Genomic DNA, 72,089 nt, shown 5'->3' on the forward strand with positions numbered 1-72,089 from the left:
TATCCAGTTTCATTTATCAAACCTACAGTTTGCTTGTAAAGGCAAGTATCTTTTTTCCTTTTATCAATCAGTGGAATCCATCCCATTGCGTCTTTTATCTCTCAGTGGTAGTTTTATCTGCCAGCAGACCCCCAGCTTGTTTGTAAATACAAATGCATCATTCCTCTCAGTTGTTTCACTAAATTTGGATGTCAAACCTTTATTTAGTCATTTTGGACTCCTGTAAATAATTTTATACAGTGGCTCACAAGCCCTTACTGGAAAACTAGCTCTGTCTAATTCCTTGGAGTCATTCCCCATGGATGGAGCATTCCCAGGAAGCTCAGCTGTGCCACAGCAGTGTGCAAGGCCCAGTTAGGAGCTGTGCTAAGGTGACCTCAGGGACTTCTCTTATGTCCAATCTTGCTCAAATTCACATTCACTGACCTGGAAAAGCAAATAGAAAGCACAGTAATTAAATTCCCAGGTGATACCTGAATTGGAAGGCATTGCAAACAACAATGGGAAAACCATTCTGGGGAAAACACTGATGGACCAAGAGAGAAAAGAAATGAGGCAAGGTACAATGAGATGAAAGCAATGGATGGATGGGCTGGGAGGTGGGATTGGTTGGTGTTGGTAGCTGGGATACACTCAGCAGGGGGAGGCAATATGGAAAACCCAAAATATCTGATATTTCAGAATATATTTTTGGCAACGTAGCACGGCTACATTATATAATAATAAGTTAATAATAAGTCCACCAGACAGTCAGGTCTGAAAGAGCTGGGGCTTGGAAGGAAGAAAAGATGTGAATATTGTCCATAAAAGAGTAGCTGGGCATATGTAGGAACTTGCATTCTGTTATGACCACTTCCACACCAGGAAGAAGCCAACAAGTGAAAAGCGATTAAGGAGTGACAGAGAGTTATCTGAGAAATAAAAGCTGTATTATGGCAGTGTTGCAGAGCTAAAATTTGAATGGAGGAGGGAGAATTACAGTGAGCAACAAGTATTTAAGATGTAGATAGAAGCATTAACATGTAGATGGAGAAAGAGGCAGGGATTCCTGGTGGCAGCCAGAAAGTGCCCACTGGGGACGAGAGGAAAATATTGGCTGAACATCAGCATCAGCTCCCCATTATCCAAGCAATTAGTCCTGTGGAATGAGCTCTGGAGAAAAGTGCTGACTGATTATAAACTGGTGCAGTCTGAGAACTGGAAAACAAACCATACAGCAGCAAACAGCCTTCCACTGGCACAGGAATTCAAACAATCCTCCTTTTCCAGAAGTTTGTTTACAGCTCTTGACAGTTAAATCATCCTGACATTCAATATTGTGACTGTTCAAGGGACTTTGTTCTTTACCACTTTTATTTTAACACATAGGAGGGCAGCAGTTAATAAGGAAAAACCTCCCAGAGTGGATGAAGGACCTTTCCTATTCATTCTTGGTTAAAAAAAAATGTGAGAAGACTAAACCAACTTTTCATCAAACTTTCAGATGCTCTGAGTTGGTGGGAACATTTCTGCAGCTCCCTGGTGTCCTGCTGCCATCCCCTGCAGCCCAGGCACCCCTGGAATTATTTGTGGAAGGCTGCAGGACAGAGCAAGACATATTTCAGCTGACTCTTGTCCATCTTTGGTTGAAATGACATAAAAGTGGTGCCTACTTGCAATGCAGAGTGGAACTATGGTGTAAGATATTCCTTTGTGAAAAGGGAGATGGGTTTCTCCAGCTCTCCTTTTTGTTCCCTCCCAGGAATTATGAAAAACTGAGCACTTAAATCAAGCCCTATGTCTTGTTTCAGCAGGAGGAGATCTTAGGTGCTGAAAACGGGGACTTCAAATGGTGATATATTTGTGTGGAAAGAGTCAGCTGTGAATGCAACACCCATTTTCATAGCTGCAGGAGAGAAAAGGCTGGTTAGATATAAGAACAGCTTTTCCTCTAGCCTGAGACAGAAGAGAGACTGATAATAAGGTCCTGGAGCTCATGCAAATTTGCTTCTTTTTGAATTTCTGCTACTTTGAAGCTAGCCCAGCTCTGAGAAGTGGGTTGGACAGGGTGACCTCTAAAGTCTCTTCCCACCTGAATTATTCTGGATTTGTCATTGTTATTCTGCACTTTCATCTGACAAAGATGTGTATGGAGGATCAGGGCTCCTCCCAAAGCGTGTCCTGCTGACCATCTCCTGCTGGGGGAAAGGACATATCTGCTCCTGAGGCTCCCAGACATTTTTAGGGAACTCGTTATGTTCTAGATAAATTCATAGCATTCAGCATTCATCTGCCAGTGCAATCTGTTGAGTTTGGATCGGAAGGAGAATTTGACCAAAATGAAACTTTGAGTTTCATGAGAACACTCACAAATGAGGGTTAAGATCTGCCTGCTGATGCAGGGCTCAGCCTTCCCAGCACGAGTCTGCCCCAGGGCTGGGTCAGGATGCTGAACCACAGACTGGTGCCTTCACCACCCACAAGGCTGACACCCCTGGGACCTGCAGAGGACAGGGTGTGTCCCCAGCCTCTGGCCTGGTCCTGTCACCCACTGTCCCCATCCAGGGCTGCTCCCTCCCCCAGGACCGAGCATCATGAGCAGCAGCAGCAAGAAGCGCTCCTGCAATCATTTTATTGCTTACACAATGCTTGTACTGCACTGCAGGATAAAAAGGTTCTCTCATATCCAGTGCAGGAGCCAACCTCAATCCCTATTGTACCTTCTCACTCACTTTATTAAGTTTACTTCATTTCTGCTCTGCCTCTGTACCTCTGTGCCCTCTGCTGTGTGTACCAAATCTTATTGACATTTTAATATTAAATTATTATGACAAGAAGATATTCCACTTGCTAAGTAATTTGTTTTATTCGGAGGAAAATTGGAAGCTGCAGAAAAACCATTATGAAAGATTAAGACAATGGAGTGATACTGACTGATACAATATAAATTATTATTTTGTCTTCAGCACACCCAAAACCTCTACTAAAATTTTAAGCAATAAAGCCAACAAGTTAGAAAATTAAATTTGGGGGATGAAAAGAATATTATGCACACAGGAAAAAAAACCAAAACCAAACCATCAGACAAACATTACAGAAAAGAAATTACAGAAAAGAACATCCCAGAGAAATCTGCAGGAACCAGAAGGGAATCAGTAGATGAGGCCCTGACCTCAGCTGGGCTCATTCAGGGTGGGGTTGTGGGAATTGTCATTGACTTTGGGACACAATTCTCACAAAAACAGATTAAAAAGGATAAGGAATTTCCTTGCATGATTGTTGAAAGGTGTATCCTTATTCTGTCATCTCCCCTTCCCCTCCTGAAGGCCTGACATCAGCCCTGATGGAGGAACAGGCAGTTCCTGCCCCTTATTTCTCTCTGCCTTCCATCTCCAAAAGCTCTTGAGATGCTCCAAGAGCTAAAATAAGCTCCTGCCTCCTGCATTGGGACAATCAAACCTGGAATACTGGAAAGGAGGTGACCTCAAAAGTGACATGTCATGGTTCACAGGCAGCCTGGGGAGTGCAGCACATGTCTTTGCTGCTCCTGTGCTCCCTGCTCAGCAAGGGGAGCAGCTGGTGGGGATCATGCTCTGGCACAAGGCAAAGCTCCTGACTTTTGGAAATGCCTTCCTGCTTCTAGGGGAGACCCAAGCTGACAGGAAATCTGGGAAATAAGGAGCCAGGGAACATGGCTGTTAAAGAAAGGATAATTATACATGCAACTGGTGGCCCTGCAGTTGAACTTTCAGTTAAGATGTGCCACACATTTTTGGGTAAAGAACAACCAACCAGAATATTGCTCCCAAAAAGCAATGGAGCTGTAACTTCAACAAATGGAACTTGTTCTTTGTCATCATATTTTCAAGAGTGAGGTTGCTGTTGGCTTTCTGGGCACTCCTGATTTGACAGCACTCTGTGTGTTCAGCTCAGAAACAATTTCCTCAGTTGGAGCAGAGGGTTCACACCACTGTGTGAAATGATTGTGCATTGCAGGTACAGCCAGGAATGAAATGCCAGGACTATTCCCACCTCCCAGGGGTCTGGGATGGGTAAAACTGGCAAATGCCTCTGGCCTTGCACAGAATCCAAGGACACACATTTCCTGGTCAGCTGTGGCTGAGGAAGCCTAAAGGCTGTGGGTTTTCAGGGGAGCCAGTGGAGCAGGCTGGGGAGAGACAAACATCAGTCATTAAATCCAGTCAGGCTTGTAGTGGGAATCAGAACAAGCTGCAGAGCTCAGTGCCTGTGTGGGTATCACTGTGCCACACAGGCTTGTGTTCCACACCTCCAGAGAAACCTGAGGATTACCTGTACACACCTGCTGAAATAACAGCCTAGAAAAAGCCTTCCCAGAGGGCACAAGTTAAGGCACACACATTTTTGTGAACCTAATAGATCACAGGGACCAAAACTCTCAGGTGGCTGCAGGTGAGCTGATACCAGAGCCATGACCTGACTCCTGGCTCTGCTGGGATTTATTTTTTCAGATGATTGCAGCAGCTATGTGACTACAGGTCAGTGCATAAGCAGCTTTATCCTCTCCTAGCTGGATTTGTCCATAAACTCACTGGAGATTAGAAATGAGCCCTGGCTACTCACACTCACTCTCTGGAGGTTTGCTTATTCCAAACCAATGGAAACATTCCTACTGCAAATCTAAGAAGGAGGGGCTCTGCAGAATTTTTGGGTGTTTGGAGTGTTTCATTCTAGGGTTTACTTGCTAGTGAGAGAAAAGTAACATTGTCAGGGATATAATCAATTCTTCTGAAAGAAGAGCTGCTGCCAAGCTGGAATTGTGGCCAGTATCTTGTCCTTCCCTGTAGGGTGGGTAGGGCTGGCACAGGTGTCCAGAGCAGCTGTGGCTGCCCCTGGATCCCTGGAAGTGCCCAAGGCCAGGCTGGACAGGGCTTGGAGCACCCTGGGACAGTGGAAGGTGTCCCTGCCATGGCTGGGATGGGACTGGATGGGCTTTAACTTCCCTTCCAACCCAAACCATTCTGTGATTTTACGATTCTTTAGGCATCTTTTCAGAGTTTGTGGTGCAAGATTTTACCTTGCATTGTGTCAAGGCACCAGAAAGGAGGCTGTGGATGGAGCACTCTCAGTTCCCAGAATGAGCCCCGTGCCTGAGAGCAGCACTTGATGTTATCTCCTCTTAGGGAGGAAAAACCACCCCATATCTGGAGCTGGCTCTTTCCATCTCTGCTTCTGGAGAGCACCACGGGTTGCACCAGGGGTAATGTGACATTTTCCTGCTGAGTCAATTTAGCATTTTGTCCTTTCCTCTGGAGTGGTCACGGTCTCCCTTCCTTCGCTGTTTAAAGCAGGGGAGAAAAGGCAAAGTCGTGATTTGTTGGGAAATATAAATTACAGCAGCTGTAAAACAGGGGAAGAATTTGGTTCAGGGCTGTGTTGTATGTAATACCAGACTCTGAGCATGTGACGTATTTGACTGACATTTGGAAAAAAAATAAATTCATTAACCAACTGGAAAGTTGATGCATTTCTTGAAGATCTTTCCAAAATTCCTTTTATAAGGACAGCATTCTCATGTACTAGACATGGAGTCCCTAGATACTTAACAGATGGAATTAGATCACAGTCTCTTTTTAATCTTTCGATGATGACCTCAATTGCAAAGGTACTGCTTCTCATCTTGTCCTGGCACTGATCTGGCTCCTCCTAGCATTTCACACTTGATGCTCAGTGGTACTGAATATAAGCTGAAGAGAAAATAGAGAATTAAAAGTGTTAGCTCATTTTTTAAGACTCACAGGAACACCATCACTGCCAGTAGGAGACAGTGAGGGAATTCAGGAACCACTGTGTCCACAAAGTATTGTTATCATATTGAAGTCTAACTTTTGTAGGTCTGTGCTGATCAAGTTTTGAAGATAAAAGATTGGCCTGTAGAAAGTACACTATAGAACAGACATTAAATATTAATCTTTGTGTACCAGAGAGATTTCGGATTAAAATTTATGATCTAGAAACATCTCCATGTTCCCTCCACATAAAAACACCGATTTTCTTGGTAAATGCAGCTATTTTTGAGGAGAGAAAACAATCCAGGTTGTGAGCCAAGCCAAAGATCTCGATGCAAAGGCACGGATTTTCTGTCAGGTACCAGTGGTCATGGCACATCCACGGGAGGGCAGCAAGGAAACATCATCATCATCATCATCATCATCATCATCATCATCATCATCATCATCTCCTCTGGATTTTCCACAGGGATCCCTCGGCTCTTGGAAGCCCCCAAAGCCAAAGGTCCCTGAGTGGGGACAGCAGGCTGGAGGGCAGGGAGGGACTCAGAGGAGCTGCCTCTGCTCTTCAGGCCCTGGGAGATGTGGAAAGGCACAAAAGCTGCACAAGAGGTGATTTCTTGGCTGAGTTTGCCAAGTGGAGTGAATAATCATCTGGGGTGAAACTGTAATTAAAGGTGTGCTGGTGTTCTCAGTGAATGAGAGTAGAGGAAAAAACATCACTTTGGGCTGGAAAGTTAATTTAAATGCCAAATTTCCCTTCAGATTTTGAAATAAAATTGGAACTAATTTGGAGATTGAGTGTCACTTTGAGTGCATGTTAAGAACTGAGCCAAACTTGCTGCTGCTAATGTTTAACTGGTATTTTCAGATTGGTTTGGCCTGCTTTTGGTTTCTGTTGCATTGAGAATCAGGCCTTTCCATATTGTTTTCATAGTTCTCAGCCACTTTCCCAGGAAAGTAACTATAAACACAGGTGTTTATACATTCCATTAAAGATTTGCCTTTTGATGGATGTCTCTCATGACCAGTTTGGTTGGGAAGATGTTAACCTGACTATCCAATCCCTGGTCATTGTCAAAAACCTATAAATACTGAAAGGACAAAATAAATTTTCTTCTTCTTTCATCTCACTTTGAGCTGTGTCTGTGTGAATCATTTTGTGTCCGACAGTGACAGGTTTCTTTTTATTTCGGCCATTTTTCCCAAGTAAAACCTGAATTCATGGAATGTTCCAGGCCTTTTGTAAACTTTCCATGAATGAGGGGCATGGGAGGAGCTGAGAGCACCATCCCAAACCCAGCCCCTGCTGGTTTCTGTCTCAAAGCCTCGTCTGGGTCAGTAGCTGCCCATGGCACAGTTGTCCCCTGTCCCCTCCCATGGCAGAGAGCCCTTATGGAGCCCTAATTCCGTGTCCTGGGGAGGCACTGCTGCAGCCACAGCCCTGCAGACTGCTCAGCTTTGATAAAATGATCATCATTTTGTCAAACAGGCTCCTCCAGGCAGCAGTGCTGAGCAGGGCTGGACCAGGAGAGCTTTCCACAAGTGCTTGGCAATTAGGCATGAGAGCTGAGTGAAGAGAGATGTTCAATAGGGCTCCAGTGGAACTGAAACCATGGGTTATATTATTTTTTTTATTATTATTTATTTTCATTTTATATCGATCTCAAAAGCTTCCACCCAGGCCAAAAAAAAAAAAAAATAAAAAAAGAAGAAAAAAAAATAAATTGCAGACTGAACAATACACTGAACCTTATCTTAATTGAACATTAGGAGATGTTCCTGTGGCCAGCTCGGGGCTTCTGCTGGTTCAGCACTCAGGATGGTATCTCCCAATTATTGCCATTAGCTCTCTACTTAAGAGAAACGTTTTATCCTTTCCCAGGGAGGCTGAGCACCTGGAGGTGTCAGTGTGGATCAGCCAGGCTGCAGACCTGCAATTTGTTCTCCTCTGTTTTAAGTGCCCTTGGACCTGCTTTTAACCTCTCATAAATGCAATGTAGCTCACTCTATTTATTTGTTTATATATTTATTTATCTATTTATTTTTGGTTTTATTTTTTTATCTATCTATTTATTAATTTAATTTCGTTTATTTATTAATTTATTTAATTTTGTTTTTATTTATTTATCTATTGATTTATTTTATTTTTATTTATTTATTTAGCTAGTTAGTTCGGTTTTATTTATTTATTCATTTATGTGTTTATTTATTTATTTATTTATTTATTTTGTTTTATTTATTTATTTATGTGTTTATTTATTTTATTTCATATTTATTTTTATTTATTTATTTGTATATTTATGTGTTTATTTATTTTATTTCATATTTATTTATTTTTATTTATTTATTTAATTATTTGTTTATTTATTTTATTATTTATTTATTTGGTTTTATTTATTTATGTGTTTATTTATTTTATTTAATATTTTTTATTTTTATGTATTTATTTATTTATGTGTTTATTTATTTTATTTTATTTTTATTTATTTATTTAGTTTTATTTATTTAGTTAGTTTTATTTATTTATGTGTTTATTTATTTATGTATTTATTTATTTATTTATGCATTAGTTCATTTGTGTGTTTATTTATTTATTTATTTATTTATGTGTTTGTTTGTTTGTTTGTTTATATCTATCGAGTAAAATGTCTGAAATTCCTCCAGACAAAACCACAGGATTAGAGATTCTTTATTGAGGAGCTGGGCAGGCCCAGAGCAGCTGTGGCTGGCCCTGGATCCCTGGAATTGTCCAAGGGCAGGTTGGACAGGGCTTGGAGTAACCTGGGATAGTGGAAAGTATCCCTGCCCCGTGTCAGGGGGTGGAATTGTGTGAGATTTAAGGTCCCTTCCAACCCAAACCATTCTGGGATCCTGTGGTTCTGTGTGCAGGCAGACTCTTAAGTTACTATGGAGAAGAGAGTAGCTGTAAATTCACAGCCACTGGAGCTGCCCTGGTGGCTGCACTACTGAGAACCAGCAGGCTCAAGAGTGATTTTCTGTAGGCAATTTCTGGCTATTTGCACACAGGAGTTTTGCTGGTTTATTGATTTACCCATTTCTTCCAGCCAGATTCATTCCAATACCAGAAATCCAGTTTGTCACCATACAATTTTCCCTTCAGAAATGATTTGTGACAAGAGCACTACAAAAGTATTTATTGACTGCAGTGTTGTAAAATTACAGAATGATTTGGGTTTGAAGGGACCTTAAAGCTCCTCTCATTCCAACCCTAACCCTAACCTCACCCTAAACCAGTCTGCCCAGTGCCCCATCCACCCAGGCCTTCAGCACTGCCTGGGAAACATCTAAAAATAGGTATTTTTTACACCATCCAGAGCTTAGGGAGATGATTTTTCATTCATCCATCCACTCTTTTCCCTGCTGGGTGGAAGTGCTGTGATACTGGAGATGTCTTACATTATGCACAGACTTGAGGGAAGCAACACATATATTTTCCTGGTAACTTCACTCTTTTTTTTTTTTTTTCTGTGATTTTGGGGATGTTCCAGTGTATAGTAACTCTCCCCAGATTTGTTTTCAGAATGCAGGCTGCTCCAGATGAAGTTTGGAGTGTGGTGTAGGGAGTTTCTGCTGCCAGGTTATGCTGTGCAGAGCTGCAGAGATTTTGTTTATCATGTAGTTTCTTTACCAAAACACCCAAGATCGTGTTTTTCTCACTTCTCTTCCTAAGACATCACAGAGTGAAGGATGATTATCATTTTGCATAGCTGATTGCTATCCCAGGGCCTCAAGTGATTGCTGGAGCTTTTTGGAGAGCCCTGCCACGCATTGCTGCCTGGGCGAGCAGAGTGACACATTTCAGAGGAAGGTTGAATGTGACAGAGGAGAAAGAGCTCAAAAAGTCCTTCCAGGAAGGATATGAGGATGTAGAAAGCAAAAAAATTTCTTCTTTTCTTTTTAAATCTGGTTTCCCCAACACCCAGGAATGGGCAGTGCAGGCTTTGGCTGGGAGAAGAGGTCACAGCGGAGGGAACGCTTTCCTCTGTCAAATATCCTACAGACAGTTGCCAACTTGGTGCTAATTATGTGATGTTCACCTACCACCAGAGCCAAGAGCTATCCAAGGAGACTTTTTATCCTGTTGTTCAGCTTTAATTGACTGTGCCTAACTGAAATTTGCCTTTGGAAGTCCCTCCATACTTCCAGTATCCTGGAAACAGAACCTTTTCAAGGAAGAAGCTTAATAATATATCTCCCTTTTCCCAGTCAGAACTTACCTTAACAGACAAAAATTATTAAAATCCAAGTTCTAAGTAATTACAATCAGTCAAGATGTGGAAACTCTTCCAATACTAAGCTTTGTGTGTCTTTTTGCTTTTACACAAATTCCCTCTGCTCTCTCTCCAGACTTTAAAGATTTAAGCAATCAAGTTCCCTGTTTTCTCTTAATGCTCTGCATTTTAGCTGTCAATAACTCTGGATCATGTTTTCCAAGCTAATGTTTCCAAGAATAAGAATATATATCCTTTTAATTATGGGGAGAAAAGGGGTGGATTGCTTAAGGAAAATGAATGGAAGCAACCCATCCTGTGTTTCTGACAGAGGTTGATATGGCCCATGCTCACGGAGTATTGGACAAATCTTCAGTTCCTTTACAGCTTCTCTTGTTCTTCTTTTAGTTTTCACTTAGAGCTGAGCACAGGTGGCAGGAAATAACAGGAAACTCTTACACTTGGAGTTTGCAAGGACCTGTTCCTGTCAGAAATCTATCTACTCATCCTTTCCTTCCACTGACAGCATTCCTCATCCTGATGTAGACCTGCATAAATCCCTCCTAGTTCTCTTCCTTATTCTCAGATCATTTCAGCTCTGCTGGAACCTTTCTGCTGCTCCCATCTTCCATGTGGCACTGCACCTGGTAATGTGCAGTATTCAATAATCTCTCAGGGTCCCAAACACTTGAAACATATTGTCTGTGTGCACTGTCACACTTGCAACTGCTTCTGTTTAAAGGAGCATGAATTTCCTCAGCATGCCATGCTCCAAATCCCTGTTTCTGAGAACCTTTCTTAGTTACAGTCCCCAGTGCTGTAGTTACTGCCTTTAATAATTGTCTTTCTCCATTTTTATGTTGGGGAGTTCTTTTTAAGGCTCTCCTGGGGGGAGCAAAAAGGCCATAAAATTCTTTAGTCTCAGGGTCATTTCAGATCAGGCACAAATCTTGTAGGCACCAGGCTGGTGCCTCGTTGCTCCACTTGCAGAAACTCATGGAGGTGATGGCAATAGCTCAGTCTATCCCCTGAGATCTGCTGAATGTCCTGAGTGTCCTGCAGAGCTGTGTCACACTGCCAGGAGGAGCTGGGCAGATGCTGGCCATGGGGTGACTGCTGCATTCATCCCCTCTGGGCTGCCTTGCTGCAGGTACAGCCCCAGCAGCTTCCCTGGGGCTGACAGAACATTTATTCCCTGAATTCCAGCCCAGAATAACCCATGGGATTCCCATGATAAATCCAGATCCGTGGGATCCATGGCAAGGGGTGAGAGGTGCTGGTCACCCCCTGGCTGCCCTGGGGCACAGACCCCTTGTGCTTCCTCCCCACTGCAGCTTCCAGGGAGGGACAGCTTGGCTTTGCTCCCTGTAACCTCTCCAGGGAGCAAGAACCAGCACAGGGCACTGCTGTGGGTCTGGGATCCTGTGGTGGAACCCAAATTATTCACTCCATGACTGCTGGAGGCCACAGGGCTGGTGAATCCAGGTAGAGGCTTTGAGGGAGCTGAGAGAATCACAAAATCACAGAAACACTGAATGGTTTGGGTTGAAAAGGACCTTAAATCTGATCCAGTTCCTCCTCTTGCCATGGACAGGGATATCTTCCACTATCCCAGCTTGCTCCAAGCCCTGTCCAACCTGGCCTTGGACTCTTCCAGAGGTGGAGACAAACTGTTTATTGCATTTCAGCTTGCCTTCCTTGTGCCTTTAACAAAGCCTCATCCCTGGAAATAGCTTCCTCCCCTGAATCCTCACAAAGCTCTGGTTGCACACAGGGTTTTATCCAGCAGAGCTGGAGAGCCAGACAGTCTCTTGCCTTGCTCTGCATGGGATTGGGAGTAATGGAATGAGTCATCAGCTGGGAGGTTAAAATTATGATGTGTGGCACCACTTGTGCAAACCTAAAGAGATTAATATTTAAAAAAAAAAAGGATCCAGTTCACTCAGTGCTGTAATGAAGAGGTATTATACACACCAGGCACCTGTGTGAAGGTATCCCAGTAACAATCTATTACCATTTGAATGCAGACAGATTAAATACACACCAGAAACTGAGCACTGGGGAATTTATAATGTTTTCTCCAGGACTGCACCATGGGAGAAAAGAAGCAGCAAGGAAAAAATGTTAGAAAAAAACACCAAAATACTTAAAAGGATATTGCTGCCCTATATTTTGTGTCTCCTTGCTGCTCTCAGCACCAGGGATTTTTGTGTAAAAACAAAATACTCATGCCAGTAGGAGCTGGGTGCACAGCCTTCCTTGAACACGCAGGGACTGGTTCTAATGATCCTTAATGGAGATGCTCCCAAAGGAAGCTTCAAATTCCTTATCCGTGTAACTGATGGTCATGTTCTGTTGGAAACAGTATTCAGAAGGGAGTTCTGTAACAAATAAATTGCTGCCAAACTCCAAGAAACCAATACTTCACACACAAAGTCATCTTACTACACACTTTCAAGCAAGTACTTCACTTGCATTTTCCTTCCCATCATTGCTGATAAATAAAATAATGTTACTTTTATCTGCTGCCTTTGTGAAGTGCTGCACATGTTATTTGTGCAAGGAGAATGCCAATGAACTCATTCTTTTTTCCTTTACTTACATGAGAAAAAAGTCCAATTTCTCGATAGAGGCAGCATCAGATTTTCAGTTTCTAGGTGAGGCAAACCAGATTTTTTTTGGGTTTTCTTAAATTTATTTTACTTGAAATTTAGCAGAGCTGAGTTTTCTAACCCCAAGCAACAAAGGCTAAGGAAGTGCTGCCATTCTCAGGTGCCCTGCAGATCCCACACAGCCCCACATATCCATGTACCAAAGCACCCCACAGTCCAAAATGGGTTTTATTGGTGCTTTTTTAGGTTCTGATTTTGTTGATGTTGTGCCTGACCCACCAGGAAGTATTTCAAAGGAAACTCTTGGTGCTTTTAATGTGTTTGTCCCATTTGATGCTCCTTTTCCTGCAAAATTATAGCGGGGTGGTCTTTGGAGCACAAAATTTTTGTCAGATCTCTTGTTTTGCTTCTCTTAGTAACTGTGGGTGTCAGTCCAAGCTGAACTGTGGCACCAGGTGAGGCAGAACCTCGGGATCACAGCTATTCCTTGACCCTTTCTATACCTGTATTTTCTTTTTTACCCCCTTGTCCTGAGTTCTCTTTGAAACAGCAGAGTTTTATCAGGATGTCCCCAAACTCTCCTGCAGATTTGATTTGTTGCTTTATTTTCATAGAAAAAAGATGGGTGGGTGAGGAGGGAGGATGTTGATTTTTCCTGCATTAAAGCTGGCAAAGAAAAGAAGAAAGGATCTGAAACCTAAGGAAATTGCACCACTAATCATATTTTTGTAAGCTGTCCTCTGTAGCATTACAGTCACAGAGTATATTTATAATTTGGTTTATATGAGCAACAGTTTAAGTTAAGGGAAATTGGTTTCCTTTTCAAAATGTCATGTTTCTCATTTCCTTGCTGAATCTTGGATTGCTCTGAGCTCATATCAGACTTTAAATCATTCAAAACCACACTCCATAATTAAAATGCTGTAAATCCTCATTAATCAATTTAGCGGGTTTGATTTGTTCTAAAACACATTAAAATCAGGCTGAAAGCTCACTAAAATTCCAGGTAGCACATACACAAGTGCAAAAGCAAAGGAAAGATAAATCCACCACTGCAGGAGGGCTGCACAGTGGTGGGATTGGACTTGGAATATTTTTGTGCTCTGTCCTGACCAACCCTGAGTTAAAGGCCTCAGTGTTCAACTTTGTGGGGTTTGTTTTGCTTTGGAATTGAGCTTTTCTTTCTGGAATATTTAATTTCTGGAATATTTAATGCTTTCTGTAGCACTCACAGTGTCCAAGCACTCTCCTGACTCCTCAAACTTCCCCATGAACCATATTTTATCATCTATTCCAATCAAAACCTTTGTCTTGATGGGTGAGGGCTCTGGGATTCTTTGTTGGGAGGAAATGGATTCAGTTCTGCCACAGTTCACAGATATGAAATAGATGTTTTGGACATTCTTCACCATGAGAGTCAGAAACAAATCACTGATTAACACAAGAATCTTGCTCAGCCTTGTGACATTTGGTCTGGGGTTTGGACTTGTCCCGTTAGTAATTATAAGAATGTGATAAAATCACAGCATACCAGAAGATCTGGAAACAAAAATCTGTTGATTCATGGATCAAAAATTCTGAGTTTCACGGAGCAGTGTTGGTCAGCTGTCCCTTCCTTAAGCCTGCTTTATGTGAAAATGAAAATAGGTGGGTTTACAGTGTTATAGAAATCTCTGCTGAGGCTATATCCAACTACTGGTAATGGTATTTAGATTTATTCAACCTCAGTAGTTGCCTTCAGATCTCCATAAGTGTTAGAGTAAGGGAAAATAAATTAAAATTAAACCAAAGAGAAATGAAATAGGAAGCAACTGACCCCTGGGCCCCAGGAACATATTTGCTCACTGCAGTCCTTGTTGCACAGGCAGGCACAGTAACAAACTGGTTGCATTAGAAACAGCAAATAAAGGTGCCACCCTAAAGGGAACAAACATTAATATTTCAGAAAGGATATCTCCAGGAAAAAAAAAAAAATTGGCTTTTTTTTTTTTTTTGTTGAGAGTTTTCATGCCTGTTGTTAGTGCAAGTAGAGCCAAAGCCAATAATTACACCTTATGAAAAGATTGAATGCTTTTTCTGGAAATGTAACTTTAAGACAATGTGGCAAGGGAGCAGCAGGTTGTTGAGGATGAGCACCGTTAATGCAACACTTCACGGAAGAGAAAAATGAAGTTTTCTTGGAAAGGCAGGGAGATCAGGGTCCTTGTATGTTCCTATTAAGCAGTGATAAAGCCCTGCTCTCCCAGGTTGTGGGACTTTGGCAGGCTCCTTGCATATAGATTTCCCTTTTCCTGCCAGCACTGGGCTGGATGAAAGCCCAGCAGTGCATTCTGTTAAGGAGCTTATTCATACAATTAAGTTTAATTGTCAGCAGTTTTGATACTTCAAACTAAAATGAAACCTGGCTCCGTTTCTGCAGCATAGATTCACCTGCAGCCTGGGAGAATTCTGATGGTATTAAAATTAGAGTCTTGTATTGCTAAAATACCAGCCAGCTGCAGGGAGAAATTCTGCACAAACAGGTAGTTTCCTCCCAGGCATGAGGAACAGAGCAGCAGGTCTTCAACAGAGTCTGGTTATTTTTCTTGAGCAACAGTTTCCCAGGTGCTGGAGCACAGGGACAGTGTCTTTCCTGCTCATGTTGGCTGTGTGCTCCTTGGTCCTTCCCCAGTTCCATGGGATTCAGGACAGGTTTTTGAAAGATGGACACACAGACCATATTTCACATTTTCCTTAGGCTGAAGGATGGGACATTTTGCCACTATCACCAGATTCACACCCAGTTTGCTAATGAGCCTGAACCTTGGTGTTTCCCCCCAGCACTAGAAGAGAAAATTTGAGGAATGCTCTTCTGCTGTTGACCTTCCTGGTCTCTGACTCGAGAATTCCTGTGCTTTGTTTCTCTTTCATCCCTGGAAGTGTTCCAGACCAGGCTGGACAGGGTTTGGAGCACCCTGGGATAGTGGAAGGTGTCCCTGCCTGTGGCAGGGTGGGTGGAACAAGGTGGTCTTTAAAGTCCTTTTCAACCCAAAAGATGTGGGGATTCTGTGCTTCTGTGATTCATTTTAAATCAGGATCACAACAAATCGATGTCTGTGCTTCTCCAATGTCAGCTTTTGGTTTAGGAATCTTGCTTGTGCACGTTCTGAGCTGCCTGGGATGAGGATTTTATGCAGCTGAAATCAGTCCTGGCTCCCACACCAAAACAGGAGGGTGTGCTGCCACCACCTAAGCTCTACTTCCATGGGAGCATCAGGGAATTCATCATTTATCCTGGCCTGGGTCTTAGAGTGATGCTGTGACCATGACTGGGCTGCTCAGCCTGCAGGATAAAAGCTGAGTTAGGTGTTCTTTAGTTGAACATTGATTTGAACCAAAATGCACTCTCTGTACGTGAGTGCCCAGCCCCCAGAATGGTGAGAGGCACAGAACTGTGGCAGAGGGTTTGTCAGTCTCACAACTACGATACTCTCATAAAAAGCAGGATTATTTAGGTAAAATTGCTGCCTTAGATTGGTGCAATGGAGGATTTGAACATGAAATTCTGTAATTTTGGATGACATTTTTAATACTTGGTATATAAGACCAGGAGTGTTGCATTCTACTTTCCCTCCTGCCTTGTAAATGGTGGCAAGGTCCTTTTCTAGCTCCACCACTCTCCTTCTATTTTTCCTTCACCTTTTACAGCACCCAAAATCAAAACATTGTATTTTGCTTCATTTAAATCAGTTTCACATATTCATACAAATTGCTTTAAATGCTGTCTCCAGGTGATCTTAATGGGCTGTTCCTTTTCCCCAGGTCTCTCATTATAATCACCTATCACAGCAGTGATCATTTACTTGTGCTTTACTCAACATTGACAGGAATATTTCATGGAGCAAGAGTTTAGTGCACAGCCAAGCCACGTTTCTGTGACATAAGCAGTGATTTGCAGAAGCAGGACAGCCACAACTAACCACATTTTGCAATTCATGGAAATTGTGACGTTACTTAATCAGCTGCTGCCACAAACACCAAAACCTTTGTCCTCCTTTAGAAACCAAATTACACGAGAAAGAATTTCATCCCAGCTTTACCTGTCCATTACAGTGCCGTTGGATCATTAGAGAGAGTAATTAAACATCAAGCAGAAATAATTATTATAATTATAAGACATTTGAGATTTCATTTGCTTTCATGAAATATGAGTTACATAAACTAATTCCTTTTGTGAGGTCCTCTCATAATAGCAGTGAATGTCCAAACAGCTCCGGTCTTTGCCTGCTGATTTTGGCAGCATTATTGGACCAACCTTATAGCAGCTATTAAAAACTCAAAAATTACCAACTATTATTATACCAGGATAGCCAAATGGCCTCTGTGTAGTTAGAAAATAGGAAATTACCATAGTAATTGTACTCGTTCTTTCTGTTCCTGCTTTCAGGGTGAGAAACTCTGGGAATAGTCCAGTGTTTTCTCTACCACACAGATTACAGAAAATGTTCAGCTCTTGATGGCAACAGACACTGTTATTTTTATTTTTTTTAATTTTTAAAATTTTATTGTTTTTTTTATCATTTGTTTACAGCTGGATTTTGGTGCTGTGGTGCCTTTGTGAGGGTACTGAGCTAATTCAGCACCCAAGCCCTGCAGCATCCTCTCCTGTCCCTCCTCGGGAGCTGTTTGCTCTGGGGCTCCTCCTGAGCTGTGCCCACCCCAGGATCTTGGCCAGCAGGGCTGAGGCAATCTAAAGCAGCAGCACTGAAATATCTCACAGTGCAATACTCCTTCCTGGTGAAGGTTTTGAGAGAAGTGAGCGGGCTCCTGGTGAAGTGCAAGGCAGCATCCTGAGGGACTCTAATGAGGGTGTTCTTCTGCAGCTAATCATGAGATTGCTCTGATGTGTTGTACTAGTTTGAAAAGCAAACTAGTGAGAGATTCCAAGTCAGGACTACAGTTTTATAGGAAAATTAAAATAAAGGCAGAAAACACTGGCTTAAACTGATCAGGACACAACCTGGCGCCCTGTTGGTCAGGGTATCAGTCCCATTAAACAGTGGCTGCAGTCCTGCTGGAGTGATGGATGTGGTTCTGTTGAAGCAGTGATCCTGTAGAAGGGTCAGATCTTTCTCTGAAGGTCCAGTGGTGGTTATGGAGGTCTTGTCCCCTGGGAATCCAGCAGGCAAGGCTGCCTGTGGTGTTCCAAACCTCAGATTATAGCCAGGTAGGAATGCTTGGTTCCTCCCCCTGGGCAGAGCATCTGCCAATGGGATGATGTAATTTTATCAGTCCTGCAGTGAGGCATGATGGCTCATTAGCAGAAAATATCCCTAGAGGGACCTGGCAGGGATGAGTCATGGAGGAGGTAAAGAACACTGCCCCACCTGTTTTTAACAGCTTATGAGGATGGTGATAGAATACAGACTTGTGGTTACATCTTACACTGTAACCTAAACAGGTGTGTACAGAAAAAAATTGGGGTTTTTTGCCAAAAGACTGCATCAGGTCTGGACACTCACACATGTTTCTTGCCTCTCTATTTACCTCATACACCAGGTGACAATGTGCTGGACAAGGCACCTCATTCACAGAGCCCTGTCCTATAAAGGCACGGCTGGTGCAATAGCAAGGGGTGTGTGTAATAACAAAAAGCTAAAGAAGTCACACAAATATCAAGACACCACTTTAATGCCATCTTATAATTTAATTTCTCCAATAAAGGCAATGTGTCAGATGAGCAGGGCAATGTAAATGATAGAAATTAACCCAGAGAGATTGTATTTATGTAAAAAGTTTAAAATAGGGCTGTGTCTTGGTTAAACAAATGCTGTATACCTACACCTAGAGCACTTGCAAACAGACATTGCTATTATTTCTTTTAAATACTCCCTCCATCAGTTTGTGGCTGGCAAGCACTTTACCTGCAGGGTACAGGGAGAGGATACAGGGAAAAAATGGACAGAAAACACCACCAGCGACAGGGCAAAGTGACTTTATGTTCTTTAATTTCTCCTAGATACATTAACAGCAAATGTCCCCGAACTCTGCAGGATTTGGTTCCTCATTTTGAAGCTGCAGAGCAGAGCTCCAGGGCAGGGGTAAAGGTGTCTCCCTGTGAGCCATGGCAAATTGGGCAGGGCTTGGCAGTGAAACCTCCTTGGAGGAGTTTTTCTCTTCCCTCTTCCCCCTGACCCACGAGCCTGGATACTGGAACACATTTTCAGTTTGAACCAGATTTCCTATCTCTTCTCTTTCTTCCTTTCCATGGCCAAAACTCAAACCAGCCATGGCCACCCCTCCGAGCTGCTCCAGCCAGGATTTGCACCAGCTGCCCTTTCAAATGGAAATAAGCACAGAGTGGCCCGTGAACACAAACTTCTTGAAGAGGTTCCAGGATTACATTAAAGCAATTTGGGCACAGAAGATCAAAAAGAAAGTCACAGCCAAAGTTTACCCAGGTTTCCAGGGAGCAACCTAATAAAGAAGAATGAATAATACCCAACGACTCCTATTAATTCATTTGTTTACTCGGCTCCCAGAGAGGTTCCTGCCACATTATCCTGCAAAGGAGGCTCAGGTGGCTTTTTATTTGCTTATTTGAACGCCTTCCTCACCTTGTGCTGAGTCCTGGTGGGTTGTGAATATGCCAGGCTGATTCTGCTGCTGTTATTCCCTGGAATGTCTGAGTTTATTCAGTTTTCCATGGGATTATCAGGCAAGGAAGGAGATGACAAAGAGATCCATTGTCTACAGGTAGGAGAATGGACACATTTAAAATGAGTCCAGCATCTCCACAAAAGTATTTAGCTCTGGCTAAGTGTATTCCTTCTCCTCATGTAATGAATTAGGAATTAGCAATCATCATTGAGAGACAAATTAATGCAACAAGTTACTGTTAATGCATAAACTCGGCAACCTGTTTGTCTTAGGTTTCCCCTATTCGATTTCAAATGTACATAATTAATTATTGTATTTAGTCTCTGCTCTCCCTCCAGTCTGCAGCATCAAACCAGTGCTTGATGGTGTCAAAGCTCATGTAAACCTGACGAAAAAAAATAAATATGAGACCTTGCTGTACAGTTTCTAGGACTCTTTGGTATGGCAATTAAGATGTAAATGGAAAGAAATTAATTGATATAAGTTATTATCATCACCATTGATTAAATATAATAAAAATCAGTGTCTACATGAGTTATTGACTGCCACTTGCTCTTGTAAGTGTAATTGCAGCATGCATTGTCTGTGCATGGCTGGACCTTTTCTTCTTGTAAATATCCAAGCAAAGCAAGAGATTAAATTCTGTACAAGCTCTAAAGCGCCTGCAATAAGTGTGAAACCTTTGCTTTCATTCGTTGCAGTGAAGATTTAGTAGAGTATGAAGGAATATTTTTCGGTTCCCTCAATTGGATTACAGGTCTTGTCACATTTGTGTAAGGATGACAATCTCTGGGCTGTGAAGCAGCTTTATAACCAGACCTAAACCAGCCTGCAGTCTCTCAGGTCACATCTGCCACTCTCCACCAGCCTGGGCTGAAGCAGAAGAAGCCAATTCTGCAAAACAGACAGGTCATTGCATGTGCAAAATTGAACTTCTTGCATGGGTTTTCCAGTTTGACCACAGGGTTTATCCAGTACCTAATACAGTGGGATTTCTGTCCCAGTAAATTTGGAAGCGCTTCAAGTGCAAAATCACTGCATTTCATTGTTGCCTATGGCACGTTTTGGCAGCTGTGATGAGTATTGAGCATTTTCAGTCACGTTACTTGAAAATCTGACTCTGTTTCTCATCTGGGGTATTTATGCCATAAGGAAAACAAAGACCTGATTGTGCTGATTCACCCCTTTGAAGGCAATACCAAGAAATCTGATATAAATAGCAAAATACAGTAGGTGATCACAATGGTTGATTAGAAAAGTTACCTAATTACACCTTTTTTTTTTTTTTTTTTCTCAAACTTGTTATTTGAAATCTGCTTCTGCTTTTCTCACTTTGCACACAGTGTGGGGCCTTGCTTTACTTTCCCTTTGCAAACTCCATGCAGAGCATGGGAAGAGGTGGGGGCTGGAGAGTTTTCAGTATCAGACTATATCTGGAATTATTTCAGTGTGACCAAAGGCTCCCTAATTGTGGCTGAGCTGCTCCACTTCACCCAACCACTGAGTCACATTCTGCAGTGAGAAAATCAGGACCAAATATCAGCATTCCAGACAGGTAACATCACTCTCAAGCGGCTTATTAGCCACACTAGAAGATAATTTTGTCACCTTTTATCTTCAGTATTGGTTTTCAAATGACAGCTGAAGCTCACTGGAGAGGCAAGGCAATGAAACCTGCCCAGCTACTGTGGGTGCTGCCTGCTCTGTGCATGGGAGATGTCATTCTCCTGCTCCACCACTGCTCAATCCTCCTGCTCAATTTTAATTTAACAAACTTTAGATATTTATTTTCCTTGCTGATGTTGCTCTTATCCATAGCCAGTACCAGAGATGCAACCATTTAAGGTGGAAGGGGATGGACACTTGCTTTTAACTTTTTTTAGGGTGCTGATTCCTGTCAATCCAAGCTGGACTGAGCTTCACAAGCAAAGAACAAATGTAGGTTGTCTGAGAAGGGTTTCCAAAGCTGTTTCTTCACCCTCATCAGCAAATTTAGAAAGAAATTTGAACCGAATGTGCTCAGCTCTGGGAGTTGCCATGGTTGCAACACAGACGATCTAAATGTGGGAGATTATATAATCAGACAGAATGACTATTTATACAAAGAGTTTAATTTAAACAAAAAAAGGGAGAGAAAAGCAAATGCGCTGTACAATACCTGACTTTGTCCCTGGGGCAGAGCTGCAGGAGCACCAAAGGTGTTAAATCCCAGTGCTCTCACTCCCCTTCTTGGCAAGGTGTTCGTAATGTGCACTAAATCTAAAACAAAAACAAGAAAAGCGTGAAGCAAAGAGTAGTGTAGATTACAAAGATCCATCCAGGCCAGAAGGAAGCTGTTTATTACACCTGGGTCAGTGGCAGGATCTTCTTTATGGGAAGTCCTGTAAACTTTTAAAGTGGTGTGGATCTCCTCCTTTGGAAGGTTTACCCTGTGTGATTCTGTCACAGGGACTGATTTATCTTCCCTTGGAGTGATTAAACATATGGGAGCAGATTCTATGGCTCATAAGATGTTACCTCATGTTGTTCTTTCATCTCTTGCCTTGCTCCCTTCCCTCAAGGCTGCTTCCTTGCATTTCCCTCTCCTGCACATCCTGGGTTCATCCACACCTCAGAGACTGGCTGGAGTGAGATTTCACCCCTGTAGATTTCCCTTTAACCAGGTCCTTGGGGTCTACAAAAATGCTGGAGCTCAGTAGGGATTTCCCCACAATGAAATGTGGAGAGGAGCAAGGTAATAATCAACATTGAGTGCAGAGCAGGCAGAGAGGGGCAGCCCAGGTGTAACGAGGGTGGTTTTCCTGGAGCTCACTCTCACCTTTGCTGGTTACAGATTAGACAGATGTGAACAGATTGCTTTCATGTTTTAACTTTATAGGACAAGTGCTCCCACAAGATCCCCTTTAATGCCCACTAATGGGAAGCTGGAAGGAGTGTGTATTTATTAAGCAACTTTTTGGAGTGGGGGAACTTTCTGCCCAGTGACAGCAATTGCTGAAACAACCAAAGCAAGCTGATGCTGCATTCTGGCATCAATCAGCTGATCCATTAGTCTGAACAGTGGGTGTTTCTCCTCCCTGCCTTTTACTTTCTGTGATGATAAACTTTCCACGGAAGTATAGTTCTGCTCAAATGACAATGAGAAATGGGCTGGGGAGCTGCAGGGAGCAAGGACAGAAGAAAATCTCTATTGCAGCCACAGAAATGTTAAGGTTGCACAAGTAAATCCAGTAAGAGGAGAGAGATATACAGCAGAACTCATCTGCCCACCAGACCATGGAGGAAAGTGCAGGTCTTTTTTCATTCTTTACCAATTTTCCAGGTTTTTTAATTACCTTCTAGTGCAGTGTGGACATACAAAGACAGGGGTTTGAGTATGAATGGGTTCTCTTCAATTTTAGAGGTGCTGATGGTTGGCACCTGACCCCAAAACCCAGTGCTGGGGTTGACATAATTTCCCATGATGGGAAGTGCTGAGCTCTTGTTCGCAGTGGGAGGATTGAGCTCCCCATGGGTGCAGGGAAAATCCCAACTTCTGTCAGCACAGGGCTCTCAGGGGAACATGCAGCCCTGCAAGGAAAACAAAACTGATGCCAGGCAGTTTTCTCTCATGACTTGGGCTGTTGTGGGAGCTGGATCTTGTCTCACTGCTGAGAGAGATCTTGGGTGGTTGCAGGGTGCAGAACACAGTCCCTTTGATAGGACACCCTGCTTTTTTCTCCTCACATCAAATCCCAGCCTGTGTGTCTCTTGCCATTGTAGGGTTCACCTCTTCTGTCTTCCAGAGTGAAAAAAGGCTTGCATATGTTGGCCCACTTCTGTGAAACTCTTCATTTTCATTTTAAAGCAGTACAAAGAGAAAGCTTGTATTTATAATTCAAGCAGGGAAGGCAGATTCTGCTCTGTGTTTCGAAGCTGAAGGCACGGTGTGAGAGAGGCCTTGCAGCAGCCTGGAGCAGGCTCCTGCTGCTCTGCTATAAATCTCAGCGAGCAGAGATGCTGCAGCCAGAGCTCTGCTTTTGCACAGGTTGTTGTCACTAGAAAATATGAGTGTTTTTCAAAGGTGATTAATGCTGCTCTCCCACTCCCTGAGGAGCCACCCGCCCGCTGTCTGCAAGGCTCGTTCCACAGGTGGGATTAGGAGACAGCTGGAGAAGGTTCTCAAGGGAGCAGGGCACAAGATCCTTCCCATGGTCAGAGAGCTGGAGGTGTGCAGAACCCATGTCCAAGTTAAATATCTGCTGCTTCCATCTCCTGTGGGCACTTTGAGCTGAGAGCTTTCAACTCTGCTGCCTCAGGCAGACTGCTCTGTCCACCCTTCTGCTGCCTCCTTCTCGTGGGTCACAATAAATGTGAGAACTTTATTGTCTTTCAGAGAGGTTACTGGGCTTGGGAAGCATTTCCCATTCGCTTTTGTCTGCTGGGCCTCTTAACTGTCCCTCCGGACACAGTCAGAGGAGGATGTCCTTACTGCCTGTGCTCTCTGATCCAGGTCTGAATGGGGATGGATTTCTGTAGCTGTGTCTGGTGCACATCCTGGAGCACACCTCAGACAGCCCCTGCCTCCTTCAAACCCTGGTTTACAGGAGGGTGACTGGTACTGCTCCTCTGCCATCCAACCTCCCTTGAACAGCAGCTATGGGTCTGGAAAGAGGGAAGCTAAAGGACAGACAAGACAGTTTTAAAACTCAGGGAGGTTTATTAAGCTTGTCTCACCTCCTGCTCAGATCCCCACAGCCCAGTCTTTGACAAGTGGTGGGGGTGGATTCCCCACCCTGAGCTTCAGAGTCCTCATGGACCCTACTGGACTGAGCGAGCCCTGGTTCCCTTGGGAGGAGTGGGAGCTTTTCCAGGGAGATTCACCTCTCTGCTGTGCTAACACTGTGAGAAGCACACCCTAAAAATAATAATTTATTTCCCTTGACTTTGAGGGGGCTGGCAGAAACGGAGACAATTACTTTTGGGTAGAGTCCTACCCTGATAGAACAACAGGTCCCTGAATCTGATGTGTGAGTGTCAGAAATGTACACATTGACATCCCAGGTTCAGTTATTTGAAGGTGTGTCATGGTTTGGTGCATTTTATATTGAGATCTAAGTCAGTATGCCTGGGATTGATTTAATTTCAGACTTTCTTTTTCATTGGGAATCTTCCCTACAAGCTGTCATGTTTATTTTACCACCCCCCAGATCCTATTCACTTACACATGTTTCCTTAGTGGCATTTCTGGGATGACATGGGATTGTACCGAGGTCTTAAGAGGTCTTTTTTCATCTAGCCTTTTATCTTTCTAAAGCTTCATGTTATCTGAGAAGTACTTCAAGCTGAATCTCACTGTCCTCTCATGTCTTCTAAGTAAAAAGTATGAAATAAGCTTAGTCCAAATCTCTGGAGGAATTTTTTCTGATTGACAAGTCCTTGCAAATATGTCCTGGGACCTGTCTGTTCTGCCTAATAAATCATCATTAACTCTCAGCAGATGAAGAGAGATTCTCATCATCTGACAGGGTATCAATTCACTAGCCTTAATGTATATAAGGTTTTAGGTCTCTCCCCCAGCGGTCTCCAAGAGAGGCTTTTTGTCAAGTGGAAAAATGGGATTCAGGCAGCAGACCTGAGCTGCCAGGTTTGCCAGTGATGGACGAGGCAGGTGGGAATGCAGCTCTTTCCTCCTCTGCTTTATCGATCCTGTGGCTCTGGCCAGTGTAGCAAGGTTTCTGCAGCGCTCAAAGCAAGCAGGAAATGAATAAGGGGGAGACTGGCCTGAAGTCAAAGCCTGGCTGCTCTTGGGGAGAGCTTTTGGGAGGCTGTCAGTGCCTGACCTCACAGGACAGAAAGTTACAGCCTGGCACCAGCCCACTGATGGCAGCAGCCCGTGGAAGGCAGCTTTACATTTTCTTGATCATCATCACAAGGAGCTCTTCACAAGCAAATCAAGAAACCAATACATGAGAGGCAAGCTGTGATTTCAGTGATCACTTCTGGCCAGAACCTTCCCGTGCTGGGATTTGGGCTTGCTCTGTTTGAAGGGGTGTGTTTCACGTCATCTGCCCTTCTCTCCTGGACTTCCTCACTTCTGCTGTCCAAAGCTTCATAAAACCCCCCAAAGCCTCAACCCACCACATGGTCCTCCTCTGCCTTGGCCATTATTCTGAGGGACACTTTTTTATGTGCTAATAAATAAGAAGTAATCCCCCAAATGTGCTGGGACCTTATAAAATAAGAAAAAACAGAATAGCTACAAAGTGCATGAATCCTTGCTAACATTAAATACAATCCAGATATTTCACTAAGGCCTTCCTTTTCTTTCCTTATCTTTCTTTCTTAAGTATTTGTAGATTAAAAAAAAAAATACTGCTAAGTACAACTGCAGTTTATATTCTTTTGCATTTTTCCACATAAACACCAAGATTAAAAAAAAAAAGAGAAAGATTTAAGGATTTTTCAACTTAATCCATTCCCTGCAAGAGCTCAGCTATAAAGAAATACACCAGACGGAAGTTTTAATGCACTCAGAGAAGTGGCAATACTGAAATCTCTGCAGTATTTTAGTCATTGTGTTTGAATACCAGGATCCTGCTTAGAAAAAAAGCAGTTTATTGTATGTTTGCTGGCTTAGTTGCTATGGCAGAGAGTTCAACGTGAGGGGCTCTGTGGGGAGGCAAACGCCTCCTGGCATCTGAAATCGGCCCTGGAGGAGCACACCAGAATTTGTGCTGCCCATCAAAGGAGTTGAATATTCCTGAGAAGAGTGCAGGACGTTCCCAGGATGCTGATATCCCAGCAGAATGTTAGTGCTCCCAGATCCACTATAAGGCTACCAGGGAAGTCAGATAAACGTGCTGGGTTTGTTGAAATGAATTGTCTGGAATCAAGTAGACACAAGTGGGTGTCTTTGCCCAGCTGGGGCAGGAAGTTGTGATGGGGGAACAAAATTCCAAAGAAAAATGTAGCTGATGCCAGCAACCAGCTGAAGGAAAGAGAAAAAAAAAGAAAATTATTATGGTTGAGTTTGTTAGGAAAACAGTCTGGGTGTCCAGATAAAGGAATCTACTGAAAAGTAAAAATATTGGAAAAGACCTTAAAGACCATCTCATTCCAAACCTCTGTCATGGCCACAGAAACTTTTCACCAGAGCAGGCTTCTCTCCAAGACCTGTCCAACCTGGCCTTGAAATAAGTGGTTTTGTTCTGTTAATCACTGAAGTTTGTGTCATAGAGTGCAAACATGGTTAAAATATCTACTCAAATATTTCCATTCTGAATGTGCAACTATTTGAATAGTCATCCTCTTAAGATTGTACTAGAGGTAAATCAGGTCCTTTTTAATGCATAACTTGTTTTTGTGTCTTCCCCATTCCACAGGAAAGCTGAACTTTTGAGTCTGTACTCCTTCCCTCTACAAGAAAACATTAAGATTATTTTTATTGTCTGGTCCAATTTTTCAAGCTTTTGACAAGGCTTTTGAAAGAAGCTACTTGAAATCTGTGCTAACACAGAAAATAATAATACAACACCTGTACCCCTCAAGACTTTGCCCAGTGTTTAGGTTGTGAGAGCACAGCCATGTAAAGGTGGCATTCAGGGAACTGCTGCTTGCACTGCCTCTGGGGACTGAAGGAAAAACAGGGCTTGGGACATGGAGCTGAAGGTCGAAGAAATGTGCCACCAACCAGCAGAAGAAAAGATGAAGGAAGGAAAATTCAGCTATTCATGTGGTTAAGGCTGTGCTGGAAAGAGTCTGGGTGCCCAGATAAAGGAGCCATCAATGGAAGGTTAAAATAAGTAGTAGGATCAGTCAACACTAAAGCATCAGTGTCAAGATTCACCAAACAAAGAGCAGAGTCCTTTTCTTTCTTACGTCTGGCAAGCAAAGGGGGTGTTGGCTTCTAAAAAGGAAATTTCTTAGAGTGCCTTCCAGCACTCAGCCCCAAACCACTCAGTGCCTGGTGCTTCTGCAGCACCTCTCACCTGGGAAAACATGAGTGAGAGACCTCGTGACACTTCTGTGGTGTGAGGTAAATCACATCATGCTGGACATCAGGAACGTGGCCCTCGTGCTGGAGGGACCCCGAGCTGCTGGAGTGCCAGAGGACTGGGCTTTATCCAACTCCTCAGTCAGACAAAGCAGAAGGAAACAACCCTGTGGAATATGAAGTCAGGAGTTCTGCTCCTTTTTTTATTTTTATTATGGCATGTGTCATAAATTTACCAAGGGTTCCCAACAGCACGTACACTGTCAGGCCTGTTACAGCACCACGACTTGTTTATGGCTTGGTTAACTGCATGCACACACATAAAAATCCACCACAGTGCTGTGGGATTCACAGCAGAACCTGACATTAGCTGCCTCGTGAACTTTGGTTTACTGTGATCCCAAATCAGGCTTCTTTTTGTAGGTAAGTAATATTCAGTAATTTGCAGTGTTCTGGAAGAGATTAACCAAGTGTCGGTGTCTTGGTGGGAGCAGGGGCTGTGTTTTCTCATGGCCTGTTACTGAAACCCTGCATCTGTTACCTTTCTGTTGATAGCAGCTTCAGAAAACCTGGCCACTTTCCAGAGCAGTACCTTTTTTTCATCACTGTCAGCTTCTGTCAGTTCATGTCTCAGCCATAAAATTTTTAAAACAAAGTCTACTGTCTGTTGTCTAATATTCCTTCCATTAGCCATGCCCTGCACTTTCATTGCAGGCATCTGACATTAACTTTTGGCACAGACAGTGTTTTACAAATCTAAAATACCTTGCTGACACTACCTGACCCTCTGAGCACGCTTAGGAAATTGCCATAACTATCTCTATTTTACAGAAAAGCTTGAAAGGAGGCTCAGACAGAAGTGATACCCCAATTTTCCTTCAGGGACGGTAATTTAGGTGTCTTGTTAGTTGTGCTCTCAGCACTTCAACCTGAATTTCACTGCTGTTAAATAATCAACTCTAACAGGATATGTGTGTGGTTTATTCTCCTGGAAACAAGGCATTGTGAGCAGGATGCCCCAAAAGGATGTGCACACAATGGAAATTTTAACGCCTTTAAAAACTGAAGCTTCTGTCTTGAACAATAGGCAAGGACTCAAGGAGCCTTGCAGATCCTCTGCAGGAATTTCAATGTGCTTACAACTTATCTGGCCTTTATATCATGTCATTTTTGTTGTTTTTTTGTTGTTTTTTTTTTCTCTGTCCTTCATCTGTGCTGTTTTCCTGCAGTAATTTCACGACCTTCTGTTGAGGTATGATGTGTCCCAGCTAGTGGAGGTCTTGTTCCTTGGTATTGACTGTGCTGTATTATTGGAAACCTGTGGTTCAGTTTATAACCCATCCCAGGCTCTCTCCAGAGGAATAGTGCTTCTGATTAATTTTATTAGTGGGTTTATTTCAGTTCAAAATGAGGCGTGGGTTTCCAAGTGACAGAAAATAGTCCTTTTCTTACAGTATAACAATGTAGTTCAGAGAGGTATTATCCAGAGAAAATGAGAAGATTTTAAAGGTTTCTTTAAAGGAAGAAAATTTCAGGCTTGATTAAAAACAGAACTAAAGGGGGAAAGAAAGGTTCGGCAGTAATTTCAAAACAGAGGTTGCAAAGATTTCTTCCATGGGTGACTGCTGTAGTCTATTACCCTCACAGCAACACAGTGCTGAACACTGGGTGGTAAAAATTTCATTAGACTAGGAGCTAGTGCACAAAATTTAGAAATTTCCAGATAAAAAAGAGGTGTGGACTGAGAGCTTGAGGAACCAAACCTTAATACAAAGAAGGAAAAAGGGAGGAACCACAAATTGTGTGTCACTCTCTGGATCCAAGAAATGGACCAAATGAAATGGTTTTCATGAGCTTTTCTTGAGTAAGATTATTCATCTTAATTTCTTCCCCTTGCCAATATCTGATGCAATTGATAGACAATGGTCAATTCTGGAATTCTTCCTTGTTCTCCCAAGACAGGCAGTGTTCTTCCTACACTGAGGACCATATTCATCACAAAACATTCCCTCATTTTTATTCCAGCTTCCTACCTTTACAGCTGAGCTCCTTTCTCATCTGTGAATCATCTGCCTCGCCTCTTGATACCAGAAGAGAGGTGAATACTACATTTTGCTTAAATTCAATGATCTTCTCTCCCAGCCCATCTCTTTTTAAAGCATTCATCAAGCAAATTATGGAGTCTCAAGAGTATGAAGTCTTCCCGTTCAACTCTTTCCTCCTTTTAAAGCAGTGAAGGAAGGAAGGGAGCAGAAATTACCCTAACGTTTGTCTCTGCCTTGACTTCAGAGAGCTTTTAAAACAGAGCCTTTCCTCCTATCAAAAGCTTTCTCCAAGGTGGTGCTGGCTTTACTCAGAGCCTGTGTGCATTCATCTTCCTCAGTGTTTCATTAATCACACGGGGGAGGTCTGTTGTGGAGGATCCTGGCTGAAATTCCTCCCCTCCTCTGCTTTAAACTGGGGGTTAATGGTTGGGTTAATGGTTTGGTACCTTTGCAGAACAAGCCCCTGTGGGACAGGGAGTGCTCTGGGAGTGCTGGGAGCTCAGCCCATCCCTTCTCCTGGGCTTTTCCAGGAGAGTTTTTCAGTGTTAGAAAATCTAGTATTGCTTGATTCTAATGCCCTTTATGGTGCCAACAGAAGTGACTTTCTTTTCCTGGCTGACATTTATATACTTTTGTAAATGAATGATTGCACTGCCCGGTTCATGGTTATGCACTTGTTGACAGCTACAGGTTTAACTTCATTTTTATGAGTTATTTACGAGGGCACAGTTAATTACAATTGTTTTTTACCCAGTTTGAATAGAGGGTACATACAATTCATATGAAATATTTCAGAGATCTGTGATTTTTTTTTTCTGAAATGGCAAAGGCTGAACTATTGCAGAACATTAAAACTAAACAAGTAACCCCTTTCCCCAGGAGCTGCAATTTAGAATAAGCTTCCAGCCCAGCACCTACAAATCAAATAAGGATTTGCAGTGATAGTATTTTGTATTTCCAGGTGTCTTTATACTCCTGGTATGCCCATTTCCCCTGTGTAAGACATTCAAATTTTCTTCCTTTACATAAAAGCAATTTCATTTTACGTCACTTGTTGTCACACAGGGTAAATCTACAGAAGTGGTTGGTTTTTAGCATATTTATCTATCCCTTAAGGCTCCTCAGAAGATCATTGGTGAGCCAACATACCAGGACACACCTTGAAAAGCAGAAGGAGTCATTCAGAAGAGGAAAGGAAGTTAAATAGGTTCAGAGTCGGTCATAATTTAAAAAGGTTTGAAAGCACTGAAAGAAGGAAAGGCTGATGGAATTCCAGAGCTGGCACAAGGATAGGCCTTGCTCCACCTTACCCCACTGCCCATGGAAAGGAATAACTCAAATCTTCAGTGCTGAAAAATTACTGTGATCAACCCCAAATAAGGAGAAGCCCAACCTCATCATGAGACATTCTGTGTTCTCATTTCTTTTGATTTGAATTTTATAGGGTCCAGAATGCAAACCTTCTTGACACAGGCTGATAGACAGAAATTCCACTTGTGAACGGAACTGTAAGTCATTGGGAGTGGCCCAATTCTTGTCCTTGAAAAGAAGGCTGAAATGAGGATGTCAGCATGACCCTCATAGTGTTGCACACTACCTAGTTATGCAGACATTTGGGATCTGAATTAATAGACCCCAGGCTCCTTAATCCCATGGCAACAATCAGCCTTAAGGATCTTTTAACCTGTCATTAGAGATAGAGGGAAAAGAAAAAGCAGTTAAAGAATGGAAGATGTTAGGTATGAAATAAGGTTTTCATCTTAACAACATCCCTTAATCCTTTTTCCCTTAGCTATTTCTAAGGAAAAGTCAGTTTTGGGTACTTTCAGGTGGTGCAAAAAAAGAAAGAGAAATATTTGGGAGAAAAGAGCAGTTAGCAGAGATAAGGCAGCTGATGTTACTGCTGCTGCTATTGTTCCTGTTGAAATCTAATTCTAATGCCTGAGGGGAGGAAAAAAACTAAAAAAGAAAAACACTCACACCAGGAGCAAGAAGAGATTAGCAAAGAAAAGATGCATCCTCTGTCCTTTGTGGGACAGATTGTCCCTGGCAGTTATACTTGTAGAGAAGCAGAGAGAGCCTGTGATCTGATCAGCTTCTCCAGCACTGATTGGGGGTACTGAAACTTTGCTTTTAGCTTCATTTTCAGCAGCAAACACAGCCCTGCTGCAAAGAGATAGTGAAGTCTTGCCTGGCTGACCCTGTCTTTTTTGTTCTAATAGAAGAAGAAAATAGAGAAGGACAATAGAAAATATAAGTAGACCTGTGAGGAGTAAAAATTACTGAAGCCTTGTTTTCTATGGATGTGTGTCCAGTGGCTGACTGGATTTCCTGCCTGAGGAGATTACACTGGAAATTCTTGCATGTTTAAGCCCCTTATCTTGGGGCTTTGAGCAATCTGGTCTAGTACAAAGTTTCTCTGCCCATGGCAGGGGTGTGGAATGAGATTTGAGGTCCCTTCTAACCCAAACTATTCTGTGATCATACAGCTGCTACCTTCCATTTCTAGGAGCATTGCTGTGTTTGTATTTCTCCTTCCCCCTCTCCCAGCTGCCCATCCTCACCACACTTGTGAGGATCCAGTTGTCTGTCAGCTTTCCACTGTCAGTTCTGCTCAAGACAGAGCTACAGGCTGAGGAGCTGTGTGTGAGGTGAAGGGATGAGAAAGACAGCAGGATCACATGAGCCTTGTTTCCATAGTAAATGAGGCTGAGAAGGTGGAGGAAGAAAGAGGAGCCATATGGCAAGTGGTGATGGCAGGAACCAGAGCTCTCTTCTGAGGGTGGCTACAGGGTTTAGTCATGTATTGGAGCCAGAGATATAATTTCTCTCAACCAGCCAAGATGCTTTAAAGGATCACATGGAGTTGCAAGAGCATCAAGGATCCAGGAAATTATAACATTTGTTGTTATGGTAAACAAAGTGCTTCTTCTCCTTCTATCCAATGTCACAATACTTGGTCACCTTCCCTTTTAGTTTATTTATTTGTTTATTCGTTTTATTTGACAAGATACCCAAATTCTGATGGCTCACGTTGTTTTTCAGGGCATTTTCCCCCTTCTACTAGACTAGGTTTCCTCCACCCAGCCTGGCAGGAGCCTCTGTTGGGGGCTCAGCCATTCAGTGCCTCCCCCAGACCCCAGCACATCTCTTAGAGCAGGCAGTTTTCATCTGGTCTGTAATTCCTGACTCCTCTACACCCACCCCAGCCTCAGCTCAGACCATGGGCACATGGAGGTGGGGCCAATTCATAGGACAAGAGGAACTGATGCATGGCAAGTTCTACCTAAACATGAGGAAAAACTTCTTTACTGTGAGCAAGGGAAGAGATTTTCCAGAGAGGGTGTGGAGTCTCCCTCACTGGAGAGATTCCAGACCCAATCTGGACACAGTCCTGTGCTGTGTGCTCTGAGCAGGGAGTTTGGCCTAAGGACCAACTGAGGTCCCTCCCAAGCTGTTCTGGGATTCTGTAGTCCTGGGGTGGAAGAGTTCAGTGGCAGATGTTATAAAGTCATCTATAAATAAATAAATATATAATATTGGCTTTTTGTAAAATATTGGAATGAATGTTATATAAATACTGATAAAGTAGTTTTGCTGTAGTTTTTATTTTAACTAAACTTAGACATGGTAGTGGAATGGCTGATAGTCATGATTGAAGTGTCTGCTTGGCTGAGTTAGCATCCAGTGAACAGATGATGGGGCTGACATTTATCAATTTAAATAAACTAATAATAAATAAATAATTTAAATAAATAATTTAACCAATTATCAACACTTAGTGTCCTTGGAGGGAAGGGACCAGGGCCCAGACTGAAGGAGATAATGAAAATAGACACGGGCTCTAAAAAAGGCAGAACCAAGGACAGGCCATACAAAACAGTCCTTGGAAAAGTCTGAATCTGTGTAATTGTTTATGAATATGCAACAGGCTGATGCAATGGAAATGGTCCTCAAAGGATGTTTCCAACACACCAGGTGTGCTCTTGGCACAGTGCCAAGCACACGGCCCTTTTAACCCTTTGCTTTATTGTCTTTGTCTCCTATTGTCTTTTGTCCTTTCATTAAACCTTTTAAAATTTACCAGGAAAAACGAAAGTCATTTTGTGTCCTCCATCTGCCCCACGTTCTCAGAAGGTGACGCAGGCAGTGTCCCCAGCAGTGGTGAGGATGCCACTGCGGGTCCTTCAAAGCGGCTGCACCAGATCCTTGTGCCAGGAATTGTGCCACCGCCTCTGGATGGCTGATTGAATGCAACTTGTTTGCCTCTGCCTGTCTCCTTCCCTCGTGCTCTGAATGATTCACTGTCAGAGCCAGGATGAAAGAAGCCAGAGCACAAAGGCACCTTTATCTGCATCCCTGCTCTCCGCGCATCTCGGCTGGAAAGGGACCAGCGTCGCGCTCCATCCTTGGAGATGCTGCTGGGGGAGCTGCTGGAAATTGGGGGCACTTTTGCACCTTGTGCCAGGTCAAATCCAAGCTGTCCTCGTCCCCTTGGGCTGTGCTCGGCCCCTGGGCTGCAGGGCAGAGAGGGAGGGGAGGCTGTCCTTTGCAAAGAGTGAATTAACGCAGCAGGTAACATTTAGTTGCTTTGAAGCGATTGTCAAACATAATGGCAGTTACCTGCCTGTTTTCTTGAGGGATTTGTACTGAACAAGGGGAAGAGCTGCTAACAGGATCCCAGGGTTGAGGAGAGATTTGAGAGGAAGGATCAGAAGAATTAAATATGTGACATGTAGCGAGGAAAGATGATAATGAATGGGTATATCTGCCTGTGCTGCTCAGTGCCAGCCACTTGAATGAATTTATTTAGGGAACAGAAGCAAAATAGCTGAATTGCTGTGATTCTCCATCCAGAAAGATCCTTTTTTCCCCCCTCAGAAATGTCAGTTAGCTTAAGGAAAACCTTCTTTCCAGTAGCATGGGGCTGAATTGTTCCCATAGGCACACTTTTGGGATGATCCAATAGCTATTCAAATCAATGGAAACCCTTCCTTGGATCAAGATTTTAAATCCAGCTGTTTGAGGAGGAAGGGTTGTGATAGAGCTCTGTATATTTTGGAGGCTGTAAATGCTGAGGTGAGAGGAAGGGGTTATTTCATGTAGCACAAAGAGATCTATTTAAGCACAGAGTTGCACTAAAATAGGAATTTTTATCTGAGCCATAAGAGTGTCAGATGGCTCAGATAATAATAATATCACATAAAATAAAGTAATTGTATTGTATAAAGGTTGTCAGTTTATTTGCAACACATCTAGTCATAAAGCTGATCATTTTCTGTTAAATTAAAGTTGCACTGCTTGCCTCTGAGCAAGAAATAAAGGCCTGGTGCTCTTTAGTCCGTATTTGTAATTTGGCTTGCTCTGTTTATTGGATTTTTTGAGTCATTAAGTGAAAGACAGAGGGCCAGACGTCGACTCACTCAAACCCAGTCCATTTCAAGTGAAAAAGTGAAGTCAGCCTTGGAATATTGCTTTTAAAAAAGCTCTTGGATGATGGGAGAGTGTCTCAAGGAAGGCAAAATGAGCATCGTGACTCGGCATGGTTAATCCAGGCAGGACAGGGCAGCAGGAGAATGTTGCATTGAGTGCACTCAGGGGCATGGACCAGAACCTTATGGGGCTCTTACCTTGTCTGGAAACCACTTGTAGAAGAAAAATCTCTGTTGCAGAAAGGCACAGGGTAGGAAAAATTAGGATGGAAGCTCTGATTTTTGTGAAGAGTGCCAAAGTGGTTCCAATTCTGTATTCTCAGCAGCAAGTCTTGTACATCTTCCATCTCAGGGCATCAGTTTGGTGGCCTGCATTAAGTGGCACAGCAAATAGCACTCATATTTTATTTACTCTCTGGAATGGGACATATATAATTGTCAAAACTCATCATAAAACCCCTTTTTTTTTGTCCATGATAAATGAGTTCAAAACTCCTACCCTTCAGATCAGTGAGTAAGGAAGATGAAGTAGTAAAGCAGAGAAGATACTTATTGCCAAATGGATTAGGAATTTGAGAACTCCTTCTATATAGGCTATAAGTCCCAAATCAGATTTGATAAATCAAGTGATATTAAAAGAGATCTTCAGGGCTCAGTAGACTTAAATATTGCAAGGAACTATTACTGTCATATCCATCTCAACACACAACAGTGATGTATATTAAATGGCAATGGATCAGCCTCCCTCTGCCTCTTACATATTCCAAAGAGAGTAGATCAGTAACTTAATTAAAACAAACAAAAGACAGTTCAAGTGGAACTGCATGAAGGACGATTTCTGGCTATGCATTTATTTGCACATCACTTCTGTGCAGCAAAATTTGCTTCCCCTCCATGGGGGCAGTACAGCCACAGCTGGAGATACCAGAATGGTGAAGAGACATGGCTCAGATCTCTCAGACTTGAATGTGATTTTCAATTTTTTATTGAAATTATCCCAGCTAGCAATGAAAGCAAGGCTAGAGAGTGGTCTCCACCTGTCATATGTTTGGGCAGCACAGTCAGGGAATCTACCCAAGACCTTTAATCCCTTCTGCTCCAGAACCACATTCCAGTTCTGTCCAAAGTCATGGGGAACATCTTGCTGGGAGTGTAACTCCTTTTGCTGGTGGAGACTCACTGCAGGTGCAGGTGACTTGTGCAGTGGCACAGGTCCTGTGTGAAGAACCCCAGGGTTGTGGCATGCTGGCCTAAAAGGACAAACTGTGGGAAAATGACTTGGGGAAGATGCCAAGGTGCTTCTGCAGCACCCTCAGAGTTTACAACACACAGCTCTGCTTTAACACACTCTGGGAAAGACTTTGGAGCAGTAGGGAAGGCGTCTTTGCTCTCACCTGTTTTGGTGTCTGGTGCTTCGTGAAAATAAAGCTTGTGACATAAATCTGCCATGCTTTGTGCCAGCCTGGCACCTCCTCTGTGCAGGGCTGGAGGCAGCAGCTGGGGAGCCAAGGTGCCCCAAAGGGATCCTCCTGTGGCAGGACATCCCCCCTAGCAGGGCAGAGCTTTCCTGCTCTGTCCATCAGCTGCTGGAGCTCGTTCTCCTTCACATGAATTGATGAGATAACCCAGGCCAGCTCATCTGACTAGTAAATCCTCACTGGCTACTGAGTTATTTCTCCCTCTGGCACCAGGAGTGGAATTCCCAATAAACAACTGGCCATGAGAACCAGATGTGGGGAGATATGCTGGAATTCCTGACTGAGAGACAAACTTTTACAACCTATAAAAGCTACACAAACTTTCACGAAGGCAGAAGCCTCCTACACACACCCAGGATTCACGTAGGACTTCTGCAGAGTTTGGATGCAAATACCATGGATACTTTCCTGGGAATTGAGTGGAAGAATTCTATGTGTACACCATCAATTTGGTGGTAAATTACATTGAATTGTAATCTTTACTATTTCTTCACTAGCTGTAATATAGGCACCTTTATTGTGCACTGTATTTTATCTGCTAGTAGTTTTTATCCTGTGTTCAAGGTCTTATGTCTGTTAAATTTGTGTCTATTCAATAAATAATTCATTCTGCAATAGACCTAATCAGCCATTATTAAGACCTTGTGGATGAGAACAATTTGGGGTGCAGGCTGCCTCAAACAGAGCTACTGCCAGAAATCTGAATTAGTGGCAGGACTTGCCAGAGCTCTCATCTCCAGTTCACTTTTTGCTTTATCTGGGGTCTGGGAGCTCCAGTCCTGCTAACTCTTGTACAGATATCAAAATAACAGTACTTATCCCTGATAAACTCAGGATTATTTCACACTTTTTTTTTTCTTCCAGCCTCCCACAAAGTGTAAAAGTGGCTGCTAGGGAGTCAGCTCAAAAAAAGAGAGGTAAAATTACTTTCATGGACTTAGTCTATGACCTGGGTTGAATTCCACAGAATATTTCTCCCTGGTAATTATGTTCATTTTTTCATTATTATCAAAACCAAGATCCATTTAATAGAAGATATTCTCTTTAGGAATTCCTTTTTATGCCATTTGCCAGTGGACATGCATTGCCAAAAAACTATTTTTGCATGTCCAGGTTATGGAATGACAAACAGAGGTTGTCCAGATGCAAAATAGGTGTGTGCAAAAAAGTGAATTACTCAGATTTGGAAACAAACCCTCTATAAAAACATCTAAGACAGGGAGATGGTGGTGTGATGTCCAATATAATTGAGCAGTAGGGCTGGAAGAGCTTGTCAGAGGACTTGGATGAGGCTCCAAAGGAAGGGAATTCTGCCCAGTTGGACAGGCACCCTTGGCTCTGAAAATCAGGTCCTGGACCTGTACAAATGTGTAGATTTGATGAGCCTATTTAAAGGGAAACTAATTAGAAGTATAGACAATCCACCTTTCTTAAATGGAATTATTGTAGTCTCTGATCCATAAATCTGACATTTATACATATTTATACGCTATTGCTTAATGAATACCTGATTAAGGAATACAGCTGCCAAGCGAATAAATTTGTTGTTAATCAAATGATACCATAAAGACAGATCATCAGACCTATTAGAATATATTCATTTGGCAGATAAATCTGCTCACTGCAGCCTGTTAATGCAATGTGTAATGCAAATCAAATTGTTCTTTAGAGCTAAACCTTCATTTTTGCCAGAATAAAAAAGACTTTGCACGGAGCAGATGAGATGAAATCCTATATTTTAACAGAGGGTGTGAAAGCCCTTGGCATTATGTCTTGTATTGAAAGTAAATTTTACCCTAATTGAACACTAAAGACTGAGGAATGCTTAAGTCTGTGCACTGAAGATTTTACTGTGGTATATAATTGCCTCTCTCTTTTGTTGCTGTATCTAATTCAGCAGTATAAATTACCAGCTTAATTTTTGTCTTATTGTGTGATGTACTTATACCATTATTTTGTACTACCAAGAATTAGCAACTGGCATTTGCGTTTATGGATCCTTTCATCCAGGGAAAATCTAATAACAACATTGGTCTAAATACTACATTAAAAGGGTTGAAGCATGTTGGAGATGAAAAGATAGCCTGAGGTAACCGTGAAATGGCCACAGTGTTTACAGGGATCTGTCAAAACACTACAGTGACTCTCGGCGCCTTTGAAATGGTGGCACATTTTTGACTGCAGATTTGAAGCGCTGTTTGTGGGACTGGATTTCATGCTGAACCATGAAAAGTGTGTTTATGATATTATCTGTGTTTCAGATATTAAAGGAGGGCAGACACAGGTGCTGAGAACTGCCCACCCTCCTCCATCAGGCGGCGATTCCAGCAGAGTCAGCTCGGGGAGCTCAGTCTGTGAATTCTCCTCATGAGGAACCTGCCTTTCCTCCAGCCCCTTGCCAGGTCTGGGCAATATTTTGATAGGAAATGCTGCACCTGTGCACAGCTGAAGTGTTCAGGGCAGGTTTCCATCCAGCACAATTGTATTATAATTATTTTTGCTATAAGCCACCTTTTTTACCCTGTTCATGTACAACATGTGCAAATCTCCTGGTTGCCATGCAGAAAACATTAAATCAGGTGGTTGCTCCATTTTTCCACCTCCAACCAAGTTTTACTGCCCCAGCTACTCCTCCTCAACTTAGTTTTCACCTGAGGAATATTTGCTGATGATAGTAAATATAGTTCATGTTCAGTTGAAATGATTCCTACTAGGTTTATTAGTGTCTGTGAAGGAATAAAGGACATCAGCCACAAGTCCAAGAAGAAGGGGAAAACTTTTGAGAGGTTCCATTCTGGGACTACTTGGTCCAGCCTGTAGCTGGGAAGAACAGGTTATTTCCCCAAATTGTTTTGCTTCCTCTGGCTGTGGAGAACTTGCTGGGAAAGTGGAAAAGGCTTGGGGAAGAGCAGGAGGAAGCTGGGCTGCAGGTTCCTCCCAGGCTGCTGCCAAAGGAGCTGTGCTGAGAGGCAGGAGAAGGCAATGTGTCCAGGGAAAGGCTGTCCTCATCCTGGAGATAACTCCAGAGCAAGGAGAAGGAGAGCACCACAGCTGCCCCTTGTTTGCTGCTCTGCTCCTGGCACAGAACAGTTTCCCACTCTATCTACTGTGCAAGATTGAATGTCAAAATCTAATCTAGTGCCTTATTAATTGCATTTATCATGTACTTTGACCATCTGACATGAAACTTGCCCATTAATTTGTCTCTGATGGCTTGACTTGCTCTTAAGAAACCCTTGGAGCTGCTTCAGAAAATGTTTTTCAAGCCAGGTATTCTGGGTAGTTTCTCCATAAAACCCAATTAAATCTCCTCAGCCTGCTCCAAGCAGTGCCAAGTAAAGTGCATGGAATGCAGCTCAATCTGCTTGCTTTGCTGGGAACGTTCCCCTGGGCATGGACTGGCCAGTGGGCAAACAGAACCAGTCAGGAATGCAGAGCTTGAGCCAAATAATCCAATTAATGCAAGAAAGGAAATGAAGACTCAAGTGGGTTGGAGATTTGTCTTTTTTTTGCACTGTTGTTCTTGCACACAGATGTGTACAGATGTGTGTGCACACTGCAGTGCTCGGAGCTGCTCTGGGTGATCTCCTGGTTTTGGTGGGGAACAGGGTGCCCAGAGAGGATGTGGGTGCTCTATCCCTGGCAGGTTGGACAGGGCTTGGAGCACTCTGGGACAGTGGAAGGTGTCCCTGCCATGGCAGGGGGTGGAATGGGATGAGATTTAAGGTTCCTTCCAACCCAAACCATTCCATGATTCCGCAATTCTGTGATTTCCTACTCCTAAGCGAACTACATGTCCATAACTAAGCAGCTTCCCAGTGTGATTAATGGGCCAGATGAAGGCTTTAGATATTCCCTTTTTTCCTAACATCCAGTACATTATTCTTTCCTCTGGTATGAGTTCAGAAGGAGTCTTGATGTTTTTTTATTCCAGAATTGGTACAGAAGCTTTTCTTCACTGTGAGAAGTTTCAAGTGAAGTTTCAACGGAGATTTTTGCACTCATCAGCATTTCTCAGGTTTGCCTTGAATAACTGAAATGTTGCTGAGAACAACAAATATTGGTTTTGACAGAGTCCCAGCAGTTTTACACACAGTGGAATCCACGCTTATGTCTCAGTTGTGTCAAAAGGTCATTTTAAATTATTTTTTTTTTAATGTTTTTTGAAGTTGACAAAACAAACCGAGCACACAGAGACTTGGCATTAAGAAATTTGGAAATCTATATTCAGAGGCATCAAATGTGTATAATCCTAGAAAAAAAACAAGGATTCTCCTGAAAGTACTGAGACACAATGGGATAAGGGGAAAAGCGTGACTTTTTTTCTTTTCTGTTTTGGAGGTTGCGTATCAGGAGGGAGAAATTGGCTAAAAATATACAATACAATTCAGAACAGACAGAAGAGGAAAGATTAAGCAGCGATTATAAGCATGCTCTCTGAAGAATCAGGTCGTGCATACGCTTAGGGTATGCACAGCTCTGTGATCTCACATCACTCCCATCCATCTCCCTTCCTGTTTGTTCCCTTCCTTTGTGTCATCTGGAGCTAAATGGCAGGAAATCTGTGAAAAGGCCTGTCTGCCTTGCATTTATATAGCAACCAATGCAAAGGGTTTCAATAGTGACAAGCTTCTGAATAGTGCTGTAATACAGCTCAGCCCTCCTTCTCTCTGTCCCAGAGTCAATATCCATATAGATGAGAGCTCCAGCTCTTCACCACACACTTGGAGTGGTTTGATACTCTCACTCCAATTTTCAGTTTAATTTCAGCCCTTGTCAGAGGTTCCTTTGTGCTGAGCAGGCCAGATCAGGAGCTGGGCACGGATTTGTTCCAGCTCTGGGCAGGGCAGAGCGGGTGCCCTGCCTCATTTAGCCAAGATCCTCGTCCCCATCAATCCCACCCAAAGGTCACAGCCACTGTCCTCCCTTGCTGTCTGCCATGGAGAAGAAGAATGTGTGGAAAGGCCTCTGAAGCTGCACCAGTAGCAGGTTTGAGTGGATGATTGAATCCACAGTGATGATAGTCGTAGATTCAGCCAAGTGACTGGAATTAATGCACCATCTGAACAGCTCTGTGAGGTCTGCCTTGATGTTCCTCATTTCAAATTAATCTCTCCAGACCTGAAGGCTGTTTGGAAACAGCTGATGGTGCCCACAATGAGGATTCAAATCTTCAAGTCTCCAAACTGAAATTAGACATATGTCCTGACACGTTGACATTAATTTGAGCTGTTATAGCCATAATGGGTTTGTTTGGCTGGAATTTTTAATAGAATTTCAAGGAAGACAGGCTTTTCTTCATGAGTCAGGTTGGGGAAAGGCCATGAGCAGCCATAATTTCAAAGGTTAATTTGAAAATGCTTTTCTCAACAGGACTTTTCCGAATTGCAAGGTTACTTGAAAATGTGGTATCATAATAGCTGGTGCTGTGGCTGGAAAAAACAGGCTGGGGAATTTCCAGTGGGAATTTCCAGGTATCAGTTTTCAATCCCATCTTGACTCAAAGTGAAAGGCAATAATAAGTAAATGCAATAGAGTACAAGTGATAGATTCTATTTCCTGTATACATTATTGATGTACAGACCACTAAACCCAGCACCAAACTTCAGGTTTCTACTAAGAAAACTTGTAAGTATTGACAGGAACAAAGTGGCTGAGTGTGTAAACCCCACCCAGGGGGGTCTGTACCTGGTTGATGTGATTTTTTAAGGCCATGAAGTAGCTGGATGGGGCTCTGAGCATCCTGGAGGTGCCCAGGGAAAGGGGTTGGATGTGGATGATCCCAACCCCAGGTGTGACTGTGCTGGTTATGAGGTGACAGCCCGTGGTGACCCTTGTCCCCTGCAGGCAGGGGTGATGATGATGAGGGGCTTTTGGAGGCCACAGAGCAGAGCAGAGGTGTGTGCACCCCCATGGGGACAGCCTGTGGTCACCTCTGTCACACAGCTCCAGCACAAACCACCTCAGCTTCCCCAGGGCCATCACTTCCAAACACCAGCTGCTCTTGGTAAAACTGCACATGAGAGGCAGACTCAGGTGTGAGCATGGCTGGCTTAAAGCTCTGTGTTTGAATGGAGGTGAGATGGAGATGTTTTCTGGACTGTGATGCTCTGGGGCTGCCAAATAATTGGTCACTTGAGACAGTGTTTTAGTGATTAAATGTGCAGCACCAGGAGAGAAAAGAAGACCCATCAGGGAGAGGGAGAACCCTGGTCCTGAGAGTTTCCTTTGAGCAGAACCATTGTGCTTCCTCCACAAATCCCCCTCCCACTGCAAGGACCCCCACAGTGAGCCCACACCCCACACAATGTCCCAAGATGAGCCACAGATGAGCCAAAACTATTTAATTATCTATCTCTGAAATCTCACAGTCTTTCTAGGACCATTCTGTGGAGAGGCTGTCTGCCACCATTAAAAGAAACTCAATTTAGGAGAATGCTGGTTTTGAAGGGTAAAATGTCACTGATGGCAGATTTTTTAACTCAGTGCAATTTAGCAGATATTTGATACTTTTATTTCCTTCTGCTGACTTTATACAGTGGAACAGGAGGCGACTTGCAGAGATTAAACAATATTCTGCTCACAAATTAAAATCAATAACTTATTTATAGGGCTGCTGATGCTCCCAGAACAAAACAGGCCTGCCAAAAGGCTGTGAAAGTCCTGAATCAAATGTCATGTATCTCCAGCCCATCCACACAGTTGGCTGTCTGTGACTGCAGATATAACACAACCCACCCAGTCATTCCATCACTTGATAATCACAGTACATAAATAAATATCATTCCTGAACCAAGCAGTGCTCGTGGTTGCTTTCAGATCTATACACTGCCTGGTTATTTCCCCCATATATCATTGATAAATTTGATATTATTCAGTGGGGTTTTTCAGGAATCCATTCCTTTTCATGAAAGGGGGTTGGCCAGATGCTACACTGGGTTTTAAATTTCTGTAGATGCTCAGAAGAGCAAATCACACAGTGGTAAAGGGAGCATGACAGAAAATCAAAGCTCTATAATTATTTTATTCCTATTCCTTTCAAACCACAAAGCAAACCCCATTCATTCAGTGACTTGACACTGAGTTAAGTCCCTAATTCATTTCTTTTGCACACCTTTCTGGTCACCATTCCTTTTCCTTGGGGTATTTTGGCTTGGAGTGATCTTTGTTGGGTCACTGGTGCCTTTGGGAGTCTTCACCACAAATCTGCTGGGACTCTGAGGGAAATTTGTTACATCAGAATTGTTTGGAACAATTTTGGCTCTGAGAGGAACACCTTGGAAAGGGGACCTGTGTTCCAGAGAAGCTGTTTCAAATCAGACTCCTATATTGAGGTGATGCTTTAGATGGGCTTGAGGAGATTTTTATACCTGGGTCTGCAAAAGCTCATCTTTCTTAAAGAAAGAAATCTATGCATTTATTGGCCTGAAGAAATGATAAGTGCTTGAGCATGCCAGCTGTGGTGGGACACAGAAGTCCAAGATTTTAGACTTTTTCTGTCTTTTTCAGTCTGGAACCCCCGTAGCCAACACTTTCTGTGAGTTGTAGCTGAAGTAGATACATATCCAGATCAGGGCTTTGTCTTTCATTCCCTTTATCTCTGCGTAGATGAGATCTTTATGTTTACATATCTGTTCTGAGACTAGTAAAATAGAGACATTTTCCCAGCCTGTTTTCTTCAGAGCCCTGCAGGTTTCTGCCCTTTCCTTTTCCTGCCCTGTCTCAGTGCTCTGGGCAGCTCTGGCACCGGCTCCTTTAGCAGCAGGGCAGGGATGTAGAATCTCCCTACTCCTGCTGAGAATTCCCAGGAAAAGGGACTGGGAGAAGAGATGGAAATAGATGCGACACAAATTGTCATTTTGCAAAATGACTTTTTACACGAGCACTGCTCTGAATGCACAGTGACACTCTACAGATGATTCTTGGCCTGTTAAATAACACTTTTCCCCATATTTATTGCTCTTGAGCTGTGCCTGACAGCTTTATTGCATGCAGACTGGCACATTATGAAAAGAAAAGTAAATAGGTCTGTGGAATCATGGCCTCAGTATTCCTGTTTGAGGGGAAAACAACTCTTTGGTTTTACATGTTTGAGAAGAGGAGACAGCTCTCCCTCAGTGTTTTATGGCAGTTCCCCCTCCCGCCTCCTTTCCTACCTTAAACAGTCTGGCTTTGTTTTGCTTGTATAATTAGGCAGGAGCAGCTGATTGGGTTGGAATGCAGGGCATTATATCATCCTGATATATCATCCTGAGCTCTCGGGATTGATGGGCAGGAGAGGCAACATTCTGTTTATTTGCCAGAGCTCCAAACGAGCCTGCCCGTGCCATGCACACAGCAAAGTACATTAGTGCAGCTTTTTTAGAATTCCTTGAGAGCAGATCTACTGCTAAGGCACTTGAACTCTATTATGATGTCAAGCTTCTGCTATTTTCTATTATCCTTAGGAAGAAAGCAAAAGAAATCCCCTATATGGTTTTGTGAAAGAGAATCTATCATTTGAGAATAATTGTGCCTAGAGCCCTTAATGCGCTGTCGAACCTACACAAATTAAAAGAACCATTATCAAAGTCAGGGTGGTACTTATATACTCAGCCATCTCTTCTCTAAATAATTGCAGTAATGGTGCACAGCAGCACTGCTGAAAATGTGTTTTACTGACTTATTTCCTTCCTGCAAGAGAAGATGCAGCTATCTTCTTCTATCAGCCAAGATTTGGATTTAATGACTTGCCCTCTTTCCTCCCAGCTTTCTCTGTCTGGTCAGTTAAGAGCTGCAACTCTTTTTTCCCCCATATATCCCACCCTATTTTTGCTCTCAATTGCTCGCCATTATCGCCTGCTGTGAACATCTTCTGCATAAAGTCTCTTGGTACAGCTGGCAGAGTGAGGCACCCCAAGGATGGCTGTACGTGAGGCTGCTGAAAAACCCAGGGAGGAAATATCCCACAGAGCTGGGAGGTTTTTTTTCACTGATTTAATTGAGACTTAGAGACTTGACTGGTTGCCTGTAAAGCTGTGCTTGCTAGCTCAACCATACCCTTTCCAGAAAAGCAGTTTAAATTTTCTGCAGGAACTCCTGTGGAATTAGAGTTGAGTAATTCCATGAGTGTTGATTCAGATTAGAAATTAGGAAGAAATTGTTCCCTGTTAGGGTGCTGAGGCCCTGGCACAGGGTGCCCAGAGAAGCTGTGGCTGTCCCTGGATCCCTGGCAGTGCCCAAGGAAGGGTTGGATGGGGCTTGGAGCAGCCTGGGACAGTGGAAGGTGTCCCTGCCATGGTAAGGTTGGACTGGGTGATCCTTAAAGTCTCTTCCAACCCAAGCCCTTCTGTGCTTCTATGACTCTGTGATATTTGCCCAAGACATGAACTAACTTACCCATGCATTTGTTCACAACCAGATTAATTTACCACCGCACTTCAAAAATATTTCCTTCTTTTTGAAGTGCAAAAGCAAAACTGGACTTTTCTTGGGGCCTAACCACTCCCACCAGTGTTTCAGTGTCCCTGCAGCCTCATCTGCATTCCCTCTGTGGTTTTGTGACAGGGCAACGAGGGTGGCCTGAGCTCCTGCCAGCTCTGGTGGCTCAAGCTCTCCTGGTGAGGATTCCCTGACAGGAACTGAACTCAAGATGCTCCAGCCTCAGCTGAGCTGCTGGTGGGATGCATTTCCTAACCCTGACTCCCTGTTTTGATGTACGATTTAGGAACTAATGGGAGTTTGCCACATTAGGTGAGATGGTCGAAGGTCTCGGAAGATCAGTGCTGGGTCAGGGAAGGATCAGTGCTGGACAGAAGGATCACAGGAACTCGACTGCTGAGGCACCTCTCCTGAAAACAAGCTCTTCTCCCTTTCATTCTCACTGCTCTTCTGCCTGTTGTGCAGCCACCCAGGAGCTGGGTGAAGAATTCTTTCTGGGAAAGAATGAAGTGCATATTTGAATGACAATTCCTGTAGCCACAGAAGTGCCACGGGTCTCTGCGGGTCCCACCTTCAAAGGCTGCTCAGGTCTGTTAAAAAGCAGTGTGTTTGTCTCTCAGAAGATCCTTTTAGCTCCAAATGAGGCAGCAGGACCATGCAGGCAGTGCTGGGAAGGGGCTGCAGGGCTTTGCTGGCTGCTGTGTCTCGGAGCAGAGACAGAGCTCTGATGGAGAGAGATGTGCAGGAAGATTCAATTTCCTTGGGAGAAGCTGTGCCTGGCCTGGCTGGGGCTCTCAGCTCATTTTCATAAATCCCAGATTTATTGTGACATTACAGTGAGTATTTTTCTCTTGCCTGAAACGGGGGGATGAACCTTGGCTAAACAGGTTCCTTCCACTCAGCTGTGTAAAAGGTGCCTGCCTTTTACACTTGGAAATATGAGAGAGAAAATGGTGTCATCAGCCTGTAATAAAGTATTCACTCCCAGATTGCCATCTGTCAATGATATTTTAGCTCATTTTCTTTCAGGGAAGAAAGTGAGCTTGTTTTCTTTAATCTCTTGATAAAATTCCAGTTATTTACAGCGTTGGATTTCCCTAAAAAAAAATATCATTCTGCAGCCAAGGGAATTATTTGACCAAATAGTTTTGTTTTTTTTTTGCCTTTGTTTCACTGCATTAGTTTATTTCAAAGGAGGAAAGAAAAGCTTAGCTGGTGCTTTGTGGAGGCTGCTAGAAGTTTTTTACTTGCCAGCTCTTCTGTCTGTGCATAAAAACCCAAAAACCCAACAAACCCATGATACAGGATTATCAACCTCACACCCTTTAGAAGTTATAAAACCCAGACAACTCAGGACTGATTTTTTAAAAAGTTAATTTTTACACCACATTTTCATGCTTTTATTTGCTCTCTGCTTTGAGCCTCAGCTCGTTGAAAGTGCTCTGTCTTTTGGATGCCATCAGGATGGAAACTTTCTGAGGGAAAACAGGGCTTTGCCATCACCTCCAGGAGCAGAGACTCCAAATAAACCCCTGAGGAGCTGCCAGTTATAGGAGTCTGGGGAGAGATGCCCAGGAGTGGAGAAGGAAAGGAAGTTTTAGGGAAGAAGATTTTGTGTGTGATGGTCAGGGATGTCTCAGCAAGTGACAAGTGGGGTGTGAGTAAATAAAACAAGGTGGAGTGAGCACATTCCCTTCCATCACTTCTAAACCCTTCTCAAGGAGTGTGAACCTCACCCCACACACACAACCTGCATTTAGCCAGCTGAGACAGGAGCAGGAATTCAGAATTTTAATTAAACTCCAGGGACTCTGGTGAGATCAAATCCCATCTCCTGGAAGGAGGCAGGGAATGCACCTGGAGGCAGCCACGTGCAGCTACTGATGTGCAGATTTGAAAACTGGGAAACAGTTCCCATTGGAATTACTCTTCCCTCAATATTGCAACTTCCATTTACTAAAGCTGCTGCTGTTGGAAAGAACCTCAAGAATCGGCTCTAAAACCCATTATTCTTTTCACTACCAGCTAATGAATTTTCCCTCTGCCCTTCTACATCAGTTTTCTTTTAGCAAGAGACTTTTATTCCATATTACTTTCAGCTATCTCTGGTGTTGGAGCTTTGATATCTCGTTAGTACAATCTGTAAATACGACTCTGCAGACATTGCTCAAGGGCAGACTTTGACCCTGAGCACTCCAGCAGCTCCTGCTTCAGAAATCACATCTACAAAGAGCTGCTTCAGGCTGGGGCTGCAGAAAGAGTTAAATGGGAGAAGTGAGAAGTGGAATGTGATGGTGGCCAAGTTTATCCCTGTCACACACAGTTGTTTTGGCATAAAAATACTCTATTATGTCAAAGTGTTGCCAACTCTTGCAGTTTTAATACGGTTCACACGTTATATTTGTTTGGGCTTTTTCCCTTAAAGTCCTGATTCCTGGAGTTCTGCCAGCTCAAGAAATTCAGCTTTTTTTCCTCCCCTAAAAGTAAGTTTCTACTTCATGGTTAAGAACAAAGCCTTGAAAAGATGATTTAAATTCATTTTAACAACTCAGAAAAGCAGAAGATAAATAACTGAACACATATTATATTTCTGAAAGATAATACCTCATGTTTTTGTGAGGGTTGACTCGTGACTTTTAAATGCCAGTGGTTGGCAGCTCTGTTGTTATAATTTATGACTAAGTTTGATGTTTTTTGGTTTTGTTTTTGTAATCAGTCATATCTACATCTACATCCTACATTCCAAATAAATGCGTGTAACTCCCATGTTTGTACTGCAGGAAGGGGTTTCTGTTTACCTGTGCAGAGAGCTACAGGGTCTGTGGAATAATTAACACTGGAAAAGATCAATCACATCCAAACTTTGGCCATCCAAGACCATCACATCCAAACTTTGGCCATCCAAGACCATCACATCCAAACTTTGGCCAAGTACTATGGTCTTCATTGAACCATATTGGTTCTGCTTGTTTTTTGAACAATTCCAGGGATTGTGACTCCACCACTTCTCTGGGAAGCTTGTTACACATTTTCACCATTTTTTCAGTGAAGAAATTGTTCCCAATATCCAACTTGAGTCTCCCCTGATGCAATTTGAGGCTGTTTCCTCTTGTCCTATGGCTTGGGAGAAAAGAGAGATCCCTCATCTGGCTCCAACCTCCTTTCAGGTGATTGTAGAGGGTGATAAGGACCCCCTGACCTCCTTTTCTCCAGGGCAAACAACCCCAATTCCCTCAACTGCTCCTCGTAGCTCTTACGCTCCATAATACATCCAGATAATCCAGATATATCCATATATCCAGTCCAGATACAATGTGAATTTCAGGAAGAGTTAAAACCAGCACAGCAGAGGTGCAGTTTAAATTTGAGAACGGTGTCTCTGTAAGTGTGTGGAAAAGATGGGAGACCCAGCAAACATCTTCCTCCTCCTCACATCAAGATGATCCATTTCAGACCTGCCAAGGGGGGTTTTTGTCCCTCCTCATACTAATTTAAAGATTTACCTCGTTTGGATTTGGGGATGTGCTCGTGCAGAAGGGGAGCCACCTCTGGCACGACAGCAAGGGCTGCTGGGCAGCTCTGGAAAGAGCAGGCAGAGCTCCTCAGCCCCAACATCTGCCTCCAGAACTGGGTGTTTTTACACTTTTTAAAATGAACTGACCTTGTAAAGTCAGGTTTTGTGCTGAAAGAGGTGCCTCCCTCATAAAACATAAATCGTGACATGCTCTGTCCCAGGCCAGGCTGGACAGGGCTTGGAGCAGCCTGGTCTAGTGGAAGATTCTCTGCTCACGACAGGGTATTGGATTGAGATGAACTTGAAGATCCTTTCCCACCCAAACCAGTCCTGGATTTGAAGATTATAGGGCTGAAACAGCTTTAAGTGACCCAATGCACAGCCGGCCACTCCAGAGGGATGATGCTGCAGGGATCTGTGGTTTGGCAAACCCTCCCTGCTCAGGCTCCACTCCTGCTGCCATCCTGCCTCAAAAGGCAGACCAGGGTGTTGGTAGGAGAAAAATAAGATTCAGTCTTGGCTTTCCTTTTCACAGCTTCTCCTTTGTTCAGCCCCAGGAACTTTCCTCCTCCCCATATAAAATCCCAAAGAGAACAAACCCATATGTATCACAGACATATTTATTTACTGATGCTACTGCAAAGCAGGACATTCTATAATAAAATATGCTTCAGAAAATTGCATTCTGAGCAGGATGTTTAGCACAGAGTTTCTTCCATGCTGAAAATACAGGATTTCCTGTGTAAGTCAATCTCTTGCTCAGTACAACACTTAGTGAGGGGCTTTATTTCAGCAAAGTCTTGGCATTGCAGCAAAAATCTACTCAGGAATATATCCAGTGAGCACAATCTATCCAGGAAGCAGAAGAAAATGGATAGAAAAAAGTAACATACCCCCAGATATGCTGAACAATCAGGGCAAAGCAGCACTTACCTCTCTGAGAACTTTCTGAGAGTGGCCATGGGGAGAATGAAATGGAAGCAGAAAGTGCTGAGGCAGAGTCCTGGCTCTGCCCTGGCCCAGGATGTTCAGCCCTGCCCATCCCAGCAGTCCCAGTTTCAGGCGGGACCAGGCTGGGAAATGGCCTCAGAGAGTTTCTAACAGACCTGCTCTGCAATTAGCCTCCTGCATTTTCTAACCACACAGCTCACAGTCACACCTTCCAGATTTACTCCAGTATTTGCCCCTTTCCAATCCTGGTGGCACTTGATCCATCAGCTCTCCTTGAAGCAGCAAGCAGGGAGCTGCTCCAGTGCTAATAAACATCCTGCAAGAGCCAGGATTGTTTGAATGCCTGCAGAAACAATATTGGAAATTTGATTTACACTTTTCAGAGCTTCCTAAGGATTACATCTCAAAATTAAGAAGGGAAAACTTATTTTTAACATCTTGGAGGATGAATAGAAAGCAGTGAGTGCTTGTTTTTCCTGCTTAACTTACACCTTTGCTCCTCTCTGTCTAAACATAGTCCTGGTACTTCATTATTTCAGCCTGGAAAATTCCTGAAGGTGGACTAGCTGGAAAAATCTGGGGTAACATTAAGTTTAAGCTTTCAGACTGAAAGGTATTTGTGTTGATTTCCTCCTACACAATTAACCCACTTTTCACTGATGCCCTTCCTTTGTTTTCATAAAACTCCTCATAAAACAATCCTCAAAAACCTGTCTGTATGTAAAATTTAGGGCCAATAAAGAATTACTTTAATTAAATAATTCATTTTTCCATTATAGACATTTGGGGTTTTTTGGGTTTTTTTTTGTGGGTTTTCTTTTTGTTTCATTTTTGGTTTTTTAGGATTTATTTTTTGTAAACATCTCAATAAAAATATGATATAATTTCAGTCCTGAAAAGTAAAAGAAAATGATGTTATTTTGTTTTTGATTCAGAAGACCCCCATTTCATGGATACAGAGTGCCAAGAGTTGGTTCCCTACACATCAAAAACCCAGCTGGAAAATCAATGTACAGGCTGTATAACATAAATATTTACACTTTAGGTATTTGGTATGAGGGTTTTACTTTTAAGAAATGTTAAAATTGTTAAGAGTCTTAAGGATTGTCGGTCTGCTGATGTGGGTTATTCTGTAACAGCATAAAAAAAAAGAGGCTCAGGCCCTGTATTTGTGTGATAGGATCTCAAATACATATGTGAATGCTGAAGGTAAGTGACTGTGTCGAACTCCATTCAAAAAGAAATTCATTGCTGCAGTGAAGGTTTTCCATCACATTGCTGTGATTTGATAATTTCAGTGCTGCTGGTCAGGGAGTCTAAGGCAAAAGCTGAGAGAATTATCAGCTAATAGCTCCTGAAGGCCTGCAGCTGATATTAAACTTGAACTTTTATGAAACCGGATTTTCTGCTACAAAGAGGCAAAAAGCACATTGAATGTGGGCTAAATGGGAAAACATTATTTCTCTTTGTGTGGGGAGCAGGTTATTGCCCTGCCAGACCTTGGGCTAGCAACAAGCAGTATTTGGCCAGTCCAGATTGCAGAGCTGCTGCTGCCATGGCTGGGTAAAGGTGAGTAGTGACCTCTGTACTTGGATTCTTAACTGGGGGGTGCAACCAGAGAATCCCAGAATTATTTGCATTGGAATAAACCTAAAAATACCTCATTCCACCCTGCCATGGCAGGGACACCTTCCACTGTCCCAGGCTGCTCCAAGCCCTGTCCAACCTGGCCCTGGACACTTCCAGAGGTCCAGGAGCAGCCACAGCTTCTCTTGGTGTTGGTGTCAGGGTGGGTGAATAGAAAAGGGTCTGGAAAAAATGTGACAGCTACAAGTGCTGTGGGCCAGGGTTAAAATTAATAATGGTGTACCCACAATGGCTGGGGGGAAATAAATTCTTGTGACACAGAGCCTCGATTCAAGGTTTGTGGATATGAATGAGAGGTTTAGCACTTCATTCAGTAGGCTCAAGGGTGTAATAATAAACAATTTAATAATGAAATCATAATTGGGCAAACCTGGAGAAATAAGGGGCGTAAGGAAATATTCAAGAAGTAAAAAGGTGGTGGTTTATAACCTGCACTGACACATTCTTGCACTGAGCAGTGGGAACAGAGAGAGATACTCTAGTCTCATTGGCTACATGGAACCACAGGATGGTTTGGGTTGGAAGGGACTTTAGAGATCCTCTCATTCCACCCCCTGCCATGGGGGTTTGCTCCAAACCTCATCCAGCCTGGCCTTGGACACTTCCAGGGATCCAGGGGCAGCCACAGCTTCTCTGGGCACCCTGTGCCAGGGCCTCTCCATCCTTACAGGAAAGAATTTCCTTTCTGTATATCAAAGCTAAATTTTCCCTCTTTCAGTCTGAACCCGTTCCCCCTTGTCCTGTTACAGCAGTTCCTGTGCAGGGTCCCTCTCCAGCTTCCCTGGGCACTGGAAGGCTGCCCTGAGACCTCCACACAACCTTCTCTTCTCCAGGCTTGATACTGAGACAAAGAAAAAGTCACATTCTTGTTATCTTTTTGACAAACCAGAAAAAAAACGCTGGATTTCTGAGAACCCACCCAAAACCAGGTGAGAAAGACCTTTGAAATAACAGTGGATATTTTGACTGACCTTTTTCAATATATCTGCAGTACATAAAGCTCTGCTTCAGGAAAGCATCCCCCTGCAAACTCAATTATTTCAGTGCCACAGTTGTGTCCACTGGCATTTGTGTGCTCCCTTTGTGGCTGGCATGAGGAGAATAAATCCCACCCCACGCCACCCTCTAATCACTCACATTTTCCAGAAGAGCTCTTAGCAAGTTAAATGAAGCATGGTGAACAGGCTTTTAGCTACCTGTTAATGCCTAAATTCCCTGGCTGGGGGAAGCTCCTGAGCCTGCAGGTAGGTGCTGGAGTGAGGGATTTTTAGGGCAGACTGAGCAAATCTGGACCAGCTGCTTGCAGAACCTGCACCTCACCCTGTCCTGTGGAGACTCCCAGGTCCTGGAGAGGGGAGTGACCCTGAATTTCTGCTCCCAGGAGGCAGTAAAAAATTGCAATAAATTTATTCAAGGAATAAATTTAGATGGCAAAGTATGGGCAGTCTGGCAGCAGGATTAATCCTTTATTTTATGAATGATCGTGTGTTTGTCCACTCTGTTCAAAGTACAATTAAAAGCAGAGTCAGGAAATCCCCACAGTGTCGTGAACCAAGAGGCATCTGAAGACTGGCAAACATCTGGTTTGTCAGTCCCCAGGGCACAGAAAGGAGGAGGAAACCTCCCAGGTTTCCTCTGAAACACAGGTTTCCTTCTGAAAGGTCTGTGTGAATAAAAAGGGACAATCTGTGAGTGAGGGCAAAGCTTTGTAGACAGAAGTAGCAGCCACTATTATCCATTTATGTCCCAATTAATACAGTTGTTTAAAAAAGCCTGGAGAGGTGTTAATTAAGCACAGAGGCTTTTAGAGTGAGATGATGTTTCAGGATGCAACACTTTCATAGGGTGTCCTTTATCCCAGGAGCATTTTGGATGTTTTCTGTCAGAAATCTCAGTTAACCAGAGCGGTTTGAGGGAGGGCTGGTTGCAGCAATGTCACGACACATCTCTTTTGTGGTTTACAGTTAATCTCCTAATTGCTCCCAGTCAGGGTAGACAAACTCAGAAGCTTTCAGTTGTGGTTATAAAAATATTAGATTATATAAAAGACAAATTAGGCTCATATTTTTCTTAATTTATAAGCTTTTTTCCCTAAGTTTCTCTGATTGCTGTGGAAAAAAAAAATAAATAAAATCCTCTTACTGTCTTGCTTGTGGTTTTTAAGAGTGCCCAGGTGGGATTACAGGGACCAGCCAGGTGTTTATGATCACAGAAACAGTAAATGCCCAGGGAGGGGAGAGATTGTGCAGATTTTGTTGTGTTGCAGGAGCCTTGGGAGGAGGATTCACCTGGCCAGGCAGGGCGAGCTGGTGTCCTAAAAATTTTGGAAATTCTGGGTTTTGTTTGATGTTTTGTGCTTTTGCTGTTGTAGAAAAGTTAATTAGTCTGACTTTCATGTTGCTGAAACCTGACTCTTTCAGCTCAAAAGCTGGTTTAGTGTTTTGTGGTGCCCTGCTCTAGGAGAGGTATGGGTATGTTTGCCTCAAAGCCATGAGGATTCCTGGTCCTGTATCACCCTCTCTGCCTTTGGTGCAGGCTTGTGGGCATGTACCCAGTGGTATTTGCCCTTCTATACTTCGAATTTTATCAGAAAGAAAGAGTGCTGGAAGGAAATTAAGTGTAAATCTAACTTATTCTGGGTCATCTTGGTTAATCAAAGAGAAAATCCAGCCTGCAGCAGAGTCCAGTGGGGTCTAAAGCACAGAGAACGAGGTACAAAATGTGTTTAAAAATAACATCTTTTGATTATCACAGAGTTCCCATTCGTAAGTGAAATCCTTTTGTCCACCACCCCAAACAAACCCTGCTGTTGTCTGTGGGAGCTGGGGGGTTTGAAGCTGCTGGGACAGACAGGGTTTGGGGTCCTGCTCTGGGGGTTTTTGGGAGCAGGGTTCCTGTGGGATGCTCCGAGGGAAGCTCTGTTGGACGCAGGGCTCTGCACAGGTGGGCACAGAAAGCTCCAGGGAGGGCTGAGGGATGGGGCTGCTGGGAAACCTGCTGAGATGAGGCTCAAAAAGGGCTTTTCCAGGAGATGTGGGGGCTGTGTGAGGCTGGCAGTAGAAATTTCTTAGCTTGGATTTTTCCTGCTCGTGGAAGGGGATTGGAACTGGCTGATCTTTAAGGTCCCACCCAAACCATTCTGAGATTCTCTGACAAAAGCAAAGACCTTGTGTGGGGGGGAAAGAATGGTAGGAAAGAGGCCTCTTTCAAAATCCTCTCTTAGTTCTGCTGTCTTTGTTTCGTCTCTTTTACAGCTGTGTCTATTTAGTGTTTGCTCAAAGGAAAAAGTGTTGTTTTTCTTTTAAACTTCAATCCTCTCAGGGGGTCTAGGTGCATCTACCTGAAAGCTGTGCCTCACCACAAATCCTACCATGTCTATTTGGCTGGGAAGGTGATTCTGAGCCTTATTAGTCATGATAAAACAGAGTTTGTTAAAAAAAATACAAAAATATCGAAGTTATCCTTTGAACTCATGTTTTGACTTGAGGGATTTCTTCTTCCTTCTGAGCCTGCTTGCTGGCTTGTTTTTTTTTTTTTTCATTTCTGATGATCTTTCTAGTAATGAGAATGCAAGTTATTCAAAAGGGTTTATAAAGGTTGACAGTGAATTATTATTGGTCCGTTGGGTGTTTAAATTGCAAATATTATACTCAAAATCAAGCTTTAGAAGCAAGCTCTTCTTGAAAGATTTATGGCTACAGTCACAGAGGGTGTGATAAATTTAACATGGCATACAAAGCTGTATCAGTCATGCTCTCCTTCCTGGATTCCTCCTTGCATCGGTTGTGATAGCTGCTCCCTGTTCTTGAGCCTTCAGCAAATGTGTGAGTGCATGACCCTGGAGGAAAAGCCTTTGGGATGCTGTGGAAACCATCACCTGGCACAGGAAGAGAGAAAAATGATGTTTGTGTGTCTGGAGCTCTGCTGGTGGCAGCAGCTCTCCTCTGTGTCCACCCAAAGGGGAAGAAGAAGAAGAAAGGGATGAAGTCAGAAATGAAGAAATCAGTAAGGGTGGAAAAGACACCCAACATGGTAAAGTCCAACCTCTTAATGGTGCCCTTCACTCTGCTCCCAGTTACACTCATGGCAGCAAAACCAGAGTTCAATCTGAACCCATTCCCAGCTAATGCCAGCTCTGTTATCAGCTGTGTGCTTGGCAGTTGATTTTTATTACAGACTGGCTGCGCTTTTGGGGCGTTTTCTTCAGAAGTTGGTTGAATTTGCTAAATGTTCCTCACGTGGAATTCTTTGCTCATTGTAATTCTCTCGATGCTGTGGTGGCAGGGGCTGATCTGCTGCTGCTGGAACATGTTCCACACCCCATCAAAACCCTGAACCACCTCAAATCCCACCTACCCTGAGCAAGTTGCTCGCTAGAGATATATTTCTTTTGCTCTGTTATTCATACAGACCAAAAGTAATCAAAGTTGCCTTTCTATCCCTTTTGTTTTGTGCATTTTGAGGTGTCATTTACAGCACATCTCTGGTGCTCTGCTCCCCTCTGAAATAATTAGGAGATTATTTTGGTCAATATGACTGAACGATGATTTAATGCTTTTCAATGGTGAGTTGAGTTAGTGACTCTTTAAGGATTAGGGGCTTAATGAAATGCACACATCAGGGTGGTGATTTAATCTTTTTCTCATAAAAATCTTCACAACAAGATAATAAACCGTAAGAATAAAAATCATTTTGACAAACCTGTCTAGCTTCCAGGCTGTGAAAAGTCTGAGTTAATTACCTGTGGGCCCCTTCTGTTATACTGAGGATTATTGAAAGGGCAACTTCCAGGAAAGGTGTAAAGTTCCCATGCAGGCAATTGCAGTTCAAGGCTGGGAATGAAGGGCAGGAAATCTCCTTTCCTTCCATACCAAGACAGGGATCCTCAAATGTATCCCCGTGTGTGCAACAAGTGATTTTAAATTTTCTGGTGTTTGTTTTAAAAAGAAATCCTCAACTATCATACCAGAAGGAATCTCTTATGAATCAAGGAGCTTTCCAAAATTTAATAGGGCAGCTGCTCATTAGCAATTAGTCTGGGCTGGCAACTCTTGTTTTGTTGGTCAAAGTTTCTCTCTCTGGGTTATCAGGCTGAGCTTCTCCAAGGCTGACAGAGCAGTGGAAGGTTTGAATTTGGTGTCTCAGTCCAGTTTGCAGCAGACAGAGGTTTTTTTGGTCCAGGACGTGTGTTTTATCTTTGTGCCTGCAATGGGAGCTCTTTTTTTTGTCTCCCTCTCAAGTGTGGGACACAAACAAATGATGGCAAACATCCCTCTTGGGAGTAACCAACTCCTGAATGGTGCTGGAGGAGGAATTTCCAACCCACAAAAAAAGAATTAAGTATAGAGTTACTTATTTATAGATTGAAAAATGTTTCTGAACTCAGGCAGGAGCTCCTGTGCTGATCTATTTCAAGCTGTGCTGTCCCACTCTTGTTTTTTCCCCTTCCTCCCCACTTTTATTTGGTGTGGAGGGAGTTGGGTGCTGTTAGAGTTGGTTTCCCATCTCTATTAGAAATGATTGCAGATGCCAGAATGTCCTTCAGGTAAGGAAAGGAAAGGACTGGAGACATGGCAGGCATGCAGAGAAAGGGCCAACATCAGGGTTTGGAAGCATAGAAGAAAAAGATATTCCAATAGAAATACAAATACTGCATCATAGTAGCAAACTGGAATTTAAATACAACAAATTTTCAATTTTTAGGAAGAGACTTGGAAAAAGGAGGAATAGAAAAATAGCTGAGTGATTTTTTTCCTCATTAAACAATGTTCTGTGCTTTTCATATGGTCCCTTCTTTCCTCTGAGAGCTTTTTGAGAGTCAATGAATTGCTTTGTAAATGGTTATAAGTGGAAAGTTCCCCTTAAATGGTAAGATTTTTGCCAGAAATAATCCAGCACAATGGTTAAGGGCGAGCACAGCAAGCTTTTATAATTCCATCTCTTTTTATCTATCTCTTGTTCTCCCCCTCCCCAGCTCTAAAACTTTGGGGTGGCACAAGAAGCAGCACCTCCTTTATTAGATTTATATAACAGCTCTGGGAGGAACAGAACTTGCATAGGGGAAATCTCATTTATCACTGGCACTGCTTCTAAACTTGGACTTCTAAGACAGATGTGAGGAGGATGAACAAGACTCCAGGGAGGTTGAAATGTATTTTCTTAGGGATAATGACAACTCTTCCTAGAGAACTCTCTCTTGTTTCTGTAGACTGGATGCCCTCAAGCTGCTATGCTGACACCTCTCTCCATATTTCTGTCTTCCTGGTAATCAAAGCTGAAATGATTCTCTGAATTACTACATTTAAATGAACTGCTTGCTGGTACTGTGATTCAAGGATGACTTTTTTTTTAAAAAAAAATAGTAATTTTGAGGCTAAAGTCTGTTCTGGGCTGGAGTTTAATACAGAATAATCTGCTGGCTATCCAAGTAAATTCTTGTTCATTTTTTAAACATTTACTTGGCTTTGACACTGTGGCTAAAACTAAGATAATCAGGTTTTGAAATCTGATTTAGAAAAGGCAAAATGTTTTTTGGTATCATTTGAAAGCATACAGAGCATGAATAGACTCCTTTTATCAGGGATCAGTACCAAAGCAAAAAACTCAGAAGCTGGTTTTCAACTCTGCTGCCATAAAAAGCAAATGCCACTGCTTGTTTAATGTTTTCTTACTAATGAACCCAAATGTTGTGACCTGGGTCTATGAATGTGCTTGATTTGTAATCAACTTCATCTGACAAGCTGTACTGCTGCCTTTTTTGTTGTTTATTTTTGAGGGGATGTGATGCTTGAAATGGTTCCTTTCATCTTTGAGATGCTCCCAGCAACTGTGTGTGCTCTGCTAACGAGCCACGCTGCCCCTGCCTTTATGTTTGCTCACTGACTGCCCTGCCAGCCTGATGGATGGAATAAAACAGATCATTCCAAGCAGTGTTCTGAGGCCAAATCCATGGCTTGGCTGGGAATGGAAGGGTTGCATGGATGAGATCTGATGAATAGGCAGGATGACAAGGATGCTGAAGTGATGCCATATGGTCTGGAAAGGGTAGGGAGGAGAGGAAAGGGGGTTATGATATTTTTACATTTGTGGTATGATCAATAGCCCAATGAAGCTGCTGCTAATGAGGAAAACCCAGGCATGGGAAAATCCTGAGCCTGGTGTGGGATGGTTAGCAGGAGTGGGTAATCACCTGCTGCTTTATTCTCAGGTTGCTGGAGAGGGAAATAATGACAAACAGAAATCAGCTTTTCCTCAGTATGTCTGGCAATAAAAGCTGTTCCCTCTTCAGAAGTGCAGCAACCCCAGAAATCAGGAGATGAAAGTGCAGACCTGTGAAGGATGTGGAGAGCAGTGCCTGACAGGCTGCACTGGGGGATGTTTCAAGTTTGGTTTCAGGTGAGGAGGCAAGAGGAGACAGGCTCTGTGTGCAGGCAAGTTTATTTAAAGAGTAGCAGCACAAATCCCATCATGGGGTGTGCTGTGGGATAGACCCGGCTGTGGCACTAATAATGAAAATTCAGAGGTGATTGCTGGCAGAAAACAGCTTTGTGCCACAAGAGCTGCAGAAATTCATAGCAGCAGAAGCCAAAAAAATTTCTGCAAGGTTTATGAATAGACAGCAAGGATTTAATAAGCTAAAATACCCCTTAAAAGGTGCTCGAGTTCCTAAGGGGAGTTTGCAGTGTCAGAAGGTTTTAGTGATCATCTCCCAGTAACCTGCAAAGCTGAAAGTGGCCCAGTGCTGTAAATACCTCAAATTTGGACACTGGAAAAAGCCAAAAACTTTGTATTTTGAAATGGATGCAAATAAGCTGGAAGTGAAAAGAAAAGAAGGAGGTTTGCCTTGGAAGGAGGAGGGCTCCTGTGAGGGGGAGTTTTGAAGTGTTGATGTGGGGCCTTCCCTTGTGAAATGGAGCAATGCCCTTCCCAGGGCTGCAGAGCAAAGCTCAACACCCTGGTGAGGGCTGGGCTGAGTGTGCCAGAAGAGGATAAACCACCAGCTGGTCCCTGTTGAGAGGATTTAGGAATAACAAAAGGAACAAATTGCTGAGTCTGATGGTCCTGGGCCAAAAGCAAAGTCTGGTAAGAAGAAACTTAACCTACTTTTGGGGAAAGCTTTGCAAACAGGTTGTAGCTAAATGGCTGGGCTTTAGGAGTCCTTGACTCCCAGGCAGGAGTTTATAAAGGAAGTTTGCTGTGTTTGGCGACCACTTCATGGCTAAGATACAGATCCACAGGGCGGGTTTCAAGGTAAAATCCTGGAGAGGAGGACTATTCCAAATCTGCAGAGAATGCTGAGGTTGAAAGACGTCTGAAATCGAGGACAGTGTGTCTTAGCAGAAGAGTTTGCTGAATGAATCAGCATGGATGATTGATAGATATGACTTGGCATGTAGGGATGGTAAAACTATGAATGAATTTTTCATTTGAGGTGGTTCCTGTGCTCTGAACAGACACCACTTGCTGTCTGTGCCGTGCATTAGTGTCTGTGGCTGGAGGAAGGAGCTGATGGGGAGGTGAACACCTCCCATGTGCACAGCAGGACAGCAAAAATGAGCTTAAATGCTATAAATAAAGTGGCTTATCCCAAGGGAAGCCTGGACTTTTCTGAGATGAGCAAAATTTGTTGAAAGACACATTTTTGTAGTGAGGATTGACAGGCTTTCCATACTGAAGGAAATGAACTGGAACACTTGTCAGTGTTGGAAAAGGTGTTTCAAAGATAACAGCGAGTGTGTTTTTGCTCTCTCTTTTCCTCCTGGAGCCAGCTGTGAAATGTTTGAGATGGGGAAGGATGTGTTTGGTACGAGAATGATGGTTTGTGTTACCCCAAGTGCCAATGTCCTACAGGTTTGTCAGTCAAAGCTGTGCTGCTATTGCAGATTTCTACTCAATTTTCAGCGTGTTCAACACCCACTCCCCGCTGGGTGGTGCCTCACATGTTGAGAAAAGAGGATTTGCCCAAAATCTGAAAATTTAAGGTCCCTGGAATTGTTGGTGCAGTTCTTTGTCAGCATCAAAATGATGCCAGCCAAGATCTCGGGTGAAGCAGCTTCCTTTTTCTCCCAGAAAGTAAAATTTATTGGCAAACAGTCAACTTGCTACATATCCATCAAGGTCAGCCCCCACAGAGGAGCAGGGTGTCTCCTAGCTCTAACAATAAACACTTTTTTCTTTTGTTTTAATTGATATTCCAGTAATACTCATCTGGAAAGCTTTTTATTCTTGTGTCAGAAAATGTGCAGATAGCAAAGAACAGCTTCAACAACTTCATTTCTTAAAAAGCTTAAAATGCATGAAAAACAAAGCTTTTTTTTTTTTTAATTAAAAGAAAACAAACAAGAAAATGAAAATGGAAGAATCAAATGGCCTGTGAAATTAAATAAATGAGAGAAAGTTTGAGAGGAGGAGGTGCCTGGCCAAAGAACATAAACAACCTAACATTTCTCAATATTTTTAGTGTGGTACAGAGCTCCCACAAATAACTTGGAGGAGGTGTCATTGAGGTTTTTCTGTCACCCCGTCCCTTGAAAGAGGGTTGTACTGAGAATTTTTGTTATATTTGGGAAGGGCACTAACCCTCCACACATGGCTTTGCCCTCGCTGGGTGCTCCTTGTGCCAGAGCTCTGATGTGGAGAAGCCTTTTTCCTGTTCATTCCCTTCCTTTAGCAGGATGATTGAAAAAGTTTTGTGCATTGATTGATTTCTCTGCTCTGAGGTATTGATTTGGTTTGTGGAAAATGGTCAAATAAAATCAAGGAGTGTTTGGTGCAGACTGAAAATCATCTTTTCCAGGCTCTTGGTGATTAGATCACACTGGGCTTTTTTCTTTGCACATCCTGCTCAGCCTGGCACTAAAAGCCCTTGTGACAGTTTGGCTGCAAGACCTCAGTAAATAGCTCAGTTGTGTTTCTGAGGGTCTTTAAAACAAACAAAAATCTTCCTGTTCAACAGAACAGTGACCTGACCCTTTGTTCATCCCATCCTTGAGAGGTGAGACCGATATTTCTTATGCAAATTTAACTTCCAGTATCCTGGATATTAATTACAGTGAATTTATTTTTTGCCTCAAACCAACCAATCAGCAACAAAAACTCCCTCATTCTCCAAACAAAAAAACCTGAATAAAGCCACAGGCCCCTCTCCCCACAAGTGACCACTTGTATTTTCATTTTATCTGTGAAGCTGGTTACTGTCATCAGGGGAGATTAGGATTTTGATAAGCATTGCTGAACAGTCAGATGAATAATATTAATGCCTTTCAATTTATTAAATTCATTTTGGTAACTTAAAGAATTCCACAAGACCTGAAGAAATCAAACTGAAGCCCAACCCCTGTTCAGCCTGAAGTAGGGGAAATTTAGATTTGATGCACAGGAGGGGAATTGTTCCCTGTGAGGGTGGGCAGGCCCTGGATCCCTGGAAGTGTCCAAGGCCAGGCTGGACAGGGCTTGGAGCACTCTGGGACAGTGGAAGGTGTCCCTGCCATGGCAGGGGTGGGATGGGATGGGATTTAAAGTCTCTTCCAACCCAACCCCTCCTGTGGTTCTGTGGTTCTGTCTTTGCACACCTCTGAGGGCTACAGGCATTTTAAACTCAGCTGTGACAAAATTTTCTTGCCCAGGAGGAAGGACACACAGCCCCTCCTGGCTGAGGTACACCAGGAGCCTCTTTGGAGCTGACTTCTGGGTGTACAAGCCCAAGAGAAGCTGGGCAGAGACACCCAGGGAGGGCTGGCAGCTCCAGGTGACACAGGGTGGGACAGTCTGTGTCTGCAGAGAGCACCAGAGGAGGCTGAAGCAGCGCTTGGGCACTGCAGAACAAGGGAGAAATGGAGAATAATGGAGATTATTTTCTTTAGACTGGTGGTCAAAGCACTGAGAGGAGCAAGGGTTCACCCTGGAGGCCTCCTTTGCCTCTGAGGGCTGAAGGGAAGGTTGAGATAACTTTGTTGAGAGCAGCACAGCAGCAGCTGTGCCCTCTGTGCTGGCTGCCTCTTCCTCAGAGCACAACACACAGAGTGCACCGAGCAGCCCTTCAAACCTGCTCTTCACCACCCCAGAGGCTCTGAGTGCCCAAGATCCCCCTCAAAGCTGTTCCACAGGAGCCTTGGACAGTGAGTGCTCTTAACCTCGTGTCACTGAGGGCTGCAGGTGATGTTCCTGCTGCCACAATCCCATTTATTTTATCCCTGCCCATTTGGAGCAGAGACTTGGAGTCATTGAGTCAGACATGAATGGTTCTGCTTCTGCACTGTCAGCTGAATGACTCGAGCTGCCTTGCTTCAGTGTGCTGCTATTCTAAGAGAACATTTTCAGGGGATTAAAGATTTATTATAGGAACAGTTGATTTGGCTCTCACTATAACATTAAATGCTCTTACTCTGTTTTCTGTGAAATAATTTGTTTCCTTTTGTTGTCTCTGCTAAAAGTATTTCAACAACTTGGCAGAAGAATAAACAGACACAGCTTCAAAATAACTCAAAGTAGCAAGAATTTTTTTAACATTAAAAGAGGAGAAAACAGGTATGGGGGAAGCTTATTATTTAACACTTTGCTGCAATGATGAATTGCCTGGTCCTGATGTTTTCATTGCTGTTCATGTGATATCAGCTTGCTTCCTGAAATCATCAGGTGAAAGAAAAATGAGGATTTCTTGTGACTCACATTGTAATCTCTGCTTCAAGTAATACAAACAACTTTGGTTAATGTATTAGCACAGGAAAAAACTAGTAGAGTTAAGGCAAGGCTATGTTTTATTTGGAAGTTTTAGTCCTGAACGCTTCTCTGAGGAGCAGAGCTATTTCTCAGTTGTAAGCACAAATGTCAGTGTTCTGTTGTGTGGGTTAGCAGCACATCATGCTGCCCCAGCTCTGTCAGAAAACAAACATTTTATTCAGCCCTGTTTCTGTGGGTAAAAGGTGGAGGGATGCACATGTAATCCACATCGAGATTTCTAGCTAAATGTGCTTGTTTGGCTTTGTCCTAACCACAGGAAAACTGGCAATGCCAGTGTCCTTGGTGCTTCAGTCACTCCTCAGATCCAAGGAGCTCGTGGAAAGAGAAACAAGAGTTATTACATAAGGCAGAAATACACATCAGAAAAATATCGATGCTGGGGAGAAACCCTTGGTGAGCTGGAAACAGAATTGTGTGTTTGCCTCTTATGCCCCATCAAGGCAAAAAGGAGCACAGGAATAACAATATTCAACTGGTTATTCCCATCTCCAAACATTCCCTTATCAAAGTGCTGCCTCTGAACAGCTATAAATGCTGTTCAGGAAACAGAATAATTGTTATAATCATTATAACTGTTATAATTGTGTTATAATTGTTGTAATATAAACAGAAAGGTTTCCTGGGCAGTTGGTTCTGCTCTTGCTCCCTATGGCTGCACTTTGATCTGCTCCTGGGTCAGGTGTGGTGTATTAGGAGGCAACTTCCCAGTCCTGATTTTTCAAGGTTACCATTCTGTGGTTTGTTTTGTTGGGTTAAGTCTGTGTCTGCAGGACTTTGAAATTGTCACTGCAGCTCGTGGGTGAATGAAACCATATTTACAGAGCGTGCTTAGGAATTTTTTCAACTTAATTATTTATTAGAATTATTTATTAGCAAAGCTTCCTTAAGGCAAGAATGCAAGGTAGGTGAGTCGCTTCATGTGGGGATTGAGGTGCCTTGGGTGCTACAGGTTTGGCAGGAGCTCCTCACTGTGTTTTGGCACCTGCTTTTGCACTTTGGGTGTGTGAGGAGCAGGGACTGTGCTGGTGGTGCACAAGGAGCTCCTGTGTGCTCTGGAGTGCCTCGTGACTGTAGCTGATAACCCATTTTCTGCTGAAGCCTTTGCTTCACCCCAGGTTGTGTAATTCTGTGGATTGATGGGTGCCAACAGATTGGGCAGCAGGGTCTGCATGGGCTGGAAGAAAGGGACAGGTAGAGAACATCTGAAAATCTGGGTGGGAGAGCACTAAATAAGCCATGTGAGTGTTTCTGATAGGGCTGTTGAGATAGATAAAGCTGTACTTTGTGCAAGTATCTCTTGGTGTATTTTCTCATTGTAGGGCTCTTCTAAGTACTGCTAAAGTGCTGTTTCCCTGCTATAAATTCCTGGAGTGAAAACCAGAGAAGCAGGCAGAGCCACCTCTCCAAGAGACCCTGTAATTACATTTTTGACTACTCAAGGCTGGTATTTGTCTTTTTGTTTGATGCTGGCAGGAGCTGTGTAGCAAAAAGCCTTTTGAAGTTAATACCTAATTAAGATGGATGGGGAAGGTCAGAGTCCCTGGTAGAGCTGCTGGTTCAGGCTGTTGGCTGCCTCAGGAAGGCAGCAGCAGGAAGATTTACTGGGAGCCATTCTGTGCATCCAGGTTGGGAAATGTTATTTAAAAATCAATGGGTGAACAGGAGTCCTGAGTTCTGCACACAGACAGGGAGGGACATTTGCCAGATGGGGGAGCCAAGGTACTTAACTCACTTTCCTATCAGAACATCCTTGTTTCTGTTCTCCTCTGATTAAAAATGAGAGATTCAGATGGAGGAACTGGCAGTGCTGGGTCTCCAGCCCCTGAGGTGGGATGGAGATGCACCCAGGGTTTGTTTGGGTGGTTGTGTACCCAGGCTGTAAATGGAGCTTTGGCTGCTGGGTGATCTGCACCACAGCTGGATCACTGCTGGTCCCCATGGCAGTACAGCACTGGGTCTAAGCACAGCGTGTGAGCACCAAAATAAGGATTGGGATGTGTTCCCAAGCATGTTCCCAATCCTGATGTTGGTGTTTCAATGTAGGAGCACACAGTGAAAAACCAAGTGAAACCCAGAAAGAAAGTGAACCTCAGACCCCATGGCGCAGGGAAAAGGGAAACAAGGCAAAGTTTTGGATGGCACTAAATTAATTCACACTTTTCAGCCCAGCTCTGCTCATTGTGCACTGTGGATTTGGGACACTGAGAGAGGTACTGAGATTATTTGACCTATCTTACAATAACAGCAAGTGAACAAGACAGTCAGGTCATTTCCTAAAGGGGTGATGTGTTTTGTGCAACTAAAGCAGACATGGACTAATGAGTGCCTGAGTTAAGGGAATTCCCACTGCTGCTAGATTGGATGTAGAAAAGCAAATTAAAATGTAGCCTGTTTAAGTCTGCTGTGTGCACCTCTGAGTTTTGGAGAGCAAAAGTCTACCCTGTCTTCTTTCTGAATTGAGTCCCAGCTTGGTTATATTTGCAGCCTTACTGCTCTTTATTTGCTGCCTCTGCTCAGACAGCTGAAAGCTTTTCAAGCCTTAGATGAGGTGTTGCTGCTAAATTACAGAAATCTGGCCTGAAGGTGGAAAGCTGGAAGGAGGTGGTGCTGTTAGGTAAGCCATAATTTAGTGTATTCACGCAGGCCCCAGTAAATGCTTTGCACCACTTGAAAATTCAGGATGTCTAGGGAGAAAACACTGCTGGATAATGACAATACAGGAACCAGCTTCATCCTGGATAATTTCTGCCAGCTGGAAATGAGGTCTTGCTGGTGCTTGCTGAAGAATAAAAGCACTTTTCAGAAGAGCTCTGGTAACCCAGATTCAAGCCTCCTTTGCCCAGGATGGCTTGGTCATGCCAGAGGGATGGGAGGCATATCTAGGTCTAGTGGTGGGTGGGGTGGCACGTTAGATCAGAGAGAAACCCCCCAAACTTCTCCACAGAGCTCCATTTGTTCCAGCTACAACCTTATTTCTTCATGTCAGTTTGTTATTGCTGCCTCCTACACGTTCCTTAGCACATTGGCCCTGCCATGGTCTCTCCTGCTGCTTCACAGAGTTGGAAAAATATCTCAGAGTATGTGGTTGAGCAGGGGGGGCTTTGGAGATGTGTTTATGAAAGATGGCTGGTTTGACTGTGTGAAGGTGTGTGGGGATTGTAATTGGGTTTTATATCAGCTCAGGTAGTTCAGAATGGGTGTTTTCTGCAGATAACTTCAGTTGAATTTGTTTTATCTTGCTGTCCAAGCAGATGGTTACCACAGCAAAAAGCCAAGATTTGGTTATTGTATATATTTCTCATTAAAAACTAATGAAGAAGCTCTTCAGTAACACTGAAAGAAAAAAAAATGGAAGAAAGTGGTAATAATAATGGTTCAATAATGTTGAAGTATGCTATTACTAATTTTGGAGGAATTTTAGCTAGGATTAAATTAGTCCCTTTGTTTTACTTAGTCCAGCAGCACCTTGGATTAATTATGGGGAGAGAAATTGCAATTTGGCTATGCTAGAAGAGATTGTTAAATATCTAGATCAGTAGACCACCAGAGCAGAGATAAGTGGAGAATGAAAGTCTGAGTTTTTCAATATTCATTAGGCATGCACCTTCCTTTAATTTTCTGAGGCTCTGTTTAGGGATAGGAGCTCAGCCTCAAATGACACTGGGAAAAGATCCCTGGTCTAATAAGGGTATTAAAAGTCTGTGCCACAGGGCAGTGGCACTTTGGAAAAATAATAAAGGAAGTATTTGTAAATATAAATAATAAATAAAGGAAATAAAATAAAAATAAAGGAAGTAGATGTGAGGATTTCCTGCTGTCTGAAGTCCTGGAAAACAGTGCTGAGGCTGTCTGTGCACGCCTGGTTTTGCTGAGCAGACCACCTTGCTGTGCTCAGAATTGCAGCTGAGTGGGAGAGGATGCCTGCAGGGACTTGGGGGAATATTGCCCTGTGCACTCAGCTGCCAGGAGGGTGGGGAGAGGAGGAGGAGGCCCTTTGGGATCAGCACCCAGGGCATATGTCAGTTTGCTGATAGCTGCTTTGGGGGATGGATCATTGGTGCCCCATCTGCTGCTCTGAATGCTCAGCTATTGCCCTATATTCTTCCCTTCCTTTACCCACGAGTGCTGCTGATTCATTTGAGAGCAGGGAGCCACACATACGTCAGCACTCGGAAAAGGCAGTGGGAGTGTTTGTGCTGAGGTTACTTGGGGCACTGAGCCCTCCAGGTGAAGCTGTTGGCAGCTTGCAGAGGAGTGAAAGCCCCTCATCATCCTCCTCCTCCTTTTCCATCTCCCATGGCACACACACCACCCCTGGCTGTACCCCCAGCACATTCCTTAGGTCCTGAGATAATTGCTCTGCCCCTGCTGTGTTAATTCATATTGGAAATTAATCTCAGGTGAGCAGAGGTTATTGCAGTGGATATTCAATATTTGGTGATGAGCTCTGGGGTGCTGCAGAGGAGTGATGTCTGTCAGGGTGTTGTGCTGTGAACTTCGCAGGATCTCTCTGAGGTGGGGAGAATTGTTTGTTTATTCTGAGATGAGTCAGGATGTGGTAGGGTCAGGCCACCAGAGAAAAGTCTGGGGGTGACTGAGAACATGTAGGACTAAAGTAGGCTGAGAAGAAGAAACAGAACAAGGAGGTTCTTAAGGGCTAAGGAACAGAAGAATTTAAGGGAGAAGACAGAATGGGAGTTTAAAAGTGTGCGAGGAAGAAGAGTGGAGGAAAGTGTTTTGGAGCAAAAATAACATTTGCTAAATTGCTTAAGAATTAAAATTAGGTGGAGTGACTGAAGAAGTTGCTATAAAACTAAGCAGTCATGAAATTGAGGAAGCAGTTACCACAAATATCACACAAAGACAGGCATGGAGGGCTTGAGGACTCGGGAAGATGTTCTTTGGCAAGGATTTTCCTTAAATTTAATCATGTGTGTAATATTTCCCACAGGAGTGATGAAATCTTTATGTTCCCAGGCTGAGGAGTCCCTTGAGGACTTTGGCATTGTAGTCCCTGGTGAGGGATGAGGCAGAGCTGTGTCTCACAGCTCCCCAGAGCCTCGGTGTGTGTCAGAGCATCCCAGCACTGGGGAGCTGGGCTTTGGGGGCAGGAGGAGCCCTATGGCTGAGGCTCTTTGTGGCTCTTCCTGCTGCTGTGGATTTTGGGGTGGCTGGAGGAGAGTCCCTGAAGTTTCCAGCCTGCTGCTGCGATAAAAAGTGATTATTTTTCAGCTGGTGCAGTGTAGCTGTCTGATGGTTTCATATTGAGCAATGGGATAACGTGAGCTTGGGGTCATCATTCTGGAGACTGACCCTGGCCTTTAGAGCCCTTCCTCAGGCTGCTCAGCCCTGCTTTAAGCTGTTATTATTAATTAGGTGATTCCTTGGGGTATTTGTCACCTCTGTGTGGTCTTTTGCTTTGCAGTTTATAATTTAAGCAGAAATGTTGTTTCTGCATTTGGTCAGAGGATGCCACATTGTCACAGTGCTCTTCCTGACCCCTACAACCAGGCATAAATGAGATGTGAATTGCTGATATTTATTAGTGTGCTACACTACAATGTACTTTATAGCCTTTCTGTCATATGTTTCAAATGATTCCACTTCAACCAAACAAATTGTCCCAGCTTAATTTCCAAGAAATCATTGTCAAAATTGCTGAACCAGTTTAATTCTAAAGCGCATATTTATCCAGAGCTGCACAAAGCACACCGCCAAGTGAGATTACAAATGGCAGAGAGGAAAGTTTAATCAGAAATGAGATTAAATTTGAAAATGTAGAGTGCTAGTGATTGCTGCTGAGGCTCAGACAGGGTGTAAAGTCATAGATTTTTCTTAGCAGGGCTCAGAATAGCGCACTTGAGGAAGCTGAGGAGCACATATGCCCTGGTGCTGACAGCGGGAGAACGCGGTGCCGGCCTCGGAGCAGGCTGGGATCCGAGCAGGGTGCTGCACTGTTGTGCTGTGGAATGAGATGGGAGGAAGGAAACGATTCAAAAGGTTTGTCCTTGCCCCAAGTGGAGATGGGGGATGGGAAATGCAGGAATTGCTGTGAGCTGGTGCTTTGGGAGCTGTGACCTGCCTGGCTCCAGCACCTCTGAGGGGAACACAAACCCTGTGAGGAGCGGCTGAGGGAACACAAACCCTGTGAGGAACGGCTGAGGGAACACAAACCCTGTGAGGAACGGCTGAGGGAACACAAACCCTGTGAGGAACGGCTGAGGGAACACAAACCCTGTGAGGAAGGGCTGAGGGAACACAAACCCTGTGAGGAAGGGCTGAGGGAACACAAACCCTGTGAGGAAGGGCTGAGGGAACACAAACCCTGTGAGGAACGGCTGAGGGAGATGGGGTTGTTTATCCTGGAGAAAAGGAGATTCAGAGGTGAATTTTTCACTCTCTAAAGCTCCCTGAGAGGTGGCTGTGGACAGGTGGGGTTGATTCCTTTCTCCAGGCAGCACTGACAGAACCAGAGGACACAGCCTTGAGCTGCACCAAGGGAAATACAGGTTGGACATTGGGAAAACTTTTACAGAAAGGCTGATAAAGACTGGAACGGTCTTCCTGGGGAGGTGGTGGAGTCACCATCCCTGGATGTGTTTAAAAAAAGCCTGGATGTGGCACTCAGTGTTAGCTGAGATGTTAGGACTGGGTTGGACTCGATGATCTTGAAGGCCTCTTCCAACTTGGTCATTGTGTTCTGGCTGCTGAGGGGAGCTGGTTTGTCCAGAGCTTCTGGGAAAGCTGTATTATATAATAATAATAATAATAATAATAATAATAATAATAATAATAATAATAATAATTTAATAATAATAATTTAAGCTGTGTATTTAAGTGCAGCCTTTTTCCAGCTGCTGTTAGAGAGGAGTTTTTAGGTGGCCTTTCCCCATGGATATCTCCACTGTGCTCCAGCAGTGAAGCAAAGCCATGGTGCTGATTGATACCTGGGCTTGGTTTTAAATGCTGCCCACCCCCAGCCTGCTCCAAGAGGGGTCTTTTGGTGCCATTCCTTATTCCATTACAACTGAATGGAGTTCCCCTGATCTGAACTACAAAACACCTGTATAAATACATTAAATTTGTATCCAGAGCTGCTGTCCTGCACATCCAAGCCCTGTATGAAGGAACATTGGTTGGGTGTGTGGAGGAGCTAGAGACACAGTGTTGTCTAAATCTGTTTTTCAGGAAAATGTACACTTGGCACAACTTCCCTCTTTTTCTATAGCAGGATGAACATTTCATGCTGATCATTTTGGCTGTAGGAGGAATTCTGAACCTCAAAATGGGATGTTTTGCTTTGGAGAAAGTGTTTTTTATTTGAACACTTTGGTGGTTTGTTTTTTTTTTCAAGTCATCTCTTGAACACTTCTAAATAAGAAAGAATTGCTACAAGCCTGCTGTAGTTGCCACATTCCCCCTACAGAATTCTGAAAAAAATCCCCTAATTGAGAACTGAGCAGATCCTTGGCCTCAACACTTAGAGATTATGTGCTGTTTTATAATCACTACAGGGAGAAGCAAGGCATAGCAGCCTTTTATTACAGATGAGGCAGGATGTGCTCAGTAATCTCCCAGGCCTGTATTAAATCTGGGACACCTCTCCAAATTGCAGGTTGATGAGAAGTGCAGGAGCAGAGTTAATGTTTTGATGTGTAACACAGATTACAGCAGCTGCTGCTAAGATGCTTGTGCTCCCTGCACTCTGAAGTGCACATCTTCAGGCCACCAAGGGGGTCCTGATTGTCCTTATTTATTTTTTATTAAGCATTAATGAGACTGTTTAAGCCTTGCACCTCTGTGACCAGTTATTTCTCAGCTCTGTCCGGATTACCTTCTATTTTTTCTTGCAGCTCTTTAGTTTCATGTTTCCCTGTAAAATGTATTCATTGGATAATTCTTTCTTGCTGATCCATATTTTAGTGTAAAACAGGGTTTAAAATGGTGGTGGTATTTGCATTTAAAAGCTTATGGCCCTTGTTTAAGGGATCTAAGTAGCACCAAGTGCTGCTGTTTGTGGTACAATTCTTACTCTTATTCTTATTCTTTGGTGGACAATGTCCTCATGGAAAACTGAGCCATAAGTGCCAAATGGGACCAGTATAGAAATGGCACAAATTATAGAAGAGACCTTGATGACTTACCTGCATTAACACATCAGGGAGGACAAATTCTGTCTGTGTAGGCAGTGATGGTGAATAATCCACCTAAGGAACACTTCCTACCTTAACTTTCGGCATTCAAAACTGTGCTGCTATTGAATTACCTGTAAATTTGACTGAATATATGTTGCATAAAGATATTTGTCCTGGGAATGGAGTGGAACATCCTAGGAACTGGGAAAAAAGCTTTAGCTCCTCTTTGTGCTTGTTTGGCATCTTGAAGGATGTGGTGTTGCTGTTAATGTGGCTGGGTCTGTGGCTGCAGGAGGGATTTCATGTTCAGTTACTGTGGCTGTGTTTAAAGAACTAGAAAACTGTGGAGGCTGGAAGCCAGGTTCTCAGCAGGTCTGGCTGCTGGTGCTGCATAGCTGCCCATAATGGGGTGCTAAATTGGTTAAGGAAAGGTCATTCAAGAATATAGATGTTTTTCATGGAGGTAGGACTGGTTTTCTGAAGTGTATCCCTTTTGCAAGTATTGTGTAAGGTGATAATC

General features: G+C 43.3%; 1 long non-coding RNA gene across 2 annotated transcripts; it reads right to left on the bottom strand.

Annotated features, from left to right (window-relative positions):
- Positions 1-18,329: 18,329 nt before the first annotated feature.
- On the bottom strand, positions 18,330-50,111 carry LOC107213185. 2 transcript variants are annotated; one of them, XR_001524661.1, is made up of 5 exons: positions 50,031-50,111; positions 34,884-35,054; positions 21,392-21,492; positions 19,191-20,127; positions 18,330-18,904 (listed from the first exon to the last, which is right to left on the bottom strand). It is a non-coding gene; the product is annotated as an uncharacterized LOC107213185 (long non-coding RNA). The 2 variants fall into 2 exon arrangements; XR_001524660.1 differs by having other exon boundaries at positions 18,330-20,127.
- Between the last annotated feature and the right edge of the window lie 21,978 nt (positions 50,112-72,089).

Source organism: Parus major, chromosome 20 (assembly GCF_001522545.3).
Source record: "Parus major isolate Abel chromosome 20, Parus_major1.1, whole genome shotgun sequence".
NCBI classification, from domain to species: domain Eukaryota; kingdom Metazoa; phylum Chordata; class Aves; order Passeriformes; family Paridae; genus Parus; species Parus major.